At 42.6% G+C, this 72,089-nt stretch overlaps 2 protein-coding genes and 1 long non-coding RNA gene across 4 annotated transcripts in view; 2 read left to right on the top strand and 1 right to left on the bottom strand.

Moving 5' to 3' along the window:
* Positions 1-17,684: 17,684 nt before the first annotated feature.
* LOC133928954 (tubby-like F-box protein 8) lies at positions 17,685-21,191 on the top strand. Of its 2 annotated transcripts, XM_062375495.1 has the most exons (6): positions 17,685-17,956; positions 18,666-18,742; positions 18,790-19,225; positions 19,367-19,454; positions 19,947-20,079; positions 20,166-21,191. In XM_062375495.1, exons 3-6 carry the CDS (start codon positions 18,860-18,862, stop codon positions 20,911-20,913), a joined length of 1,335 nt encoding a protein of 444 aa, XP_062231479.1. In that variant the 5' UTR covers positions 17,685-17,956; positions 18,666-18,742; positions 18,790-18,859; the 3' UTR covers positions 20,914-21,191. The 2 variants fall into 2 exon arrangements, with proteins under 2 accessions (XP_062231479.1, XP_062231478.1); XM_062375494.1 differs by having other exon boundaries at positions 17,686-17,956; positions 18,666-19,225.
* Positions 21,192-44,701: 23,510 nt separating this feature from the next.
* On the top strand, positions 44,702-51,230 carry LOC133928953 (uncharacterized). The gene is made up of 2 exons (XR_009911549.1): positions 44,702-44,919; positions 49,471-51,230. It is a non-coding gene; the product is annotated as an uncharacterized LOC133928953 (long non-coding RNA).
* Positions 51,231-71,284: 20,054 nt separating this feature from the next.
* LOC133928952 (bZIP transcription factor 12-like) overlaps positions 71,285-72,089 on the bottom strand; it is a 3,161-nt gene continuing 2,356 nt past the window's right edge. The window contains exon 4 of the mRNA XM_062375493.1: positions 71,285-71,660. Coding sequence (XP_062231477.1) covers positions 71,583-71,660 — 78 coding nt within the window. The 3' untranslated portion in view covers positions 71,285-71,582. The remainder of the gene's footprint in view (positions 71,661-72,089) is intronic.

Below are 72,089 nucleotides of genomic sequence, written 5' to 3'. Positions count from 1 at the left end.
GCTGACAGCGGGTCCAGAGAGAGAAAAAGAGGAGTAAAAGGTAGAAAATAGTGTAGCGGCTGGAGATGAAAAAATAAGGGATGCTGTAATAGTGATAGATGATGCTGTAATAGTGTTTTAGAGGATGAAAATTTAAGGTAACTGCTGGAGATGGCCTAAAACGAGTATAGAAAGATCTCTTCGATGATAGTATCACTGCTATAAGAACTATTTTTTAAGATATTTAAGTGTTTTTTTACAGGTGGGTTATATGGTAAACTAGCTAAATAATTTTTAGAGGCGGACGATAGAAGAAACCATCTATATAAAAATTATTTTTATAGACGGTTCACATAAGAAACCGTCTATAAAAATAGTTATTTTCGCATGTAGTTTCTTATATGAATCGTCTGTAAAAATGTTACAATTTTTACATACGGTTTATAAAAAAAGTGTCTGTGATATTTTTACAGACAGTTTATTATATAAGAAAGCGCTTGTGGAGAGTTATTTTCACAGTCAGTTCAAATAAGGAAAACGTCTGTAAAAATAGATATAAGTTTATCTTAAAAAATTCATAATTTTTTTCATACGAATTCGGATGGAGACAAATTTTATATGAAAATTATAGCTCTCAACTAGATCTACAGCTTTGTAGTTGATTTTTTTATTTAAAATAATTTATGTATCAAAATTATCAATTGAAATTTACATATAAGTTTCGATCACACCTATGCTATTATTGCCATAAGTCCTATTAATTCAAGTAAACTCAGAGAAGAAAAAGTACTACCAATTTTAATATCTTCAGCAAGATTAACTAGAAGAAAATTAAAGACCCCCACTATCAATAACAATACTCTGCTTACAGAAGTATTAGTGATAACAATAGTATCAAGTGTCATCAAGCGTCAGCACGATCATAAATATTTTTTATTTTTCTCTTATTTTTTCACCTCAGCAGCACTAGAATATGAACTATAGTACATTTCTACTCAAGTTTGATGTAAGGGGTGACGACTATGTATATAAACGCGCGTTCCAAAAATAGTGCAGAAATTTTCGTGCCTAGAACTCAATCTTTCAAGCCATTTTTTGCCTAAAAAATCGCCAAACCCGACAAATTGGAGAAGAAATGGATGTAACTTTTTCTGTAGATATTTGTAGAGTAAAAAAAAATCCAAATCAGACTCCGTATGCAAAAGTTATAACCGTTTTATTGAAGACAATTTACATCAATTATCACATGTGATTCACTTAAGGAACCGTATATGAAAATCGATTTTCATAGGTAGTTCATAAAGAGAACCGCCTGTGATAACTTTGGACATAAAAGATTAAAAGGATAACATATCCTGTTTCAATCACATCTACTTGATATGTGAGGTGGTAAGACAGTTCGCGCGCGAGGGTAGATGGGAGGGAGGTCACGGGTTTGATTCCTATGAAACGCAAAAACTGAAAACAGTGTAAAAATATAGCGTGGCTGTTGACTTGCAACGGCGTGGCGGTGGGGGTTACTCAGGTAAAAAAAAGTATTTTTTTTCTTTTTTTCATAAAAAAATATCGATTCAGAGACCGATTATCATAGACAGTTTACTTAAGGAACTACCGGTGAACCATCTGTAAAAACTATTTCTACAGATGTTCATATAAGAAATTACTTGTGAAAACCGATTTTCACATGCGGTTAGTTAAGTGAACCACCTGTAAAAATAGATTTCTGCAAACGATCTATTTTGTACCTTTAAAAATCATCCATTTATACATACCTTTGATCATAAGCGAGTGCACTAAACGCTTGTAAAAATGAATTACAAATCGTTTCTAAAAAATAGTTTTTTATAGTGTGGCTAGCGCCTGGTGTATTCTCTAATGAGATAATTCCAGCTACTCTAGTCTAGTGTTCTTGATCGCATTCGCAGCCGTATGTCACACACATTCAAAAATCTTCGCTGATATCAAAGCTTTCGCCAGCTGCGCCGAACCGGCCATCCATGGGGCCGAGCAACGCCGCTGCTTATTATACAGCGTCGTCTTCCTCTGTCATGTACCTTTCCAAGTCTAAGCTCCTCCGCCTCATCATTTCGACTTCCTCGCCTAGTCGTCTTGCTTGTTGTCAGTACATCGCAAAGACAAGGGCCGGGAGTCGGGGCCGGTTCTGACATTTTGGGACACGACAAGTGAAAATAAAGGGTTCGTAAAAACGATGGTTAATTCTGAGTTCGTAGTCAAAATTGTTAAATAGGAATTCTAAATTGGAATTGAACTTTAAAAAACGAATTATGAATTTCTGATTTTGTATTTGAAACTTATTATATCTAAAACAATATTCCTTTTCTTAAAATGAAACAAAAAAAGCCCTGCGAGCCGTATAAGCAAAAATGGACAAAGACACAATAAGATAAAATCATCATCTATAAACAATGGTGAACTTTCAAAGTAATTACTATGAAAATAAATTTGTAAAGCCCTTTGGACCAAAGGAATAGACCTACATAACCTCTAGAAATTTTCTATATATGAAATATCTTGTTTGTTTGAGCTAGAGCAAAGATACTTAACTAGAAAGACAAAACTAACTAATACACCGAGCAGTGAGTAGTCAGCCTAATTAGCTAATTGTAACAGACATAAGGAAAGTAATCACAACCAACAAAATTTCAAGGGTAAGCAAATATTAGCTTTCAACCTTAGTACAAATTTTAGTGTGAATGGGTCGACAAAAAAATTTATGGAACATGTATGCTATCATGGTGGCGTCTTCAAATTCCACTGATAAAAAGTCGATGAACAGAAAACAAATACTCCAAATGGACAGCATGAGCCATGACTCACCTACTCATAAGCTGTGCAAATTTTCTTGGCGGGAGTGAGGAATTAATCAAGTTTCTTGCCGCAAGTTAAGTGCTTTAGTCTTGTACTGACACTGATCAGCAGGGCCCCTGCTGCCAGGGGCGCAGGGCGGTCACCCTATTCGCCCTTCTCTAGGGCCAGGACTGGCAGGAACGATAGGGAACTGTGCGATGAAGCCCAAGGCGAAAGGCGACGACGACGCTACTCTGTCAGCCGAGGCACAGACGCTGAGAGGGCAACCGAGGGAGAGCAGGAGGAGGAGGTCACGGCGCCGGAAGGGGCACAAGGGCGTGTGGAGGCTAGCCAGGCTGTCGTGGCGCCATAGAGTGAGGGCATCTCCAATGGTCAGAGATAGCTGATATCTTCTAATTAAAAGAGTATATTTTTTAATATTATAATTAGTATAATTTCTCGTAAATAAGAGAAGGAGCAAGTACTAGCTCTTGAAGAGAAGAGATGAAGAGCTATTACTTATAAGTCACATCAACATATCTCTTTTATGTGATGTATGAAGAATTATGAATGATAGGATCTATATAAATTTTAAAAAATATACTCTTGGCTACACGATAGTAACTGTTTATAACCAGGAGATGCCCTGAGGTGCATCAACTGATCTCTTTAGGCTTTCTCTGCTCCTGAACCAGTGGTACCTGCAGATTTGTGGGGTTCGCGTGAAGTAGGCCTGGTTAGTCCATGGTGATGGCCCGAGTTCTGATGTACATGGGCCATGGCTCTGTGGTAATTGATTCATTCATTTGCTCGTTTTCCTTTTATGTGGATAATTTGTTTGTATTTCACTATTACTACATCTCGGAGGAGTACAGAAGATTTCACGAAATTATGTCAAGAAAAGCTTGGCTAACCATGATCTTACTGCCTCTGTGCAACAGGAAGCTACGGCCGGCCGCAGCAGCTGAAACGAAAGAGCAAGACGAACCGGAGGAAAAGGAAGCCCCCAAGGACGACGCTGATCACGGCAAGGAGAAGGAAACGGCGGCAGCGGACGCCGTCGAGCGCCCGGCGTCCACTCCGGCGAACGTCGCTTGATACGTATCCAATCATGGTGCTAGTTCTGCTTTATCTTCCAGGTTGTTTGAGGCATCATGCACACTTCTCCACTGAGTGCATGGGCCGAATTTTGCTATTAATTTTGAGGTGTGTTGAGCGAACGCCATAAGAACAATCATGAACTCGATCCGGCCGGATGAAAAGAATGACATATATATCAAATAAAAAAAGAATATGAACCTTGTGTGTCCGTATAGACTAGGCCACTAGGGGTCAGCCTTGTTGTTCCACAATTTTTTCTTTCAAAACGAGTTTAAGGTTATCTCCAGTAGTTACCTTAAATTTTCATCCTCAAAAATACTATTACAGTATCCCTTATTTTTTCATCTTCAGTAGCTACTCTATTTCCTATTTTTTACTCTTTTTTTCAAACAGTACTGCTACAGTGTTGCTGCAGTACCCGACAGTGTTTTCCTCCATCCGAACCTCTACAAACAGTACTGCTGCACTAGTACTACCGTTCCGAACGCTACAGTAACTCCGCAAATATACTTCTCTAATCTCTCCCCGCATACACTGTAGCACTCTAAGCAATGCTCAGACTTCTCACAAGTCTATGCTGGTTTGGTGAGCATGTTAGCATTGCTCAAACTGACTCGACCAAGTACCAGGTGCGCGCAATACTGTGTGGTACGATGGAACAATGAGCTTCTTTGGGTGATCGATACTTTGATTGCATGCCACGTTTCGCTGAAACTTAATTTTTCAAACTTTTCCAAGGGACACGTACGAGGACACAACGGCCGATATCAAGGGTCATCTGTCGTGTCGCTCGTGCATGTCGAAGTGAATCGTTTATATTCTTCTATCAATTTAGATTTTTAGGTGTAATTAATTAATACATACAATTTAATATGATATTAGAATTAGAGACCTCAAATTCGAATACTAATGGACGCAATAAATAAAAAATTAGTGCGGACGGTGAACGCGCAACCGAGCGCATGTGTGTCGCGTCTTAATTAATTACTAGCTGTGTCACAAAATCAAATTAAATAAACGAAACTCGAACATCAGCGTCTTCCGGGAAGCCTCCTACTCGAAACCTAGTACTAATTGATAGCGGCATATATCCAAGCCAATCGATTTCGAGGAGAGGGTGTGATGTGTAATAACGTATTTTAGATGCTACCATCGCGTCAACGTGACACGAGGCTAGTTCGTCAGGGTTTATGTAATGAAAGATGTTGAAGCATGCATTCACGCCAAAAACTCTTTAGCTTTAGACTAATCATTACTTATAAAACTAGTCTTATATATTGACGTATTACTATTAATTTTAATAAATCTATAGTGATAATTATTTTCACTGCCGGTTGATAGATTGAATCGACAATAATATCTTACTCCTTTATTACTGTCAGCTGAATCCACCAATCGGATAGTAATAGCATAATATCACCGTCGACTGGTTAAATGAGCTGACAATGATGCTCTCTTTCACTACCTGCTCCAAGCTTGAGCTAACAAACAGTTTGATCAGAACCTTTTCTCCTCTCACAAACTCTTACATGGCAGCATCCACTTCATTCCTTCTCGCTCTTTGATTTTTTCACCACTCAAACTTATTTTTAGTCTAAGAAGAAGTTCTAGATGAACTCTCTCTAGCTATCCAAACAAAATCTCTTATTTCCTCTCCATTTGCTCATTTATCTTTTCTTCATTTTTTGGCAAATGAACCTTGGAATTTTTTTCAAAAAGCAAGTAAGCTTCTAGGATCCTTTTAAGCTCAAGTAAGTTGAAATCTCTAAGTTAAATCCTATATTTAGTATTTTAACTCAAAATGTTACTTAAAAATCAAAGCTGATCTTATCCCTTATTTTGATTTTAATGAATTCGAAAATTTTGTCATGATATTTAGGTATGTAGCAAGATCTAATTGCATTTTTGATATTTTATTTAATTAGTAAGCTCCAATATAGAAACTTTATGTATGAGCGTATTTATTTTTCATATTTTCTTAATGAGTCATAAATAAGGGGTTGAATAATAAAGAAAATTTTTAGGGATGGCACCAACAAATACTCATCGAAAGCGAACACGAAAGTATGCAAAAGGTGGCTCCTCCAACCTGGGTCAATTGCCGTTAGGAGATGATGAGATAATATATTTGTTGGTGATCGCAAAATCTTCTACATGTTATGAATTTGGATTTACAATAATGATATAATTATAGATGGATAGAAGATGGATGTAAGATGCGAGCCGTGTGAGCGCAGAGTACAAAAATGGTGTGGATTGTTTCCTGATACAAGCCGCGACGCACAAGTCAAATACATGGTTTCAATACATGTGTTGTCCATGAGTCAATTGTGAGAACAAGAAGCAATTTTCTACCCCTCAGCAGATGCATTCCTACTTGATGCCAATAGGCTTTATGCCTGGCTATACTCATCGGACCGAGCACGGTGAAGCTAAGATTATACAGGAAGGGCAATACATTAGCAGAGAAGACGAAGACTTGTGCACCGATATGTCGGCCGATGAATACACCGATATGCCGCCTATCGGAGATACATTGGTCAATGATGATCTAGAGGAGATGTTGGCTGACGCTGATTCTAACACTGACACCGATGATCTAGAGCAGATGTTGCGTGACGAGGAGGAAAATTTCACCAATGAAAGAGAGCTTCAAAAGTTCTAGCGTATTGTAGAGGACTTTAAAACACCGTTGTTCCCAGGTTACGAGCACACAAAGTTACGTATATGCTTTCACTACTACAAATGAAGGCAAGCAACGAGTGGTCTGATACAAGTTTCACAGAGTTATTATTATTCTTGCAGAAATTACTTTCAAAGGAAAATATGCTGTTAGAAAACACGTACTGAGAAACCAAGTTGAAATATGCCTTGGTTTACTTGTGATGAGTGATTGATATTGTCATTTATTTGGTTTGATGATCTTCAGTTTTGCATGAGCTTTGATGTGATTTGAATTGATTTGAGATTTCCTTTAAGCATATTGATTATGGACTAAGTGGAATTGGAGTTGAAGATATATGTTTGCTTGTCTTATGGTGTGCAAATGATGGATGCAACTTGGCGGTCGACGGCGGGATGATCGGGGTCAAGCGGAGTGCTTGGTGCCAGACGATCAAGGAGGCCGGGCGGAGTTAAGGGTGATCCTAGCTGAACACGTGGAGGTCAAGCAAAGCACTGAAGGCGGATAGAGACGATGTGTTGACAAAGTCAAGAGAAGGGGATGCCAGTGCAAGTGACAAGGCGGCCCGAGAAACTTGCCAGCAGTTAGGATCGCATGACGGAGTACACGTGTCGACATCGAAGCATTTGCTTAAGGAGTAAGCAAGGTGGTGAGTCATGCTTTGAGAAGCGTGCGGGCGGTTTCACGGTTTGGCATCAAAATCGTGGGAGGACTGGAGGAGTACGTGGCACCATCGTGAAGCTTACGTCAAGGTGAAGCTAAGTCGTGAAGGTGCCGGGGCCGTCCGATGAATGGAGAAGAAAATAGATCAAAATACCCTCGGTGGTAGGTAGGAGTGTACTACAAGAGAGGGGTATTTTGGGGAAAAGCTAGGAAACTTAGAGTTCAAGTTTCCTAGGCATATAAATAGATAGGTAGGGCTATGGTAGAGTTTCAACCAACCACTTGAGCCCCCTTGTGCCACCCATTTGAGAGCCTTAGAGCTAGGGTTTTAGAGGAGAGAAGGATGCGTGCTTAGCCTGTGAAATAGGTGAGAGTTTTGAGAGATAAATCTTTCTAATCCGTCTAAAATAGGGCTGACCTCTTTGAGTAATGAAATTTATGTTTTTTGCATACACTTGGATTCCCCTATTTCTAGTTTCCCTCTATTGGTTCCCTTGCAAGTTTGCAAGTTTTTCGGTTTTCGATTTTGATTTTCGTTTTGGTTTTTGGGCTGACATTTCAGCACCTTGTGAGGTCATTCTTCTTGTTGCTAGAGGCATAAAAACTCACATATGAGTGTATGCTTATGGATCTTGAGTACTCTTACCTCTAGATCATCAACTTGGAGAGATTCTTTACCCGGTGATCTTTTCTTTGAGCTGTTGTTTTTCACCTTTTTAGGGTGTGTTTTTCTTGATGCTAGTGGTTTAAACACTCACGTACTCATGTATTTGAGCAGGTCTTGAATCCACTTGCTACTAGACTGTCATCTTGGAGGATAACCTTGTTCGGTGTCCATCTTCTCTAGTTTCTTTGAAAGTTGCAAGTTTTTGAGCACAAAGACATGGAATGGTCTTGAATGGAACCTATAGTTCATATTCCATCCGTGGAGTCATGTTACCATAGAACTAGTTTTCTTGATTTGTCTCTCTGATTCTTTTGCTTCCGCTTGAGCGTTTTGAGGTGCATTGGGTGAGAAATAGAAAAAGACTATCTATTTTGAAAGAAATTTGTTGAGGCGCCTATTCATCCCCCTCTAGTCGTCATTCTCGTTCCTACAATTGATATCAGAGCTAGTTTGATCACTTGTTGACCTTAACCGTCTTTGTGATCCATTGACGACATGAAGAAAAGTGGGAAGATTCCCTTATTTGATGGCCGAGATTTTTCGTATTGGAAGGTGCGCATGGAGGCTTACCTTCTAAGACAGGGAAGTGCAATATGGGAAATAGTTGATTCCAACTATAAGGTTCCTGCTGCTCGCACGACTCAAGTTCAAATCGAACAGTATGAGGCCAACAATAAGGCCAGAAATATTTTGTTCACAATCCTGAGTCAGAATGAGTTTGATAGGGTTCAGCACCTCTGTACAGCCCGGAAGATCTGATCTACTTTGAGTGTCTTTCATAAAGGTACTAATCAGATTAAGGCAAGACGCAAAAGCACATACAATCAACAATACCAAATGTTTGTGCAAGGCACCGAAGAGTCTTTGGATGCAATGTTTGCTCGCTTTGATGTGATTGTTAGCAATCTTCGATCAACTGGTGTTTTACCCTATTCTGACCACGAGAGAGCGATAAAGCTTCTCTATACTCTTGACCATAGCATATGGGAAGTGAAGATCTCGAGCATTGAGGAGTCTCCAAGTTACGACATGTTGACTTGTGAGGAGCTCTTCAGCAAGCTCAAGTCCACTGAGATAGCCAATGTGGCTCAAATCGGTCTCGGAAATCCCATGTCTTAGAACATGGCGTTGGTTTCCGGATCTGGTGGTGGCAATCAGTCTGCAATTGGCTTTTCTTGTGCTAACACTTCATCGAGTGTATTTGCTTTGTCTTCCTTGGTTTCTGTCATAGAGGAGCAAATGGACGCACTGGATGATGAGGACCTTGCGCTGATTGTGAAGAAGTTCACCTGCTTCTATAACAACTGCTGACCGGAGGAGGGGTGGTTCTCGTGCCTGCTTTTAGTATGGTGACACTACCCACTTCAAGACGGATTGCCCTAAGCTCAAGAAGAGGGAGGACGATGACCACGACTATAACAAGCACAAGAAGAAGAACAAGATGGCTAAGAAGGCGACCAAGGTAGCTTCTAGGGCGTTCGTGGCGGCTCTTCGCAACATCGACACCTCTTCTAACGAGGAGGAGAGCTCGGAGGAGGATGAACCGCAATCAAAGAACAAGAAGAAGGCCAAGGACTTCACCGACCTCTGCTTTGTGGTGGACGACCATAATGACGATAGAGACCCCGAGCTAGATCCCTCTGAGGTGGCAGGCGGAGGCCTCGAGAACAAGTGGCTCATCGACTCTAGTTGTTCGCGCCACATGACCGGAGATTCATCATGGTTCTTCAGCCTCACCCCCGTGAAACGACATGAGTACATCACATTCGGGGATGATTGGAAAGGAAGGGTGAAAACCAAAGGTATGATAAGGGTGAATGAGAGTTTCACTCTCAAAGATGTGGTTTTGGTGGAGCATCTGGGATACAATCTTCTCTTTGTATCTTAGTTGCTAGATGAGGACTTGGAAATGTATTTCAAACGCAATATTTCTCGAGTTCTTGATTCTTCTGGCGCTTTGATTTGCAAGATTTCTCGAGGTTGGAGAGTTTTTGGAGCTGATTTTTCTGAGTCTTCTAATTCTTCTCGGTGTTTACTTGCTCAACCTTCTTCTGAGCTTTGGATGGGGCATAGTAGACTAAGGCATATGAGCTTTGATTTGCTTACTCGTTTGAGTGCCTATGCCACCAAGGTTCTCTCGAAAAAGTTTTTCAATCTTCCGGGTACCCTAGTGGTGAGGGGTGCCGAGGATGTGGCACAAGTGGTGAGGGATGCGATGTGGTACGTCCTCTGGTGCTATCGCAACCGCGATCCCAACTTCAACCTCGACCTCATTCGGGAGGGGGTTGCGGTACCCAGGCTCGTAGCCGAGGGGAAACTACAGGAGGAGTGCCAAAGGGCGGTGGACTATGTGGGATCCATCTTCCGGGTGGAGGTCGCCGAGGAGTAAATATCAAATTGTAATTTAGGTTTTGCATTATGTTTGGATAAAACTTTTTAATTTCTTTGATGAGTTTGTTGTTACCGCCATGGTCGTAGAAGTCCAAGAAATGATCGAACCTCCCCCTCCCCCACTTCGATATCCCGACCGAACCTATCGACAATACTGACGACCAGTGCAGGATAGAAGTGGCATGATTAGAACTGGCTGGCCCCCCTGCTTGCACTGAACCCTTGATAACGCTCATTGAAGATTACATTGACCTTGTGTATTCGTGAAGAGGTGGTCAAGTGTGAGCTGGGATTTGCGGTCGAGCGAGAGAACCTACAGGGCAACCTCCGAGGTGCATCGATCCTACCATCACTTAGTCACGTGTAGTCCTAGGCTAGCCAGCGAGACTCAACCAGCTGACCCCTGCGAGGTTCACGACCTGTTTTCTTGGTTAGCTTGTCAGGAGGAGTTACTTGCAGCACAGAGTGACCTAGAACGGATGGCTAGAGAGAGTGACCAGTGACGCAAATAATTCTACGACTGGTTTTATGTTGTCTCTGAGGAGGTCAGCGATCTTGAGTGGAGGCTTTGCGAGACCTTCGGTGACCACCTTTTCAAGGTCGAAGTCACCGGTGCCCTTCTTGCCCTTGTCTGCGTCCATGACCGTATCCCCGACCTGGACCTTGCCTTAGCAATCGCTGCCGGCTATGGCAGGGTTCAAAGGACCACAGAGGAGCTTGATGCTCTCACAAACTCGTTTTTGTACACGGCTCACTCCATCCTTTGGATTATTCGGTTCGACCCATTGAGGGGCATCTTTAGCACCTAGGGATACTGAATAAATTTGTTAGAAACAGCTCCTGGGCAATACCCGAGTTGTTACTTGTAACGCGAGGACTTTCTTTTATGTAAACTTTCCTTGTGTTCAATTGGCGAGTGGGTTCTGAGTTCTTGTTGGCAAGGTTCCTATCGTTTAGGATGACCATTAGTACGATAAGCCTTTTGGGGACGAACAACGCTCGACCCGATCCAGAGCTTGCGGCCTCGTGGTTGTCATCTCTCGGATGCCCATATCTTTGACATTGAGCGAGCATCAATTTTAACTCCCACCCCAACAATATGATTGATCGGGTAGAACAAAAACCTATACGTTACACAAAAACAAACTATATATCCTAAAAGCCCTAGCCCTTGACCGTTTGGTTGGCCGGGAAACTAGAGACCAGGCGGTCAAGCTTATAAATCGGAAAAACTTACATATTAGTGAGACTGTTCGTACCTGCAAAATAGAGTTTGGTTTTTGAATTTGAAAAAACTTACAAGCCAAGTTCCACACTCGTCTAAAAGATCCTATATAATAGAAAAACAGGCTTGTCTTCGAGCAGCGTACACATGAAACTTGTGCTCTGCGAGCTTGAGTAATTGGTGGCCGGCCTCTGTAACTAAGTTGACCGTGTCAGGTCAGGAAATGCAGACCACTTTGTAGGACCCCTCCCCTACGGGGAAGAGCTTGTTACGACCCGCCCTATTCCTGGACTCGTCTGAGGTCGAGGTTGCCTATGACTAGTGTCCACTCCTGCACCCGGTGGTCGCGGTAGCGCCTAAGGCTCTATTGGTACCAGGCTACCTAAATTCTGAGCATGTTTGTGGGATTCTTCACCCAAGTTCGTATTGTCCTTTCGCCGCGCCTCCTGGTTGTCACACAAGTAGTTGGTCTTTCGAGGTGACCGACGTGCGCTCTTCGACTGGTGAATTGAGTCCCTTTTGTTTGTAATTATGCAGTTTGGACAGTCAAATCGCAACACCACTGCTCGTATGAACTTAAATGCTGCTGTGGTGGAGAATTCCTGACAAGCTTGGCCTCGATCCCCTTAGTGAATTTTCCTACTGGCACAAACAAGAATTCAAAATTGTCTGAGACTTTTAGGGAACACTCCTATGATAGCGAGCCCCCAGATAGTGAAAGAGTAAGAGAGTGGTACTGTTTGCTATGCTTGGGCTGGTAGTTTGGCATATCGGCCATGGTGCTGACATGACCCACACCGTTTCACCGGCTCGCAAGCATCCTGGAGGGACGTGGCCAATAGAATCCTTACCGAACACTTTCTCGACCTGAGTGCGGTATGAAGCATGGTCACCACATATACCTCCGAGGTTGTCAGGGAACGTTGTGCTCCCCCCTTCCTAAGTGATGTATTTCAGTAAAAGGTCGTTGCTCCTTTAGCGGTAGAGACATCCCTCTACCCAGGAGCACTTGTGGTCCTGCCACGTGACCTTTTCTGTTGACACATCATTGTCAAGGGCTGCTCGATTCTGAATGTAGTCCAATATCTAATTCATCCAGGTCGTACTCGAATCGAGTAAGACGACCACATGATGGTCACCCGAGGTTGACAACACTGAAGGACGCGTTGCCTCCAAAGGGGTTTTCTCTGGTGCTCCGTTTCTAAGCGGAGCATCCCTTCCATGTTGCCGAGACCGTGGTGGATGATCGTGTGAATCTTTTTTCAAAGACTCCGATCGGGACAGGTGTGCGAGAAGAGGCTAGACAAGCTAGCCCATCGGTTAGGAAGTCGTCCTTGCGAGGGACGTGCTTGACTTCAAAACCGACAAAGCATCACTCTAGCTTTCTCACTTCGAAGATGTATGTCACCATCATCTGGACCGAGCACAAGAAAACTTTCGCACTCGGCTCACAGCCAGTAGCGAGTCCCTCAACGCTAGTGGGCGTTTTACCTCTCTTGTGGAGGCTGCTCATATTTTGTAACATTGTTTGGTGGCCTAAAAATTTAATTGAAATATATACTTGAAGGTGTCGCTGGTCGGTGGGGTAGAGATCGCTCCAGCCCCTAGTCTAATCAATGTGAATGGCCTACCAACAAGTGTGGTACTGTGCCTGTTCGTCTCTGGTCGCAGAAAGCACCCGTCGTTCGACGACCAATAACGCTTCCGCGACCTATGGGGTAGCTGCAAAATAGGGCAACGACTCCTCGTCTGGTCGAGGAGTGGTCAGTACAAGAGGAGAAAAAAGGGTTACCTGTTGAGATCCTGGGAGGTTGCCCCCGTTCATGGTATCCATCGAAAGTGGTTGTTCTTTCTATCAGAACTTGAAGAGTGGAAGGCCCTATTTCCTGTCCATAAGATGACTCTAAACAAGGAAAAAAAAAGCATCCAGTCTGTTTCTGAACATCCTTTAACCTGGTCAGGGATCTCGTGTGGCCGATGGCTTTGGTTCACGTTGCGGAGGACACTTTGGTGAAGAGGATCACACATGTTGGTGGGTAGTTCGTCCCGACGTGGTGGGCACCTCCAGATAGTGCCATAGTTACCGGGGCCAGCTCCCTCAGGGCATACAGCCTGGAGCTCGCTGTAAGTACCTAGGACATCGGGGCCTATGCCGCTCTTTGTTGCATGGTCCTTGTTGAATTTCAAAACCTTCTGATTCTGATCCGATGTCTAAACTCTGGAGCGCGCCGGACTCATCTGGGTCGTATCCCATGATGAATTCCCCGTGGCGACTGGGTTCTCGGAATGGGACTTACTGGTTACCGTGGATCCGACTATGAGTAGCCCAATCTAATCTCCAACACTCACCGAACACAGAAACGCACCAACTATTGAGGGTTAATCCTTGATAATGATTCCGGGGTGTATTAGTCGAGAAGAACATGACCAACACTTGCGATGTGCGTATACTATAAAATCAAGAACACATGGGTTATCCAGGCTCAGACCTCCAGAAGGATAATAGCCCTACATCCTGTGTATTTAACTATCAGTGTTTCGGAACTGGTTACAGATGAGTTTTCTCGACTTGTCCCTTTCTTTATATACCATAGAGAGAGAACTTACAAGTGAACCCATTTTGCTCTAATGATACCAATGAGCTCGTCCCATCCATAAGATATCTCCATGCTCACCTCACCCCGGTCAGCTGTCCCCACACCAGTCTCGCACGCGCGCCTGCGAAGCAACCTGCCACGCCTCCGAGCCCGTCCTGTAGATTTAACGCTACGAGACAGGTTATAGCACCTCTGTACTGACTACGATCTGTCCGCCAAGGGAAGTAAATACACTTGAGTGAAAAGCATTTAATGAGAATAGACTGGTTTGGTGAGTATTTGCCCCGCAACTAGCGAATCTGATCACAGGATTTTCTTATGTGGTAAGAATCCTGGTCGCGAAGACACAGACTGGTCGTGCGATGGGACCTCAGTCTGGGAAAATCTTCTGCTAACTGGAATTAGCCGGTGTAGACCCATGAAACAGGGACCACCTATTCTATACACAGACAAGGACCATCCTTGCTTTTGTGATATTTGTTTTAGGGTTAACATGGGATAGGATGGCCTTCAATAGAGAATATATCCTTAGATCCGGGATGAGTCTATCCTAAAAAATTTAACGGACGAAGCTAACCCCATTCGCACGTGAGTCTTCCGCTCACCTCCAACCTAAGTCTGGTCTGGTCTGTTAATTGGCCAAATTGCTTCAAAAATTCATTCATTCTTCCCTTTTTTATAAATTCAAAAGGTAACCTTTTGAAGCTCCTAAAATCACATAGATTTTTTGCTCGTAGAATAGATAACAAAGAACCCATTTTAACTTGTTTCAACTACAAATCTCTTACAAATTTCAAATGAAAAGTCCCCAAATTTAACTACTTTTGTACTCAATTTGAATTGTCAGGGCATAAATTTAATTAAAAAATCAAGAAAAATTCATAAATTTTCATATAAATTAATGTACTATTTTTTAAAATTATTGACAACCCTAAATTACATAAGAAATTTAGTGTTTAGTATGTTCTGAACATATATAGAGAGAGGTGATCTTATTCTAAACTTAGTAACTCTATCCCTTCAACCAAATAAAAAAAATCATCCTATCTCACTTCATCCCTTAAAAAAAAGCCCATCACATCTCTCAAAAAAAAAATCATCACCTCCTAAAAACGAAAAGAAAACTATCACGTTCTACTTTGAATCCCAACCAAATTCTAAAAAGGTTGCTAACAACGATCACCTTTTCGTTGCGGCTAATGAGCGCCGTGCACGCCGTGGCTTTGCACACCCGCGTGCCGCGCCGGGCGCTTGCCGACCTCGCCTGAACCCTGTACAAGTTAACCTCTGTCGCTTTGTGGCCTCTCTGGGAGGTAAAAAGCTGCGAGACTGCGAGTAGGGTTAACTGGCAAGAAAACATGTCTCGACCATCGTCAACACAATCATGTTCCACTTGCAAGTGAACTGAAAATGACATATTGATTTGGCCTCTAGCTCCGGGACGCTTCCATGAGTGAAGATCCTCGAGTTTCGTTCAAGTTTTATAATATGGTTTGAATCTAAAAATCAGTCCCAACTATAATCAGAAATTCACGGTTATCACGAAAACCGTTCAAAATTTGATGAGAATTCAATCAAAATTCACTCGATCAAATTTGAAAATCAGAGAAAAATCGACCGAATCGACATTCAGTAACCGGTTGAATTCACCGATTATCGATCGGTGTTTCTGTATTGACCGTATTTCTCGGTAATCGTTCGGTTTTCCTGATTTATCAAGTAGTTTTCTCGAATTTCAGTGAAGTTCAATAAAAAATCAAAAAATAGATCAATCTTGTAAAATCAAGAATTAATTCCTCCGAGCTTCAAATCAAGTGAAACAAATTTTGTTGGTTTTTTTATAATATTACCTACATGATAAAAGTATTTATACTCATAAAAAGTTAAATATTTTCTATGGAAAAATATATTTGCTAAACTTAGTTAAATACATAGTTTACTCTTTGCTAATCCAAAAATCATGAAACCAATTTTGTTAGTCTTCTTACATGATCCCATATTTTTTAAAAATACGTGAACTCATGAAATAGTTATTGTAACATACAGGATTATGTAAATATGTTGTAACTAGATTAATTCATAACTAACCCATCACACCTTTAAAATTAGTAAAACCACTTTTATTAGTTTACTTATACTATGCTTTATGTAGAAAAACAATGTTAGACATGATAAAGTTAATTACAATAATGTTTTTTTTACCATATTCACTTTATGCTCGTGAACTTTGTAAAAATTATGGATAAGTTAGTAAAATTATAAATGAAGTAAAACCAATTTTTACTACCTACATAAAATATGTGTTTGCATATTAAGTTTTTCCTTAACATGAATTAATAAATGAGCGGCATATTTTAAACTTTTTTTTCAAACTTTCTCCATACAGAATATGATGCAATCGATCTTATTTTTGAATTTTTTTTACAAAACGTCTTAGAATTGTCTCTAGTTTTTTAGGATTTTTTTATTTTTTAAAGTCAAATTCGAAAACCATTCGTATTATGAAATCGGTGCGGACCGATAAGCTCGGTAACCGCGATAATCACTTGACAACCGTCATATTTCCGAACCTGGTCCAGTTTGGATGTGGAAAATTTTCATGTTCATGAATGAATTGAGCTGTTTATCTAAAAATTCCTGCAGAAATCCAAACTTGTCCTATGGTCCACCAAGGGCATAAAGAAAATTTCCTTTTATAAAAGCACGTCTTTGCAACATGAATGCATAACTGAAATTTTCCTTGCATTATCTTCTGTGCAACATGAATGCTAGTTATCTGATTGCTAAAGGCTTTTTAGACAAACTTAACTGATTGCTAGGAGTATTAGTTACTCTATCTCACGCCAATAGATTTACACACGTTTATATCCCTGGCTAGGCCTTGACGTACGGCTGCCACTAAGCTCTCCAAACCCTTCCTCCATTTTTTGCAAAAGAAGAAGCAGAGGGAGATGAGATGGAGCAGTGAGAGAAAGAAGATCAACTCCCTACGTGACTTTGCTGCGTCAGCCACTGCGTCCAGCCTCTTGTAACCGTGCCCTGCCACGGCGAGAAGGGGATGGGAAGGAGCCAAGAGTACACCAAAGACGGATCCGGATCCCCTGATTTTAGGGGATAAAGTCACGAGAGAACAGTAATTTGTGGATAGATGAACAGTTCTTTGACGGCAATTTATTATAGTAAAAAATACTGTAGCAACAGTTCCGTTAGTTTACTGTGCATATATTGCTGTTCAATTATACTATAGCAATGCATATGATATAGATGATCCAACGGTCTACAGGCGTTTGAAGTCACAGTAAAGTCAGGGGATCCGATTCCCACCAAAGACGACCCACCCGCTTTCCATGGCGCGGGCACCGGGGCGAGGAGAAAGCCGCTCAGCGTCAGCTTCAACCCCGGCCCGGCGCAGAGCCGACGCAGGAGCATCTGGCACGTGACGCCGTTACGCGCGTCGGCCTCGGTCTCGGTCTCGGAATCGGTCTCGGTCCCTCCCTCCCAAACGGAACGGAACGGGATGGTCAACCCCCGCCCGCCCCCCCTCCGCCGTGGACCAGCACGGAGCCACGGATAATAAACAACGCACGCGTCGTCCCCCCTCTTCTCTCGCTTCCCTCGTCTCCTCCTCGTTCGCTCTGGGTCTCCCTCTCCACACCCACTTCCACGGTTTCACCTCCCGTTCCTCTACCTGGTCTCCTCTTCGCGTGGTCAGAAGGGAAACCGAGCGGTGAAAAGGTCGAGCTCGCTGAAGGAATCTGAACCACCTGCGCTTCGATCTGTCTTGTGACGGAGGCGGAGAGGGCTCTGGATCGAGGATTCGCGTTCTTCCGGCCCGCTCTGATGTGAGTTTTCTCCCCGAGGGGTGGTCTGATTTTGGGATTCTTTGCTCTTGATTTTTCTGATTCGGCGGTTGTGAGAAAAGGCGTCGTTTTTCCGAGTGTTTCTTGCCCGGATGTCGTAGGAAATGTGTGCCCTTTTCCAAAAAAAAAAAAATTGGTACAAATCATCGAGTTTTCAGGCGCTGTCTCCTCGTCGGTTTAATCGGTGCCGGTGAAGCGACCTTTGTGTACTCTGTTGCCCTGGAGCTTGGCTTGCCTGGTGGTTTGCTGCGGTCGTTGCTTCCCTTCCAGACCTGTTAGATCTTGCGTCCGTCTCTTCAGAGTTTTTGTAGCCCGTCGATTTGTTACTAGATGTGTTTTATTAAAAGATCTCTCCTTTTAACCCTGTCCTTGATTGATGAATCAGGAAAAAAGTATCTTTTCACCATGAACGCTTAATTTAAGCATTGGAATGATTTGGCCGTACGAGGGCCGACGTTTCTTTCTCGAAATGTTGCAACATGCCACCAGAATGGTTGATGTGTGATGCCTTCTCGCGCAGCTGCACTCCTAAAATACGTGGTTGAGTCTCAGAGACCCACTGTTTCCCGTGGGCTATACTCGGAGGCAGATTTAGTCGTGGCGAGCTGTACTTGCAATTGTTCCTTGTCGCTGGCTCTATTCCATGCTAAGATTCACACGCTTGCTCATCAAGATTCTTTTCTTCTCGCAGGTACAAATTAGTGGTTGCTTCTGTGTAGACACACCCCAAAGCAGCAATTCCCTCTGGGGTGGCGTGATCCCCAAACCACTGTTCCATAAGTGGAGCAACCAGGAAGACTGTCGGTGGCCTTCCCTGATTTACATATTGGCAGGATAAGTCTCGAGGCTCTTGTAGGACTTACTGCCCGGCTCTAGTTAGCGTAGATGTCGTTCCGCAGCATCGTTCGTGATGTTCGGGATGGTTTCGGTAGCCTGTCCAGGCGGAGCTTTGAGGTGACTATCGCCGGATTTTCTGGGCTCAACGGGCATCACAGGGGGAAGTCTCAGAGCACGGTGCATGAGCTCCGTGATGCAGACCTTATAATCCAGGAGAGCCGTTGGGCTAGTCTCCCTCCTGAGCTCCTCCGTGATGTGATCCGGAGGCTGGAGGCTAGTGAGAGCACTTGGCCTGCGCGCAAGCATGTCGTGTCCTGCGCTGCTGTTTGTAGGGCGTGGAGGGAGATGTGCAGGGAGATTGTTCTGAGCCCAGAGTTTTGTGGGAAGCTTACCTTCCCAGTCTCTCTAAAGCAGGTAAGCTCCAGTTCTCCGATGGAAACAAGCCTTGAACTGAATGCTTTCAAGAATGTTATTTTGCACCTAATGATGGCAATCCTTTGCTTATTCTTACATCTTTCCCGTCAATGACATTTGCCACAATGCTTATCTTCACAGCCTGGCCCTCGAGATGGAATGATTCAATGTTATATAAAGCGAGATAAGTCAAAGTCTACGTATCGTCTCTACTTGTGCCTGGGCACTGGTATGATACACTTTTCTTTTGCCTGCACAGTAGATCTTCCCTTCATCGTTTTACTAACCTCCGAATCAGAATAATTGACAACTTTTTACTTTACTATTCAAACTTTGACCGTTAGTCTTTTCTATGAATATTTATGCAAATAGCTTGACCTACATAACATGCTTAAAATATATTGATAACATATCTACTGATACTTTTTTCGCTTTACTTAACTAAGTATTTAAACAAATATTGTTAGTCAAAGTTTCAATAGTAAAAGTCAAAGTTGTCAATTATTCTGAAACGGAGGTTAATAATATTGTTACAATTATAATCTTTTTGTGAATATCTGCTAGCATCAAGGCTCCATTTTCGTCCTTGATTTCGCCTGTGTTTCCAACATTTCTGTCCCAGTATTTCCTTTTTTATGGAATAGATAAACATCTGGCACATTTGATTTCACGTGATAGAATAAGTTGGCACATGTTGAATCCTTTTCTGTTTGGGAATTAGCCGTACTTGTGGAGAATGGCAAGTTCCTCTTATCAGCTAAAAGGAACCGCAAAACAACCTGCACAGAGTATGTTATCTCAATGGATGCTGACAACATCTCGAGATCGAGCAGCACCTATATTGGAAAACTGAGGTAATTGAAATGTGGATGGCAGACCTTTCCTTTCAGTCTCGTTTATTTGATTGTGTAAGCGAATTTTGGTTTGTTGTCATTTCCAGGTCGAACTTCCTTGGAACAAAATTTATGATATATGACACACAGCCCCCTTATAATGGCGCTGTAGTCCCTTATGCTGGACGGACCAGCCGGAGATTCAACTCCAAGAAAGTCTCTCCTAAGGTGCCAACTGGTAGTTACAACATAGCTCAGGTGACATATGAGCTAAATGTTCTTGGCACAAGGGGCCCTAGGCGGATGCACTGTGTCATGCACTCCATACCTGCCTCCGCGGTTGAGCCTGGTGGCATAGTCCCTGGACAGCCTGAGCAGATTGTGCCCCGAGCTTTAGAGGAGTCATTTCGTAGCACCACCTCCTTCTCCAAGTCCTCCATCATGGACCGATCCATGGATTTTGGTAGTTCCCGCAATTTTAGCAGTGCCCGCTTTTCTGACGTTGTCGGTGGCACCATAGCTGGTGATGAGGAGGGACAAAATAAGGATAGGCCTCTAGTGCTTCGCAACAAGGCCCCCAGGTGGCACGAACAGCTGCAGTGCTGGTGCCTTAACTTCCGTGGCCGTGTAACCATTGCCTCAGTGAAGAATTTCCAGTTGATTGCCGCATCAAGCCAGCCCCCTGCTGGGGCTCCAACCCCGTCGCAGCCTGCTCCAGACCAGGACAAGATTATTCTACAGTTTGGTAAGGTAGGGAAGGATATGTTCACGATGGACTACCGCTATCCACTCTCAGCTTTCCAGGCATTCTCTATCTGTTTGAGTAGCTTCGACACCAAATTGGCTTGTGAATAAATGATAGCGCAGAATCAACGGAGGCAGAACTGGAAATGCACAAAAGGGTGATGCATTTGCCCCTAGGATTCTATTTGATGTATGCATTTTGTTGTGTTCTCGTGGTTGTATTCTGCTTGTTGTTGTAGCCTGGAACCAGACTTCTTAGCATGTATTGTTTCACCTGCTGGCACCATGGTAGGTGGTTTGCCTTTGAAACTAAAGTTCAAGCATTGGTGCCATTTGTGTAATGTGCACGAGATTCCACACTTAACGTGAAAGGTTCCGTTGATGAGCTATTTTAGTGCTTTGCGTGGATTCTGCGACATGGTGAAGAACCAAAAAAGCTGAGGTATGTTGTGCATGGGTGCTTGCATTATTATACAAGATGAGTAATGCTTTGCATCCGATTTATGCCGGACTTTTTTTTTGTCTCGCATGGAGCCTACCTAGCTTTTTGCCCTTTTAATATGGCTGCTCGCCAGCCATCATGTATCATCATTCCATGATCTACAAATGCCCCCCTTGTATGGCGCGTTAAGTACAGTGGTTATGCCTGATAGGAGAATCAGTGCACATGTATGGGCATGTTTGGTAGACTTCCCCTGAATTCAAATTTTGTGTGGAAAGTGATTATGTGACCAAAAGTAATTTTATAGTGATTCTTTAGGATAAGCTTTATGAAAAAAAGATTAAGTAAGCGAAATGATTAGAGTAAATTGGTTTTTTATTCATAATATCTAGTTTATTTTAGAGAATCACTCATATAAAATCAAAAGCTGATTTCACTCAGATAGCTTAGTCTGTAAGTTCCGCCAAATACACCCTATACGTGCCCCTTTATCTCAGCAAAAGTTGTGCCTTTCGGCTGATTTCACTCAGATAGCTTAGTCTAAAAAACCATGTTTGATTATTTATATTCAATACTGTAGCTTATTTTTGATGGATGCAAATATACGGTTTTGTTCTGGTTATAGAGTGAAGCTCGATTCAAGCTTTATATAGACGGGTTCATTTGTTAGTATTATAGACTATTTTTATATAAATAATTAATCGTAATATCAACTCTTATATATACTCATTTGATATCAAATTCAATCAATCAAATAAAAATCTAGTTCAATCTAATCTAACAGATGCAATTAACCAAATAATTTTATTTTCAACATATAACTCTGACCGACTTGCTTATCATCAGCATACTTACACAATACAATTTTAGGAGACTCGTCCAAACACACCCCACGTTTCTTCAGGAAACCAAACGGCTCGTGGCTTGCTTGGACGGCATGAGTGAAGGAGATTATTGAAAAAAAAAATACATGGTGCCTGGTAATCATTCCCGGCGCAATATGAAGTGCTCAAGGCTCCCAGAATGGTGGCAGTGCGCAGCGCACGCGTTATCTTGGGCAGTGCGAGTGGTCTCGCCACTAGATGATCAGTGTCTGCCAGACCGGGTGCTTGACCATCGACATGATTCAGAAGGATTAAGCCCTTGGACCAGGCCATTGCTTATCGATGAAGTTTTTGGTGTGTGGTGTCGACTGCTCGTTTCCTAAGTTGAGGGTATTTGCGTGGTTGCGTTCGCATATTCAGATGGGGGAGATCGCATAAGATCCCTCGGTTTTTGTTGGGCGAATGGCGGATGCGTTCATGCGGTGCAAGTGCAACTCGGCGAGCATCACGCACTTCCCTGTCATTCAGGTGGGAGAATTTCTGATCATGTCTGCTTGCTTTTTCAGCCGATTCGTGGGCGGCATGGTGGGACGGGACGACGCGGTGAATCCCACTACGGGGAGTGCGATGGATGGATGGATGGATTCTCCGTGGTTGGAACAATGATAGGCGTAATCCGATTCTGCCTGTTACTGTTTGATTGGTTTCCCATTTCTGCACAGGTAGACGTGTAAATTAGTGAACTTAAGAGTATCTAATGATCTTTTTTAGTTCAATTAATTACATTAGTTTTTTAAAAAATATTTTTTTAAAAAATAGTGTTATTAGTTAAATAAAAAATAAAGAGTACTCTTAAGTTTACAAATTTACACCCATAAGTAAAGGTAATGTCCCTGTATGAACTGTTTTGAGGTGCCGGGGGAGGGAGGGGCTCAATGTAGGGTTGGATAACGAGCTAGTTCGGTTTGTTTAGGTTTGGCTCGTTTGCTCTTTTAATATAAGAGTAGAAAAACCAACTTGGTTCGACTTATTTGACTCGCGAGCAGCTCATTTTTTTTTTTAAAGGAGCAGCTCGTTATCAGGATGAAAGTAATATAAACATCCATTGAAAAATGCATCAATAAATCATACAACAATAATAATGATATCTACAAGTATAGTACTTCTTAGCATAGTTTAATCAGAGGTATAATTATTGTAAGCTGAATCTCTTCTGAAAATTTTTCAAACCCACATGCAGCACAGCAGCAGACAGATCCACCTATATATGTTCTGCTACTAGAATAAAACATTCCTCTAAAAAATATATAAAACAATATTCCTCACACATCAGTCTACACATACAAAGTCTAAAAGAATTATCGATTGGAGAAGAAAAAAGATAAAAGAAACATCGTAATAAGGAGCTGACTAATAGAAAACCAAGTAAGCTATCGAGGAGCCTCTTTATTAAAGATGAAGATGATTAATGAGTAAATTGATGACTATAATGAAAGAGAGTGATACGATGAAGACGACGAATCTAGGTCGTGAGCTGCTCGCGAACTTGCTCGTTATCTAAATGAGCTAAAATTCTGATTTGACTCGTTAGATTTTGAAACGAGCCGAAACAGACATGAGCTGAACTAGCTCGTGAGCTTGGAGCTTTTTATCCGGCACTAGCTCCGCGGCTTAGACTTACTGGTGAATTTTGTGAGGATTCCTTGTTACTCTTTGAAGTTTGGTAACCGGGACAGACACAAATATTGTTCAAATACTTTCGCAAAAAGGATATCGTCCAGATACAAATCCTCGATTTGAATTCTCTCCCTTCAACGACATAAGTTTGTTTTTTTGCGAGTACAGAAACAACGGAACTTATAGTTGCACATCGCGTTTCTTTTCTTTTGCTTTTGTTAAGTCTCAAAAACAAGGATGCCATGTTGCAGTTTTGAAAGAAATCAAGCATGCCATGTTGCAGCCTAAAAGATCAGTACTTGCTTCCGCTCATCCCTCCGTCTAAAGTAGGGTTGTGTTTGATTACTCAAATAAGGTTTTGTAGAGTTGTATTATACAAGTAGATTGAAAGAAAATATACTGAATGAGATTAAGATCTTGTTTGGAACAGTTTATTGTTGGTTTATGCTTCTCAGAAGTTATAAGCTGAAATAAACAGGCTGGTTTATTATTGTCATTTAAAAAACCGAAAAGGTAGCTTCTGATGAAATAAACTAAAAACTGATAAGCTGGTTAAGAGTGACTTTTCTGAAAAATTAGCGTGCTGATAACTTAAAAATTTCTCGTAAAAGCTAACAGCTTTTGGTATAAGCCATAAGCAGCTTTCAGCAAAAGCTCATAAATTTTAGCTGTGCCAAACATGACCAATTATTTATTGAAAAGAAGATTGTTTTGTTGATTGTAGCTGTCTAGATAGGCTGAGGCGAGTTTATATTTAATTGATTGAATATAAGACCATATGAACATATTCAAGAGTTAAGATTGTGATTAATTACTCGTATAAAGATGATTTTGCGACACTAGAAAGTGGGCCATCCGCATGAGCGAATGCAGAGCATGCATCCGTCAGGCCAAGCTACGCAGTGAAACTCGAATCAAGCTTCACCTGTGGACTAGAATGAGGTTGTATATTTGCATCTGTCGAGCCAGACTGTAATAGTAGACGCGATTAACCAAACACGTTTCTCTTTAAAATTATACACATCCATCAAGCCAGGTGTTAGGAACCCGAGCATAGATGGATCGATCACAGTGAGAGGGAGAGAGAAATGCGAAGAACAACGTATTTCTCATGCCACGGTCATGCCTAGAGCACATCGTCGATCATCATCCAGTTCATGTTATGTCGTAGTCACACTGAGGAAGCCTGCCCACTAGTGTGACATCCTCGCTCCCCCTCCCCCCGCATTAGAAACCGACTTGTCCCTAAGCCAGGCATTGGGAAATCAATGGTGTAGCCTAGCTCGATCCTCCCAGGTCACCATGTTCAGAGGTAACCCTTGCCATTGCACCAACACTCGAGGCACCATCACCGCCCCGCGCTTGACCAATTTGTGATCGAGGAACCGATCAGATACCATGTGTTGCTGAAGAACTATGGGAGCTGAAGGTAGATCAATGCTCACTTGGATGTGCGGTCTGATGGCCTTCTTCAGCTGTGAGACGTGCACAAGTTGGTTCAAACTTTGAGTGTAGGTATGCCACACTATTAATAGGGATGCAATGTAGAGCTATTTGTCGTATCTCAGTGCTCAAGAGCTTTGAATCAACCCGACGTGAGAGTTCGCTTTAGGAATCCGGTGCAGAAAGTGCGGAAGTGTTCGAATTGGGTTTTAGAGTGTTTCTAGTTTGATAAAATGTGTTTGGGATCATGAATTCAGTTATGATGTGTAGCCCTCTGAATAAGATTTCCGTAGAGTCCAAAATCGGACTTCGAGATCAAAAGTTATCGTCATTTTCAGAGGGTCAGCTGTGCTGAACTCGGATGCTCCAAGCTGACCCGGATACTCCGGGTTGGTCAGAGTCTCCGAGTTTAGCTCCAAGTCGGGTGGTCTGTAAGGGCTTAAGTGTTTTATCCGGATGTTCTGGGTTGACCCGTATACTCCATGTTGACAGAGTCTCTGGACTTTATTCCGAGCAAGGATGCTCAGTTAAGGTCTAAATATTTTACCTGGAGTATCCGGGCTAGGCCAGAAAATCTTGTAACGGCTAATTTTGGGGGGAAGAGTATAAATACCCCCTCACTATCACCCTTATTTGCTACTGCCCCCTCACTCTCACCCTTATTTGCTACTGCTTGGGCACAAAAGGAAAACATTCTGTAGTAAAAAGAACTTAAATCACTTCATTTTAATGTGAGATTTGATAAGAAAAGTGAGTTATGTTGAGAGATTGAAAGATTGAGTGCAAGTGAGCTAAATCTCAACTTGAGCACTCAAGTTCATCGGCAAGAAGTTCGTATGATGAACCATCCAAATAGTATTCGAACTAATCATTAGGACGATCATTTTCCATAATCACGCATACAATGATTAATCGGAATACCATTCCGGTAGTCCCGGTATGTGTTTACTTTCAGGATCAGAACACGCATGTTTACAACAAGCACATCATCATAAGACATAATAAAGAGCGAGTAATTAAATTAAGTTACAAGTCCTTAAGTAGATTAAACTTGACAACAAAATACATAACTCAAATATTTGCTAGAATAGTTACGCAGCGAAATAAGCTACATGATGACAAAAGATGGGTAGCACCATTTGCCTTAAGGCGCCACTACAAAATAACAACACACAAGTAGAATGTCACTACTTCTGCCCATCGCCAACATCGACAGGCGTAAAGTAGCAAAAAACTAAATCTTCCTCACCTAAAAAGCAAACAAAGCACATGAGTAAGAAGGTACTCGTAAGACTTAATCTATAATAGGCACTTACAAATAGCCCGACTCCAAGGAGAATGCATATGGGTAATTAGCAAGAACTCGGCTACAAAGGTTAAGTAACTTCATATGCAAAAGCGATTTGAACTCAAATGTAAGCATCTACACTTAATCAAAACATCATTATATCCTGAGACCATCAACATAACAAATCTATAACTTGTACAATATCAACTCTTCATCAACATCACTAGCTATGTCCTACCATTCCATCACAACATCCTAATAACAAAAACTCTACGATTAATGCGGATAGACAGTAGCGTGCTCATGACCGAGACACAATAATTCGAATTGTCCTTACACCCTGCAGAGGGTACATCTTTACCCACACAACACGATGACCATTCGGCTTGTGCCACCTGCTAAATTGCACACAAGGGGGTACCCATATCAATCTTTTCTAATTAAGCCCCGACCGTTTGAACATCCACCTATAGGTGCGGAGGTCCACTAGGGCTTCTCTTAGAGCACCCTAGTTACGCTTAAAGGTGTGGAGGTAGCTAGAACTACTCCTGGAGCAAACAGATACCTCTACAATCCTATTATGCCCACAACATATTTCCGACGTTACCTCTACAAGCCTATTATGCCCACAAAACCATAGGCCCACAGGCCAAAATGTCATAGCTACAAAAGGTATTCGGCTTATCTTACCATTATATCGACATGTGGTAAGTACAGAAAGTGCTAGAGCCAATGGTAATAACGGACAATGCTTAATCGATTCAAGCGAGCCTATAGCATCTGAGACTCCCTTCTCGAGTCATCCCTATTGCCCGCCCGAATCTTGTCTCATCCTCACTGACTTACACATCCCATCGTCATCATCATCTTTGAGAATAAAAATGTAAGCCCTAAGCTCACGAACGATGGTCGAACCACCGCTCGACTTCTACCGATGACCTAAGCCTTGCTAAGTATAATGTATTCATTTTAAGTTAGACCATTGAGTGCTATACCCAGGGTTACAATGATCAAATGATAACAATACCAAGAAAGGGTAATGCAACAATTAGGATCTACTCCCAAAAATCCGACCTCGACTAACTATCATGCATGACATACATATAGCATACTTTATCAAATTAAAGACAACATATGATCCAAAGTAATGGGTGCAATATGCTTAGATTCTTACCTTGCTCAAGTTCTTCACACACAATATCACAATCAGGTTCCACCTCAAGAATACCCCTTCGCTCTCTTGTTCGTTGATCGCTAAAAGAAATAATGGTGTATCACAATTAATGTGATGAAATGCTATGATGCAAGCTCCGAATGCAATGAAAATATAACGGGAGATGACGTACTGAGTAAAGAACATGATAGAACAATAATCATACGAATTAAAGTGCAAAATCTCATGGTATAAAAGATTTATATAAGGTCTGTTCGAAAAGGACCGTAATTAAGCTAGCTATCAAGATTAAAATAGCTTCACAATTTAAATAGCATTTTCATAACAAAGTATATTTTTACTAGATAGCACTGATCATAACATGAATTGTCCAAGTGGTTTCATAATTTTAGGACATCGCATTAATTAATTATGATTTAATTAAGCCACAAAATATTTAAATAATTAATTAATTATCAAAATTATTTCTGGAGTTTAAACATTTTTAACATGTAGTTCCTACTCATATGAATTTAACGTAACTGGTCTCATAATTTTTGGAGTTCGTATGAATTAACTATGAAATTTACAAGCTATCAGCAAAGAAAACGAAAAAAGAAAAACGCTTGATGAACAATAGAATCTGGAGGGTCCGGGTTGAACTCGTAACCTCCGGGTATTGGAACCTCTGGGTGGGGTCTTCTGTTAAAAATTGCTTGGATTAACCTAGAACCTCCGGGTTGTAGCAGAACACGAGTTTTTCAATGATTCTTCGACCGATTCGACTTTCATGTTAAAGTCTAACCCACATTAGCATGTGTAGGCACTAAAACATGGATTATAAACCTAATTTATCCACTCCACCAACTCTAATCACTAGCTCATCCCATCCAAACATGTCACAAATGCTCTATTTCATCAAAAACAACATGTATCACCATTCTTCAATTTGCAGCTCCAAAACTCGAATTCATCCATCCTAAAATGTGCATTGTTGCTACAAGATCTAGGGAACATACCTAGATCTTTGCCAAGGCTTGTGTCCGTCGATTTGGGGAATAAACAAGGGGAAAATCTTGGAGGAGAGGAGACCACGCTGCTGAAAATTCAGAAAAAGAGGGGTGGCGAAAATTGATTGAACTCCTCCAAATCTTCATGCATGTGAGAATTTCTTGGGTGGATAGGAAGCTTAAGAGATGGGGAAAATATTGAGATAACATGCACACCTTGATTCCTTTATCTTGAGGGAGATTTTTGGTGGAGAGTGGAGAGTGTTTGAGAGAGGGAGAGGAGAGCTCTTGTTGCCTTGGCTGTTAGAACGTGAGTGAGGGAGAGAGGGTGCAGGTGGGGGAGGGAAGGGGTGCTGCTACAGCTGAGGAGGAGAAGTGAGGTGGTGGGCTGGCCCAGGTGGGTCTCACTTGCAAGAGAGACAAGACCAAATAGCCGCAAAACCATCTCTCTCTCTCTATTTATTTTCCCCAAACGATGTACTCTAATGCCCAAAAATTCTAATCCAACTTAAATGGATTCACCCGCCACACCTACGCAAGACTTAAATTAGCAAAAACTCTAACATTGGTTATTTTTCAAAATACATAGCAAAGATCAAACCACTATTAGAAATAACAAGTACTCAACCATGCTTAACAATTAAACCTGATGCTTATGATGCTCAGGATGCATGATTATGCTTAATGACATAATTATGGAAATTAGGATGTGATAGTTCACTAAGCGTTTGTTAATCTTGGGGATTCAACCCCCTAGACGGCTAGGTGGTGCCGACGAGCACCTAAGGTTGTGGTGTGTCGTGAGAAGTTTGTGAATGCTTCGATTTCGCCTCTGGAAGGGAAGAAATCAAGAGTGGAAACACAAGCTTAAGTGTGACTAAGCTTAAAGAGTAAAAAGGTTGAGAGAGATCCGACTCAAGTGTGACCGAGCTCCTCAATGGAGATATAGGAACCTCTAGTGGAGGTGTCCGAACTTCAGGAAACAAATCACGTGTCTTCTCTTTTGTTTCCTTGTTCTTGAGTTCTTGCTCAACATTTATGCACATTGCTCGATCTACTTGCTCGTGTGAAATTAATTGTATGTTCTCCGTAGATCTACTTAGAATCATCATTTGGAACACACGATTTTATTCGGTTTGAGCTAGAATTTCTTAGGCGCCATTTAATTTCAGTTTCGAGTTAATTCTCTGCTGAACCCGGAATTTTCATATTTAACCTAGAAGTTTTGGATTCTGTATAATCAGATCTGAACCCATAGGTTCTGTATTGAACCCGGAACCTTTGGTAAATAGTGTTTTCAGGATTTTCAACTAGAATCTTCTTGCATATCTTTTGTTAGTTCTGAATAATCTTTGTCACCCTAGGATTGTAACTTTTTTACTTATTTAGGGTGATTGTGCACTAGTTGAGCCTAGCATATTTAGGATTTTCACTTGTGAAAAATCTGTTAGTTTATTTTCCGCTGCTAGTTTAGGTTAACGGTAAAAAGGGGATGGATTTTTGTAAAAACGCCTATTCACCCCACTTTAGGGGACATCATTGTCCTTTTAGTATGATAGGAAGTATTATACTAATACTCCGCATGAGCTAACCAATGATACCAATTATGAGGACACGCGTGCACTGCACTGTGCAAATATGCTTCCAAGCAGTGGTTGATGTGCTCCGTAAGCCCATCTGTATGGGGGTGGTAAGACGAATTGAGCCGGAGTTGCGTTTGCGATAGCTTGAACAGCTCTTGCCATAGAGCACTGGTAAAGAACCGGTCGCAATCTGAGATAATCGCTTGAGGGAGTCAGTGGAGCTTGAAAATGTTATTGATGTAAGATTTTGCAACTTGCAAGGCAGTGAAAGGATGTGTAAGTACGACAAAATGGGCATATTTGGAGGACCGGTCAACAACTACCATGATAGTGTCGTGATTAGCTGACCTAGGTAAACCTTCCAGAAGTCCAGTTGCAAAACCGCCCATGCTTGATCAAGAATACTTAATGATTGTAGAAGACCAGGGGGAGAAATCTTCTCAGTCTTGGCCTGCTGACACACAATGCAGTTATGAACAAACGTCTGAATATGGGCTTTCATATCCAGCCAAGAAAACAATCATTTGATCTGATGATATGTGGCATAAAAACCAGAATGACCTCCCAGAGCGTTGTTGTGTAAATCACCGATAATATGATGTTGAATTGTTGAATCTACGCCCACCCAGATATGTCCCTTGTGACTCAAAACACCATTCTTCAAAATGAAAGCAGGATATGAGCCATTGGGTGGTGCAAGAGCAGCAAGAATGTGCTGAGTGTGGTCATCATGCTGATAACTTTGATGAACGGCTTCCAGCCACGTAGGATGACAGACTGTAATAGCATGAAGACTATCAGAGTCACCTGGAGGACGATGAGAGATGACATCCGTGACTCTATTGAAACAGCCTTACTTGTACTGAATATTGAAATTCAAGTCGAGGAGCCTGGTGAAAGCTTTGTGCTGAATGGTTGTATGTAGTTGTTGTTCCGACAAGTGGGTGAGGCTTTTAATAGTGAACTCGATGTGTTGAAGATAGGGACGCCAATGATCGACCGCCGTAAGAAGCGCCAAACATTCCTTGTCGTAAGCAGCCAACCCCTGATTACGAACAGAAAGAGACTTACTAAGGTAGGCGATGGGGTGTACCTCCTGCATGAGCATGGCTTCAATCCCGTGATCACTTGCATCGATTTCAATCACGAATGGCTTGTTGAAATCGGGAAGCGTGAGGACTGATGCCTGAGTCAATCGCGATTTGAGCTCCTAGAACGCCATTGATTCCACTGTAGACCATACAAAAATAGTCTGTTTCTTTAGAAGGTCTGTCAAAGGTTTGCTGAGGATACCTTAGTCCTTGATGAATTTTCGGTAATAATTGGCCAAACCCAAAAAGCTTCGCAGCTCCTTCACATTAGATGGTTTAGGGCAGTTCCGAATCTCCGCAATTTTATCGACGGGAGATACTCCAGTCACTGAAATAACATGGCCCAGGTAGGATATCTGCTGAAGGCCAAAAGAGCACTGGACAATTTTCCTTTGACACCAAGAATGGGTAATAGATGCAAGACCTCCTCCACATGGATAACATGCTTCTCAAGTGTCAGACTATAGATGAAAATATTGTCCATAAAGACAAGAACGCATTTTCGGAGCACTATGTTTATTGCTGTTTGAAAAGTGGCTAGGATGTTGCAAAGCCTGAATGGCATAACTTTGAATTCAAAGTGCTCGTGATGCGTCTGAAAAGCTATCTTATGCTCATCGTTTTCATCCAGACGAAATTGGTGATAGCCCGCACGGAGATCAAGTTTAGAAAACCATTGAGTGCCAGTCAATTCATCAAGTAACTCGTTAATTATGGGAAGGGGGTATTTGTTCTTTATCATGATTGCATTCAAATGTCTAAAATCAACACAAAAGTGCCTTGAGTCATCTTTTTCTTATCCAAGAGAACTGGAGAAGAGTAAGGACTCGAGCTCGGTCGAATCAACCCAGATTGTAGTATATCAGACACTTGCTGTTCTATTTAAGTTTTTTGAGCTGGTGTGTAATGATACAGTCTGACCTTAACAGGTTTGGCCCTAGTCATCAGAGGGATGTGGTGATCCCAAGCTCGATGTGGTGGTAACTGCATATAGCAACTAGGATTTGATGGTCTGCTAAACTATTAGTCTTGTCCTCATGCAGCTGAACGAGATGATGGATAGCATTGTGCTGTAGAAGTTTTTGCAATTGATCCCCTGATAGAATTGAATAATGATGCAAATCAGGCTGAATGCCTTGCAATGAAATCATGGAGCCCTTGTACATGAAAGATAACCATTTGCTCTTCCATCCAATAACCATTGGATCATACTTCTCCAGTCATGTCATCCCCAAAATGATGTCATAACAAGTCAATGAAAGAATCACGAAGTCTATGGTGAATGAAATGCCCTGAGTCCACCAATGACAAGCTTTTAGCTCATAAGTACAAGTCAAAATACCCCTATCTAAGATCTTCACTGTGCTGGGTGTGATGGAAGAAGGAATGTGATGCAATTTAGCTGCCAATTGATCTGTGATGAAATTATGAGAACTCCCTGAGTCCACTAAAATGAGAATCTCTTTGTCCTCTACCATAACTCAAAATCTGACAGTATGCGGTCCTTTAGTGCCTTGAAAAGCAATCTTGGATATGGTCATTAGAGTGTCTTCTTCAACGATCTCTTCTATTGTGGTATCCAACGAGTCTCCAAGGCTGTGCAGCAACTCTAATAATTCCTTGACCACACATAATTGAACTTTGTGTAGCACACTAATGTTGAGGATTCCAGCATTCACCGCATTTGAAACATAGACCTTTGGCCCGGTGGTACGCGTGTAATGCAGACAGTCGATCCTCAGACGACTGACATGGGCTAGGCTGAGCGTTCTCAATACCACATCGATCCACAATAGTAGTATCGCCCACTAGACACACCGTCAGAATTGAAGGTGCGGACAGACACACTGGTGCGCGTGTAGGCACTAACGGCAATCCAGCATGCTCTGCTTTGAAACGAGGGGAAACAACAACACACTCTTGGAGGGAAGCCAATGAACAAGCTGTATCCAAGTCTTTGGGCCGATGAAGCATGATTGCTGAATGAATTTCCTCCCTCAAACCATCGATGAACCGTGTAGTGAAGAACACGGAATTGAAAGCCGGATTATGTGCTAGAATCATATGCATGAGAGGTTCAAACTGCTCTCTATACTCGACCACCGACTGTGTTTGATGGATCTTGAACAATTAGCGAATATGGTCCTCGTACTGCTCCCAACCGAAACGACCAAGCAAGCAGCCACATAATTCCTCCCAAGTCAAAGCGCAGTGTTGAGATTGCAACCAAGCTGAAGCAGTTCCCGAGAAATGATAGGACGCTATACGAACCCATTGCTCTTTCGGCACCTTGTAAATTTTGAAGTAATCCTCGCATCACGTGCTTCAAAATTGTGGATGATTGCCATCGAAACAAGGAAATTCCAGTTTAAAATGTTGCCCAAGTGAAACGCCATAAGAATCAGAATAGCTAGAGCAAGTGGTGGGATTATGTGAATGTCCAGACATGTGGGATGAAGAATGATGCAGATCAAAGGATGGTGGCGCACCTGTGACTGGAGGTGGTGCATAGGTGCTTGCGCACCCATGGACCGACCCCCGATGATCATGAAGTTCGTGAAGGCACTCGGGCCTGAAATGGGTTTCTAGAGTAGACGCTCCCATCGTTGGTGTCGTCACCCCAATCATCGCAGTAGGCGGCGCTGGAGTGAAGATGACCACGCTACTGAGCATCTGGTGGTCTTCGATCTGCTTGACGTGCACGCGTAACTCATCCACCGCATGATGAAGCTCTTGAACCTGAGTCTCCATGTTGGGATTCCATGCATCGAAGGAGTACTGCATCGCTTCGATCTTCTCCTACATCAGATAGGAACATGCTTTCTGCCCACCGGATCCGCCTCCTGCTTCTGGCTATTCACCTCCTACTTTTGCTGATCCTCATCAAGCTGATGCAGAATCTAAGTGATCTGAGTATCCATGGCGTCGAGGTGATGCTGCTATCGTGACGTATATTAAGGTCGGATACATGGATTGGCATTAGATTCACGAGCAGACGCTAGGATGATAAGAAACTTTTTTGGTGGTTTTTTTTAAGTGGGTAACGCTAGATTGGAACTAGAAGAACACAACTTTGATGCTAGATTGTTAGAAATTCAAGCACAAATGGATCAGTCGCAGCGAGAGGGAGAGAGAAATACGAGGAATAGCGTGTTCCTCATGCTGTGGTCACGCCCAGAGCGTGTCATCGATCATCATCCAGTTCATGCATGTTTGTTACTACCCCTTGGGCCCGGCTTATAACAACCCACCGGTCCTAAGCACACACATGCTTACACGTCTCTTGACCATACAGTACACATACGTATACACTCGAGACTATACGCTCGTTTGCCGTAGTCACGCTGAGGACACCCGCCGGCTGGTGTGGCACCAGGCTAGGGGAGATTGGACACCAAACACACCCTAACTTAGGACAGGGGGCCTCTGCCGACATCCACCTTGTTACCTTACCTGGAACGGAGAAATGGGCGTGCGGTGTTACCTAGCGCCAACTACTGGGCGGTTGTGGTGGGCGGCAGGGCAAGGTGACGAGGCAAACCAGTGAAGCATCGCGAGCGTGAGGGCAGGCATCCGAAGAATCTTTTTTATTTTTATTTTTCAATATTTGCAAAAGTATATGTCTATTTCAAAATATTGCACATCTAGGCTTGTTGCCTGTTGGTTTGGCGACAACAAGATGCCACCCATCCAAACGGCGACACCTTTAAAAAAAATAAAAAATACCGTGTTCTATTGCTCTCAAAATTCAAAACACTATCAAAATAGTCTTGAAAAATTCTAAAAATATTATGCAGTAGAGGATACTCTGATCTAGTTCTCACAAAAATAATCAGACAAAAATACAATTTGTATAATGTCCAATAAAATTTATATTTTTATTTCTCATTGTAAAATTATTGATTTAAGTTGAATTTTTTTGGAGAGATAGATTATAGTATCCTCTACAACATACTTTTTCTACAATTTTTCATAACTATTGCGATAGTGTTTTGAATTTTGAGAGAAATGAAACATAATATTTTTTTTAAGCTGTCGCCCATTGAAAGAGCGACAATAGTATCATCCTTTCAACCAACGACGGTGTCTGAGGATGAACTCCTGTCGCAGGGATCCCGAGAGACCCCTTTTTAAAGATTCGGCCGGGGGGATGATCCTGAACGAGCTCGTCGGGGAAATAAATGGAAACGGAAATAAATGCAACGGCTGCTGGTGGGGGATAATCGACCTAGTGCAAAAAAGAGATAGATGCACCGGGTAGACAGGTTCAGGCCGCACGGGAGCGTAACACCCTACTCCTGTGTGAGTGCAATATCTTTCCTTGAAGGGAATTCTTCAAGGATGTATCTGGTTACAAGGGTGTGCTGCCTACAGAGAGCTTGAGGCTCCCGTGTTCTAGCTCTGCTCGAGCTTGTTTGTGATGTTCTTGTTCTATTGTGTTGTATCTTGTATCATCTCTTTTGAACCTCTTTTTTAACTTTTTTCGCCTGTGTTCATGTGTTCTCCATCCTTTCCTTTTATAGGCGCGCCGACCTCGACTTATCCTGAACGGGAAAGAGGGGGCGCGAGTGCCAAGGCACCACGGAGAAAGGCGTCATCATTCCGTCTTGGCGAAGTGACAGGGGCGGTGGAAAAAAGCGGCGCGCATCCGACCACCCGCTACTGTGGACGTCCTCCGGTGCCATTAAGAGGGCCCACCGGGCAGCCATAGAGGCGCCCGGTGCGCCCACCCTGTCTTGTTCTTCTGTCAGGGCAGGGTGGCAGGAGGAGCGCTTCGATCCTGGCAACGTTATCCCGAGGCACCCGGATGATACGGGACGGGACCCGTGCATTTAATGGACCCACGCCCCCCTGCCAAATCATGGCAGAGTCTGACACTAGGGTGTGGGCAGCTGAGAATGTCAGGATGTCAGGATGTCAGGCCGCGCGTGCCTATTAAATGCGGCATTGGACCTTTGACTGGCTGACACCCCGCCGACGGGACCCTTCGGGTCATCGGGCGATCTTACGTGAACCTTCGGGGAACCAAGTGCTCGGGGGCTGCCACGTGCAGCCCCGAGCACTCTCTCCTGAGCACTCCTGTAGGACCCTTCAGGGAACCAAGTCCTCGGGGGCTACCACGTGCAGCCCCGAGCACTCTCTCCCGAGGACTCCTGTAGGACCCTTCGGGGAACCAAGTCCTCGGGGGCTGCCACGTGCAGCCCCGAGCACTCTCTCCCGAGCACTCCTGTAGGACCTTCGGGGAACCGAGTCCTCGGGGGCTGCCACGTGCAGCCCCGAGCACTCTCTCCCGAGCACTTCGGTAGGACCTTCGGGGAACCGAGTCCTCGGGGGCTGCCACGTGCAGCCCCGAGCACTCTCTCCCGAGCACTTCGGTAGGACCTTCGGGGAACCGAGTCCTCGGGGGCTGCCACGTGCAGCCCCGAGCACTCTCTCCCGAGCACTTGGCTGTTTGGATCATCGGGGGACTATGGTACTCGGGGGTAAGTGGGAACCCTTCCGAGTACTTTCTTCCCGGTACTTGGACTTTGCGGGTCATCGGGGAACTAGGGTGCTCGGGAACCAGAGGCTGTTGCCCCGAGCACCTTCTCCCGGAACTTAGGTTCTTCTCATCCGGCAGGGGGGACCTTGCGGGATGGTAACACGTGGCGGACGGCCGGCCCGGTCTCGGGATTTAGGGACCCTTGGTTCCTGATACACCGACAGACGGTAACCTAGATCTTCAATATTTTAAAAATAAATATGTACTTTTGCAAATATTGAAAAAAATAAAAATATAAAACTAAAAAAAATTCAGCATCAGAACGTGTATGCGGGATGTGCATGTGCTCATGGTCTTGTGGGCCTCTATGCTACAGGGTACAGAGCATATTCCGCGAGATGCCCAGAAAACTAGCGAGCAGCGAGGGGAATAGCCCGAAACAACCATGGCCAATCTATGGCGCACGGGTCGTTGTTTCGGCCTAGACCACGCCACCCGTCCCATGAATGCGCCACTTGGAAGCCTGCGCTGCCTTCCCGTCCTCGGGAGCGGAGTGAAGCCCACCCCTAAAAACCAGGGCCTGGAGTAATGTACATCAGTAGCACGACAAAAGCAAGGGTTTTGTGTCGTGGGGTGGGTTCGGGGAGGGAGGCAGAAACCCTCGCCCCCTCCGCAGACCACAGTGAGATCTTCTAACTTTACCCGGTGACTTCAAACACGTGTCTCGTGTCCGACAACTAGGCGTTCTTAGCAAATAAATTCATAGGTGCAATGAGGGATGAAAATAGAACCTTTCTTACAACATCATCAAGATGGTTGATGGCGGTTTCTAATCCTTTGACTGCAGAAGTGGAAGCCTGTAGGGATGGTTTCCGGCTGATATCTTCATGGGACCGGTTGAAGTCTTTGTTGTAGGAGGAATACATCCCTGATGATTAAATGAAGAGAAGTGCTCTTGATTAAAAAAAGGATGGACAAGCCTGTAGCACATCTCACATTTTGCCTTCCCCCGCCCGACTGCAGACGATCCGTGTCAAATCCCTAATTTTCCCCTTTCTCTCTCTTTCTCTCTCTTCTTCCTCTCTCTTCCATCTCTCCCGTCCCCTCCCCGTGACCCACCTGCCAGCGCTGCACCGCACCGCACAGTCCCATCGCCGTGCGCCGCGCAATCCCATCGCCGCGCGCCGTGCCGCCAGACCTCGCGCTCCGCACCGCCTCGCGCCCTGTGCCATTGCCTCGCGCCCTGAGCCGCCTCACCTCGCGCGCCCGCCCGGTCGCCGACCTGTAAAAGGAGGTGAACAGTGCAGGACTTCACATCCCCTCCTCACATCCACTCTCTCTCCCTCCGAGCACCCCGCCGCCTCCCTCCGAGAGTCACCGCCGCCGGTGAGCCCTCCCCTGACCCTCTCCTCTCTCTCTCTCTCTCTCTCTCTCTCTCTCTCTCTCTCTCTTTTCCCTCTGCCTGTGGGCGTACCTGGGTCCCCGTTGTCTTCGTTCCCCGTTCTCTTTTCCCGCCGCTCTTCGTTCACCGATGAAAGCTGCTTCTTCGCCGCTGGCCGAAGCTGCTTCCCCGCCGTCAGCGAGCTCCGCCCCCGCCAGCTGGTTCCAGCGCCGCCGTTCCGGTCCGCCGACCAGCAAGGCCCGCCGCTGGTGCGCCGCCGCCATCACCCGACGCCCCTCCCTCTCTCTCTCCCTCTCGTTCTCTCTACTGCCCGAGACGGCCTGACCCTCTCTCTGCTCTCTCTTTTATCTCTCTCTCTCCATGGCTGACAGGTGGGCCCCATTTAGCCGAGTCGAGCCGCCCGCTGAGCCCACCGACAAAATTGAGCCGAGCCGCCCCTTGAGCCGAGCCGTGAAGCCGAGCCCAGTCCCGAGCCGACTCAACAGAATATTCTGAGAATATTCTCCCCTTTTCTTTTTTTTGAATTTCTCTCCCGGCAAAACTTCAGAAGCCCGTTTCTCCTCCGTCCTAACTCCGTTTTCAACGATTCTTCCACCGATATTCATCTAAATGCGAGATCTACCCAATCATGCATAATTTTTGTAAAATGTTTAGTCATTGATTTAATTGTTTGATTGATCGTGTATGCCTCTGTCGTTGTTGCGATTATTAGAGGAAGGAGCATTCGAGGAAGACCCCGAGTACCCGGAGTTTGAAGAAGGAGCAGACGAGGACTTCAACGAAGGGAAGTCCTGCAACCATTGATCATATTGATCCAATGTTTTCAAATACAACCCGTAGAGCCGTTGTTTTAAACAATAGGAGTATGCATGATTAAATTAATAGTTGTGATTTTAAAGAAATGCTAGAATAGTTATGACCTAGCTTGTTTATCCCATGCCTTGTTATTGTTACCTTTATTCCGTTGAAACCCTAGAAGGTTCCCAACATAAACTATAATGATTGTTTGGATGCATGTTTGTTTACTAATATGCTTAGGATTGCTTTGCTCAAAAGAAAGAACTAGGTTATTTATATATGTTAATCGTGCTTTTAAAAAATGTGAAGTGATGTGTGCTTGGTGCGTGTAAAACTTGTATTCTTGGGAAAACTCTAGAGTAGTGTTGACGAGGGTGAGTAAGGTACCCCACAAAGGTGGGAACTACCTTGGAGCAAGGTTCACTTTTGTGGTGTTCTTGCTGGGAGACTCTTGCCTCGGTCGTATAAGGACCGGTTCGCTGTGACATCTCACCTAGTATCCACTCGTACAACCACATAGCCTGAATGGGTAGGATTTGACCTAACCCCTCTGACTTAGTGCGGTACCCACCCGGAGGCTGATAGTGGCAATGGGGACCAGAAGAAGACTTAGCTGGTGCGTAGCCCAAGGTCCGGCTGGTGATATTGTTGAGGCTATGTCAAAGCCTTGGGATTGCTAAGTGGTCCTTCCCGTGGATCTTCTAAGGCCCCTGGTATCTTTAGAGTGGATATTGTGACTTCGTTGTTAGGTCGTTGCGTCTCGTTATGACAGCTTCATCAGTTGCTAATGTGGGAGCCTGTGCATATCTTGTGGTTAAAGTGTACAACCTCTGCAGAGTGTTAAATCTATCCGGATAGTCGTGTCCTCGGTCAAGGACATGCTATGGATTGGTCACAATGATTAGATTTTCGGCGTGAGTATCTCCTTGGTGTGTGAGTGGGCTGTGTGCCCGTATTTTGGAAAAGAAGGGTTTAGCTTTGTGCCCTAAGCCTCCTGGACTATGTGTCCACGGGCATAAGACTTGTGGGAACTGACGGGACGGATGTATCTCCCCCAGGGCCGTCAACCCCCATAAGCTCAACTTACATGTTCTCTTCGGAAGTGTTTTTTTATTAAATTTAGTCTTTGCAAAATGAACCTTGCATCAACAGAACTAGCTTTCCGCAAAACTTAAAAGACTCTACAGCCTTATCCTTGATCTACCCATAAGCATCTAATATTCCCCCTTGAGGTAGGACTTGCTGAGTACCTTATGTACTCACGCTTGCTAATTGTGGACCCAGATGATCCAGAGGCCGACTTCGTCGAAAGAGAAGATGAAGATTAGAGAAGTTGGTTTCGTCTGCACTCAAGCTGCCGGTAGGGCATGTGTCACTTTTGCGTGTTTCCGTTGTGCTGTGAGGGTTTGTTAATTTATGCCTACGGGCCTCTGTTGTAATGAACTCTGTGTTGAACCCTATTATCGTATTTAATCGATGTATGTCTGTGATGTCTACTTCTGTTGGAATTCGTGCGTATCAGCTACTGATCCAGGGACTGGTATGAGCTACACGAGGTGACCCCAAAGGAGGGGTCCGACAGAGTGGTATCAGAGCCATGCTTGACTGTAGAGCAAAATCTTAGGATTGGCTGAGTAAAGGAGTGATAATTTTATAACAAATTATTTTGACAAAATTTTCTTATCCCTATTGCTTATCTACCTTGATGCTCTATTTTAACAAAAAGTTTTTACTCGATTCCGACTCATTTTTGTTCTTCAAAACTTTGGTAGATGGAAGGAGACGGATGGACCACCACCTACTGCTTGGACGTGCAAGGCTTTCCCCTCATCCTTTGGGAGACACTGATGAGGTTTGGGTATACTCAGCGTCCAGAGTACCGTGGACGAGAGTACCAAGAATATGGCACCAACAGATGTGAAGTTCATGTCCATGTGTTTGAGACGCCTGAGTATACCGACTGGCAGCCATGGAGTATTGTTGCCTACGGAGCTGAGTACAGCGACACCTATCAAGCTGCAGCCCGTAAAGCCCTGCTCCACTTCTGTCAAAAGCATGAGAAGGACACCGGACGTACCCTGGTGAAGTTCTTTCCAGTGAGTGACCGCTCCCGCCCAGTATGGCGTAATAGAATGAGGAGGTTGGAAGATCTGGGTCAAAGAGAGGACGACCCTACCCTAGTCGCCACAGTAAAGTACCTCCTTGCTCTGGACCAGCTATATGAGAGTCATCGCTTCGAGTGGAGAGCAATTGTCCATAGGGCGGAACATTCGGAGACCCGAGAAAGAGCTCTACGGAGGCAGCTGCAACAAGTTCAAGAGCAGGCCGCAGCTACAGAGAAGTGTGCCAAAGACGTCACCAAGGCACTAATGGAGACCTCAGAGTACTACGTCAAGGAGCTTAACAAGGCCTACTTGACTTGCCATAGGACTCACGGAGGACCCCACTGCAAGCTCACCGCAAGGAAGAGAACCTTCCACCTGCCTCCCATTGACAACATTCAGCGTTTGGAGTTACCAGGAGTTCCCCTCCCCCCTAGGAGTCACCAGCATAATTGCATCTAGCAGAGTTGTATCAGCACCAGTCGCAGTGCCGCCTCCACCTCCACCAGCTCCCGGAGCAGAGCAAGAAGACCAGATGTACGAAGACCAGATGCAATTGCGCTGGCGACTCCTGGGGGGAGGAGGGGAACTCTTGGTAACTCCAAACGCTGAATGCTGTCAATGGGAGGTAGGTGGAATGTCCTCTTCCTTGCGGTGAGATTGCGGTGGGGTCCTCCGTGAGTCCTGTGGCAAATAAGTAGGCCTTGTTAAGCTCCTTGACGTAGTACTCTGAGGTCTCCATTAGTGCCTTGGTGACATCTTTGGCACGCTTCTCTGTAGTTACGATCTGCTCTCGAACTTGTTGCAGCTGCCTCCGCAGAGCTCTTTCTCGGGTCTCCGAATGTTCCGTCCTATGGACACTTGCTCTCCACTCAAAGCGATGACTCTCATATAGCTGGTCCAGGGCAACGAGGTACTTTACTGTGGTGACTAGGGTAGGGTCGTCCTCTCTTTGACCCAGACCTTCCAACCTCCTCATTCAGTTACACCATACTGGGCGGGAGCGGTCACTCACTGGAAAAAACTTCACCGGGGTACGTCCGGTGTCCTTCTCATGCTTTTGACAGAAGTGGAGCAGGTTTTATGGGCTGCAGCTTGATAGGTGTCGCTGTACTCAGCTCCGTAGGCAACAATACTCCATGGCTGCCAGTCGGTATACTCAAGCGTCTCAAACACATGGACATGAACTTCACATCTGTTGGTGCCATGCTCTTTATACTCTCGTCCACGGTACTATGGACGCTGAGTATACCCAAACCTCATCAGTGTCTCCCAAAGGATGAGGGGAAAGCTTTGCACGTCCAAGCAGTAGGTGATGGTTCATCCGTCTCCTTCCATCTCCCAAAGTTTTGAAAAACAAAAATGAGTCGGAATCGAGTAAAAACTTTTTGTTAAAATAGAGAATCAAGGTAGATAGGCAATAGGGATGAGAAAATTTTATTAAAATAATTTGTTATAAAATTATCACTCCTTTACTCGGCCAATCCTAAGGTTTCGCCTTACAGTCAAGTATGGCTCTGATACCACTCTGTCGGACCCCTCCTTTGGGGTCACCTCGTGTAGCTCATACCAGTCACTGGATCAGTAGCTGGTACGCACAAATTCCAATAGAAATAGACATCACAGACATACATCGATTAAATACGATAATAGGGTACAACACAGAGTTCATTACAACAGAGGCCCGTAGGCATAAATTAACAAACCCTCACAGCACAACGGAAACACGCAAAAGCGACCCATACCCTACAGGCAGCTTGAGTGCAGACAAAACCAACTTCTCTAATCTTCATCTTCTCTTTCGACGAAGTCGGCCTCTAGATCATCTGGGTCCACAATTAGCAAGCGTGAGTACATAAGGTACTTAGCAAGTCCTACCTCAAGGGGGAATATTAGATACTTATGGGTAGATCAAGGATAAAGTTGTAGAGTCTTTTAGGTTTTGCGGAAAGCTAGTTTTGTTGATGCAAGATTCATTTTGCAAAGACTAACTTTAATAAAAACACTTCCGAAGAGAACATGTAAGTTGAGCTTATGAGGGTTGACAGTCCTGGGGGAGATACATCCGTCCCGCCAATTCCCACAAGTCTTATACCGGCGGACACACAGTCTAGGAGGCTTAGGGCACAAAGCTAAAGCCCTTCTTTTTGAAAACACGGGCACACAGCCCACTCACACACCAAGGAGATACTCACACCAAAAAGCTAATCATTGTGACCAAACCATAGCATGTACTTAACCGAGGACACGGCTATCCGAATAGGTTTAACACTCTGCAGAGGTTGTACACTTTACCCATAAAATATGCACAGGTTGCCACCTTAGCAACTGGTGAAGCTGTCATAACGAGACGCAACGACCTCACAACGAAGTCACAATATCCACCCATGAGGCACTAAGATACTAGGAGCCTTAGAAGATCCACGGGAATGACCACTTAGCAATCCCAAGGCTTTGACATAGCCTCAACAATATCACCAGCCGGACCTTGGGCTACGCACCAGCTAAGTCTTCTTCTGGTCCCCATTGCCACTATCAGCCTCCGGGTGGGTACCGCACTAAGTCAGAGGGGTTAGGTCAAATCCTACCCATTCAGGCCATGTGGTTGTACGAGTGGATACTAGGTGAGATGTCACAGCGAATCGGTCCTTATACGACCGAGGCAAGAGTCTCCCAGCAAAAACACCACAAAGGCGAACTTTGCTCCAAGGTAGTTCCCACCTTTGTGGGGTACCTTACTCACCCTTGTCAACACTACTCTAGAGTTTTCCCAAGAATACAAGTTTTACACGCACACGCACCAAGCACACATCACTTCACATTTTTTAAAAGCACGATTAACATATATAAATAACCTAGTTCTTTCTTTTGAGCAAAGCAATCCTAAGCATATTAGTAAACAAGCATTAATCCAAATAATTATTATAGTTGATGTTAAGAACCTTCTAGGGTTTCAACGGAATAAAGGTAACAATGACAAGGCATGAGATAAACAAGCTAGGTCATAACTATTCTAACATTTCTTTAAAATCACAACTATTAATTTAATCATGCATACTATTATTGTTTGAAACAACGGCTCTACAGGTTGTATTTGAAAACATAGGATCAAAATGATCAACGGTTGCAGGACTTGCCTTCGTTGAAGTCCTCGTCTGCTCCTTCTTCAAACTCCGGGTCCTCGGAATCTTCCTCGAATGCTCCATCCTCTAATAATCGCAACAACGACAGAGGCACACACGATCAATCAAACGATTAAAAAAATAACTAAACAATTTACAAAAATTATGAAATTGATATGATTGGGTATATCTCGAATTTAGATGAATATCGGTGGAAGAATCGTTGAAAACGAAGTTAGGACGGAGGAGAAACGGGCTTCGGAAGTTTTGGCGCGAGAGAAATTCGGAAAAAAGAAAAAGGGAGAATATTCCCGGAATATTCTGTTGAGTCGGCTCGGGACTGGACTCGGCTCGGCTCGATTATGTCGGTGGGCTCAGCGGCCGGCTCGACTCGGCTAAAAAATGGGGCCCACCTGTCAGCCACGGAGAGAGATAAAAGAGAGAGCAGAGAGAGGATCGGGCCGGCTCGGGCAGCAGAGAGAACGAGAGGGAGAGAGAGAGGGAGGGGCGTCGGGCGGCGGCGGCGCGGCGGCGGTGCACCGGCGGCGGGCCTCGCCGGTCGGCGGACCGGAATGACGGCGCTGGAACCGGCTGGTGGGGGCGGAGCTGGCCGGCGGCGGGGAAGCGGCTTCGGCCGGCGGCGGAGAAGCGGCTTCGGTCGGCGAAGGAAGAGCGGCGGCCGGCGACAGCGGGGACCCAGGTACGCCTACAAGGGAGGGAAGAGATAGGGAGGAGAGGGCCGGAGAGGGCTCACCGGCGGCGGTGACTCTCGGAGGGAGGCGGCGGGGTGCTCGGAGGGAGAGAGAGTGGATGCGAGGAGGGGATGGGAAGTCCTGCACTGTTCACTTCATTTTATAGGTCGGCGACCGGCGGGTGCGCGGGGCGAGCGGCTCGGGGCGCGAGGCGGCGCGGGGTGCGAGGCAGCGGCACGGGGCGCGAGGCGGCGCGGGGTGCGAGGCAGCGGCACGGGGCGCGAGACGGCGCGGCGCGCGGCGATGGGACTGCGCGGCGCGGCGCTGGCAGGCGGGTCACGGGGAGGGGTCCGACAATCCGGGTCCCGACCGCGGGAGGGGAGGGCTCCGACAAGCCGGGAACGATTCCCCAGCTTCGGTGGATGGTTCTCCTCTCCCGCACTCGCACCCGCTTCCGCTCCCGTCTCGTGGCGTCTGCGGTTCCCCACCTTGATTCTTTTCGCCGCCTCTGCGTTTCGATTTTGCCATGGTTTTGAAACTTCGATCGGGATCGCGGCGTAGATTTGTTCCGTTGGTTTGTTTTCTGCATTCCTGCTCCTGATTTCCACGCTCGTTGCTTGGATTTGCCCTTGGCCCTATGATGATCACGACGACCACTATCGGATTGATGGATGGATAGATAGATAGATCGGCTCGGATTTGAGTTCCACGGGGTCACCCTTTGCGTTTGCAGGGTTGGAGCTCCTGAAATGGCTAGTGCAGTGTTGGCTTCTCCGTGTTCTGGGCGCCGAAGCATGCTTGGGGATCGTGGGTCCGCCCTTGTGGCAGGTCCGTCGTCTCCTCCTCCTACTCTCTGTACTGGAAGTGCGGATCCATCCGGACTTGGATTGATTTCTTATGTTGGTAAGGAAACCCTAGCTTGCTTGGATGGATTGTTCCTTCTTGTTTCTTCTTCTTCTTCCGAGTCCTCAAGGTGTGCTCCGGTGCCAGAGTTGAAGCCCACTGCATTAGCTTCTGATGGAGATAAACAAGGTTGTGCGATCTGAGGGCTATTTTGGTGATCTATAAATTTCGGTGTTTCGATTGGAATCGATTTGATGGCCTATTATTTGTGTGAACACACGCTAAAATAATCAGGGTGTTGAGGTTTTACTGCCTTATTGTCATGCTTTGACGTAATGCTCAATAATGCGGCTTGAGTATATGTGTTTTCGGATGTGGCAGAGATGGTGCAAGGTTTATTTGTAGCACCCATCCTCTGCTTCTCTTTCATCTCCTTGGTGGCGCCGTGGCGTCACCGAGGTCTACAACTACTGTTGTAAAAAACATTATTTGGTGATAGAGTGATCCATCTTTGAATCGAAACGACTCTCATCCCTCCCTCATGTATACTGTTGCTACTACTTCCACAGTTCTGCTTCTAGTACTATAGTTGCTTCTCTAGCTGCTTGGTGCTAACATCTCTCGTCTGAATGTTCTTTGTGTTTACTTGTAACGGACGTATGGGCATGTCTTGCGCCATCAATGAACGCCATAGCTCTACTGAATATAGTGATAAACTGTTACAGTCCTAGCAGTTCATTTTAGGCCATTTTCGACTTTTACTAGCTAGTTGCTTGGATTTGCCCCTGGCCCAATGACGATTATGACGAGACTCAGGGGATGGATGGACTGAAACAGATTTGAACTTGGTGGGATCAGCTATTGTAGCTGCAAGGTTGGAGTTTCTGAAATAGCTTGTGCTGTGTTGGCTTCTCCATGATCTGGGCGCTGAAGCATGCTCAGGTATCGGGTGTGATGAAGTGATGCAATCTCTCACTGACAGATGGGTTAAACCAAGTGGTTGGTCCATTGTCTCTGCTTCTTTCTTTTTTTCTTTCTTCTTCCCTTGGGACAGTCATCGTCGTCATCTTCTTCTATTCTACTGATCCCTTGGGACATGCTCCAGTGCCAGTGTTGAAGCCGCTGCACTAGTCTTTGATGAAACATGGCGGTACATGCCTGTCACATAGTCTGAGGGCCATTTGGTAATATAGACCATTAGTGATTTGGTATTTTCATTTTCTTTTCCTTTTTATGATGTCTTCATCTGTCGGGGTAGTCTAGAGCCTCCTTTAGTTGGGATTTCTTATGAAGAGCATGATGTTTATGTTTCATTATCGAGTAGAAGTTGGTCCTCTTTTAATATGCCACTTTTGCTAGGCATTTCGTGATCAAATTTACTTTTTTTATGTTTTGTGGTTTTCCTCTCTTCTCCTATCGAATTTCCCATTTTTTGTGTTGTTTTCTGAAACTATATATTACAATATTACATCATAACACCCCTTTTTTGCTCTCCTATTTGTGGAGTGTGGCTGCACCAAATTTCTAGTTTGAATAAATTGTGAGCTTATTTTCTTTTGAACGATGAATGGCAGTATTGCTTTTATAATGTCTTCAAAATATGTTGCCCGATGATGAAGACTGAATATGCAGAGATGGCATATGGTCTCCTCCTCCCCCTCCCCCTCCTCCTCCTCCTCCTCCTCCTCTCTCTCTCTCTCTCTCTCTCTCTCTCTCTCTCTCCAGAGAGTTTGTGCGTGTGCGTGTTGGCTTGTGCCGTCAATGAATGCTATATCTGTAAGATCTGAGGGCATGATGTTTCCTTCTCTTAATAACACAACTTATTGTGAACTTTTCGTATATATTTATTTTTAGATTCTTTGTGTAATGGGAAGTTTATTTGCAGTTTCATTTACCAGGTTTGGCTTTGTTGGCTTGACGGGAGGTTCTCCATTTTTTCTGCCTCTTATGTTTTAATTTCCCATTATTGGGTTTCACTTCGGTGTTACCTATTTGCCGTTGTCTTATCTATGGTGGTATATCTTTGCCCGTTATTTTTTCTATTTTGTTTCAAGTGCCTTTTGTTTGTTGAGTCTAATGTTCAGTGGCAGCATTGGCTGCTGACAAACAAGATTTATGTAAAACTTAGTCATGTGTTCATGAAATCTGGTAAAGTGCTAGTTATGTGGATTTGGAACCCCTAAGTGCTCCCTAGTGATTTGCTTTTTATACATTATCCATGGTTTGCGCAGCCAATTGGTATCCTGATGCCAATGCTTAACCGATTGTGGCAATGTTACTTCGTGAGTTTTGGTAGTACTTTTTTTTATTTAGTGGCCTATGGTGGAACTCAGATATGCAGAGTTAGCGTATCATTTCTTTTGGAGCAGTAGTGCTCCTCTTGATCGTGCCGCTGCTGCTTTTACCCTCCTCTCGAGATTCCTATTGCTGCTGGCCTGTGTGCTGGTTCCAACCAGCACCTGACCGATAGGGTGGTTGGTTTTGACTTTTGACTGATAATGGAGATCATATCTTATGCCATCAATTATGCGGTATGTATGAGATCCGAGGGCATAGCATTTCTGGATAGATAGAATGACTCAGATTTGAGTTCTGTGTGATCACCCTCTGCACTTGCAAGATTGGAGCTTCTGAAATGGTTGGTGCCAGTGTTACATGGACTCGCGTGTCTAAATTTTTTTTGCCACATCGGACGCGGTGCGACACGCATCCGACACGTTGTGTCTGTGTCCAAGGTTGGGGAGAGGAGACCCGGGGGGGGGGGGGGGGAGGTGGTGGCGGGGGAAGGAGGCGGCGGACCTGCAACATTAGAGAATCCACTACAAGGCTCATTGACCACCCACATTGCCACTGCCGAGATCCAAGCCACTGCTCCCGCCACCCAGATCCAAGCCACTGCTCCCGCCACTCAGATCCAAGCCATCGCCATCCATTTTTGCCACTGCCTTCTCCTCCCTGCTCCAGTAGGTAGCCACCGCCGCAAACCCTAACGCCATTATAAAAAGTAAAAAATAATTTATATTAGAAGAATCCCCGAATCCTGGATTCTCGAGTTTACTGAGTCACACACTCGCACCCAAGTCGGATTGCGACTTCTGAACCCGTGTCCCGGTAACATTGGTGCTCTGTAGGCTTTTCCATGGTTTCAAAGCTGAAGCATGCTCGCCTCGTCATCTACTTCTAATGTTCCCTAGAGAATCGAGGCATGCTCTAGTGCCAGAGTTGAAACCTGCTGCATTAGCCTTTGATGAACATGATGGTATATGCTGTCACATAGTCCGAGGGGTGAGATCCATTTGCCCGTTCATGAGTACTTCCTGCATGCGGTGGTGGCGACAGAGCAGCAGCAGCAGCAATGATTCTTCTAAGTATTTATCAGTTTTACTGATGAAGTCCAGTTCATCTCCTGTGCTATCATTGAATGCTGCATCCACGAGATTTGAGGGTGTAGTATTTCATTCGCACATGGAGAACGTCCAAATCTGTTTCTTGTTCATTCATATGTTGTTTTGTATCGTTCCATTAACAATGACATCTATGAGAAACTGAATCTGTATCTTGAATTAGGGTCTTCAGGGAGTGCAGGTCATTCCAACATTTTGTCAAAGGAACAATATCCATTCTTGTTAGGCATACTGCACGTTTTGGGAAATGACTTGTTTGTTTTATTTCTTGATCCCCTTTATGCACTAAAAAATTGACAACCCCTTTTTCAGTTCTGTGTGCACAGGGCGCCTACGCTTGTGTGTTCTTTTCTTCCCATTTCTCCTGGTTGAAGTTTTCCTTAGTGGCATCTAGTTAAGACTATAGGTTTGTCCACCTGCATCGGCATCTACAATGGAATATTTCAACCTCCAAATGCTGGTAAGTGGTAACGCAAAAGAAGTGGCTGGTTTCATAGTGTTTTTGTGCCATGCTCTAATTATAATCTGTGCCTCTTAATTTAGCGAGTAGATAAAGTATCATTCGATCTGTATTTCATCTTGAATCTTGTGGCCATTATAGCAATTCTGAATTGGATTGACATATTTTTGTATTGTGTTTCTGCTGTTTAGCTGCTCGAATTTGGTTCGTTCTTGTGACAATTTGGCCAAAATTCAATACCTTCTTCAGGATTATATTGGCCCACAAAACCTTGTGGCTTAAGAACTGTAGATTGTCATGAAATATTCATAGCCACCAGCAATGGAACTGGAACGGCAAGCCCATCTGCAATTTCATTTCATTTTTTCCCATTGGCCTGGCATTTTGATGGCTTATGTTCATTTCAGTTGTAATTTTTCCTCTGGCTCAGATCTCTTATTTGATTTCCTTTAAAAGTGCAGGCAGCAGAAACTTTTCTTCGGAATTTTGAGGGCATGATTGTGCCGAATGCTTGGCTCTGTTCTTCTGTTTTGTGATTACTGTACTTTTCCTCCAAATACAATACAAACAGGGCCTTAGTCTGTTGAGCAACATTTCATGACAATCTACAGTTCTGTTGAATGGTTTCTTTGCATGTTGAGATTCGTTGGGGTGTTGCCACACCTCTTTATGCTTTGTTCTGGTTGATGTTTTAGTTTTGAAGGTTGTTTCGGAAACACGAAAATAAATGTGGAGTGCCAGAGATTTCCTGAAATCTTCAGGCTAGCATTGTTGTGTGCTTTACTTTGGCTTTGTTTCATAAGGTGTCGAGTCTTTTTTGTCATTATCGCTCTTGTGGCTATTCTATATTATTGATTGGAATATTTGCTTATAGTGTTAATAAGCACACTCCCATCATAATTTAATTTTAGTGTATTCCTACACTGCTCATCCCTGGAGGCCTCCATTTATGGCTATCGGATCGAAGCTGTCTTCTGACAAACTTGGTTCTTTCAGAATACAAATGTTTTGCTAGTGTAGCCACACTTTTGCTTCACCTCTATAGTGTTTTATTACTTGTTTGTCCTCGTCTGAGGGCATCTTTCTCCTCTCTTTCACCACTGATGCCAAGAAAAATAGGAACATCTTAGGTTTTTTACTGTATTAAAGGGATAAAAATAACTATGCCAATCTTTAGGGTTTGTTTGATTATGGAAATGATATGTACAGTGTGTTTATGGTTAGTTTGGATACTTTAGATTAGCCGCTGCTACCCTCGGCTAGGGAAATCTTCCTGATAAAAAGAAGAGAAGATTGATTCCTTAAACGTTTGGACGTCTTTTTTCTAAGAATGTAGACATGCTCCCTGCTCTCTGTTTCTATGTAGAAACATGATATATGATGACTAGCATAGCATGGCATTTACTCACGTCGTTTGGATCACTCTGACGTTGCATTACTGCTGAAGGGTGTCAGCTAAGGAACCTCATGTATAGTTCACACGGTGTTCTTTTTTACGCCCACACGTTTGTTACGAACCATGCGATCAATGGACATCCATTCAACTTGTATATATTCGCACACTATCAATGAAATAATAATAGAGATTTCACTCTCGAGTTTATTGTTTACAGAGTTCTGTTGTCATTACATTTTGTACTACAATATGTTATTTATGCACTTTGCTCTCCTCTACGCTAGTCGGCTGATCCTATCACCGGTAAGCAATTCTATGCATCAGAAACATGATAATGACATTACGGGCGATCTTCAGACCAAGGGACAGCGGCATGACGTCGAGGTGCGAGCATTGTCAGTTCATCGGCAAGACAGAACGTGTTATTCGGCAACACCCAGTTCAAGTTACTGGAGGTCACCACGTAAATGCACATCCTCTTTCAGAAGGAAGAAAAGGAAGATCACCACCAACTGATTGACCACATTACGGTAAGCACCATTCAAATTGATGAACTTACCTCGATTGTGATGTTTGTGAGGAAATTGAACCCAAGAGAGAAGAGGCTAGATCAAATGGATCCAGATACGGATTCCTCGACGATGGCGTCCTCCCCAGTGGCGACAACGACCTCCGTGTCTCCTTTTGTCGGAGGCGCCCTGATGGCGTGCGGCTCCAGCGGCTTTGGTGACGCACGGTGATGCTCGGCCACAGCGGATGTGCCTCACCTTGGCGACTGAGCCTGAATCGGCGGCTAGCCGAGCCACCCTCACCATGGTGGCGGCCAAAGACCAGTTTCAGCCACAGTCGGATGGTGGTGAGAGGCTGGCTAGCCTGAGCAACGGCGGCTACCCCCACCCCCAGTGACCAATGGTCACGTGCTTGCCCTCAGTGGCCTCCTCCAAAGGCAATAGTCGGTCCACTATCCCAGGCAATGATAGAGCTAGGGGGCAATGCATAAGCCAAAGTCGGCGGTGGCCAACCAAAGGCAACGACACCCAATTGAGCTGTGGTGACCAACCGGGCGGGCGGTGATGCGGTGCGATGGCGGCCGAATGTGGCAGCGCCCCACACCGGTGACGGTACAGTTGGTGACAGACACCTGAAATGATTGGTGACGTCCTAAGAGAGGGGTGAATTAGGATATTTAAAACTAATTGGTTCCAAAAATTTTATAAGATAAATTTATATCAATTTCTATCTAAATGTGTTTTAGTTTTATCTAGTATGTCTATTCTATGGTTCAAAAGAGGTTGCAACATATCTAGAAAGGTAAATTGTAAGTATGTAAATGCGAAAACGTAAACAAGATAGAGAGAGTAAACTCGGCAAAGAGATTTTTATCTTATGATATTGATGGCATATACGCCACCTTTAGTCTATGTTGAAGCTCTACCAAGAATATGCTCCCAGACGACATCTGCTCATGACCTTTGAGCCACCAAGGCCTCAAGTGGGTAGAGCCATCAAGCCACCAAGACAATGTCTCATCACAAGCCTCTCTTCTGGTCACTTGCTGTCTTCTTCACTTCGGAGCTTGAGCCACCAAGGCAAGGATCTCCGTGTCCCTGTAAAAAAGTCTTGCTGTCGTTCCATATCAAGTCAAAGGGTCAACAAGTATGAGCCACCATGACCCAATGTGCTGATAAATCACCAAGACTCCAGAGTATCGGTGTACCACTTGGTATACTCTAGGATCACTCCTTGATCCACTCTCTAGGCAGCAACACCCAGCAATAACTCTCTCTAGGTCTATTAGCACTAATGACTCTTTAATCTTGTGCTTAATTGCCTTGGATGATCATTAAGCACTTTGGTGGCATAGATGTCTTCTCAAGTGTATATGAGCTTCTCTATACTCCAGCCACTTCAAATAACTGAGTGTGTGGGTATTAATAGCCTCAAATCCGTCAACTAGCAATTGCCCCAACAGCTCACAGAGATTGTGAACACCGAATGATTCAGCATCAATAGAGGTACAAACATCGGACTATCTGGTGTGTACATTCTCAGAGACTAGCCGTTGGAACTTCATTCAAATGCATCTGTGAACACCGGACATTCCGATGTGTTCTTCACTTCATCACCAGACCATCCGGTGTGTTGTCTTGAGCCTGGCCGAGCCATTGAAATCTTCTTTGCAAGAATTACTCCGACGTGTTGAGCTTCTGAGGGCCAGGCCATACACGAGGTTTTGTCTAAGAGATATAAATTCAAGGTTGTTTAAATCGTCGGAATTGAGTTTGACCCACCGCCGCCACCTCTTTTCAAATCCGAATCGATTAAGAGATAACGGAGTCGCATGTGTATAAATATGCGACCCCAGAGCCTTCCCATAGCATTGCACAGCTTTTACCCAACTTTTTGAGCCTTTAGCGCAGCTATAACCCTAACTCCAACGAGAGACGAAGCTTCAAGCGACCGTTCACCATCGGTAGCCTCAATCACGCATTGCGACGACAACCAGTAGCCTAGCTCAGTTTGCCATATGCACGTGGTCCTATTCCGTTGCTCGTCGGAGTGTTTGGAGCACCACAACGAGCTTTTCGCCATTTGTCGGTGATGTGTCTCCGCGAAAGCCCTCCGAGTCGCCGTCCTCAGTGTCGAGGAAGGAGACAAAGGTGAGCCGTCCGATCTCAAGTTTGCATACAGGTTTGCTGGATAGATCTGAGCCGTTCGATCTGAGATGAACGGTTAGGATTTAATGAACATACCAGTGCCGTCATGAGACCCTAATGACATTCGTCTGCCACGTCACCCACCACGTAGGTCGGCCACGTCGGTGTATATGCACTGGTGGTAGTGCCACATCAGCGGCTGAGCTGACGTGGAGTGCACAGTCAACTTTGTTTTTCTTTTTGATTTATTTCTGGATGCTGACATCATAATTAGTATAAATTGCGCAATAAATAGATTTTCAGTGTAAAAATAATAATAATAATAATAATAATAATAAGGGAATTAATTTATAATAATGTTTAATAGGTTTATTTAATTCTATTTAATAGTTTTATATAGTTTAATAATTCAAATAAATGCTAGAAAATCCTAGAAAATTCCAAAAAATCATAAAAAAACTATGGAAAATTTTTAGAAAATTCCTAGCAACATAATTTCATCTATAAATAATCTTTTTAGATCTATTTTGATCTTTAGAAAATCATAACCTCTTAACCGTAGCTCCGTTTTGATCCATTATTCCGCTGGATTATTCGGAAAAACGTGATTGTATGTGATGATGTTTGTTGTGTGATATTTTTTTTTATCTTGGTGTTTATGTGTTGCCTTTTCTGAGTATGTTGCGAGTAGACATCAGTGTTCCGGAGGAGCTAGAAGGACTGCAGGATCAAAATTCGAAGACCTAACTGAGTTAAGTGAATGCAAGTTATGTTCTTGAACATATTTATCTCAGTTTTTAAAATATTTTATTTTATAAACATGCATGCTAATAAATTGGTCGAGAAACCCAAGAGTTAGGCTTTACCCTAATTTTTCTTTATCATCCTTGTTGCCATAGTATGGTTTTGGGTTATGGAAGGGTAGTTGATGCTTAGCCTTGCTTTGGGATGAAGATCATGATAACTGCTCTACGGAATTGATAATGGTCTTATGTAATAATGATAAAATATAATGAAATAATTTTTGTAGCAACATGGCATATGGATTTGAGCATGTGGTATGAGGAGACCAGTACGGGATGTACGATTGGGAATGTGGTAGTCTTGCTCAAATCTAAGGGCTGGTTCGTGAGGTGATATTTCTGTGTTTAAAGTGCAACAACAAGCCCAGTATAGGATGGCTCTAGCTAATTAATTTGCTTCACTCTCAGCATAGTATAGATCAGACAGAAGAACATAGAATGGATGAGATGTCCTGCGATTCGAAAGGCGCAAGAGGGGGCTTCTGTTCTTAAAGTGTATTCACACGGTGGTGAAATCTTAGCAGGTAGGCATGTGCTGAGAGGAGCATTGTAAAGGCTTTGCAATGGATTCCTAGCACGCACCTCGAAAGTGTGTAAGAGTTTTTCGTCAACCAACAAATGCTCGACCAATAGGAAGAAACGTCTTGTGGGTGAAGTGTGCAACCTCTGCAGAGTGTAAAACTGGTTAATCAGCCGTGCTCATGGTTAAGAGTGGTATAGGAAACCTATCATGATTAGAACTTAATGTTTTGGTTAGTTTGCTCAGCTGTGATGGTGGGAATCATAGTTGAGGTGTTGTCAATCATAGTGGTAGGAACTATGATTAAGGTGTTCAACTATGGTGGATAGAACTTTGGTTGAGGTGTGGGAGAGTTGGTTAAGTCAAGATGGTTGGAATCTTGACGTGGTTTGCTATTACAGTTTTTTACTTAATTAGTATTATTTTTGAAATATTTTTTCTTAAATGTTATTTTATGCAAAAGAGCTATTTTTAGCCATATTCTTGTCAAAGCCTTCATAATATTTTCTTCACAACTTGTTGAGTACGACATATGCTCACCATTGCTATCACCAAACACTTATTTGGAGAAGGTATTAAGGAGTACACTGAAGATGGATCATTCTAAGATTCTTTCTATACCGATCATTCTTGCGGAAGAGTCGTAAAGGATTAGAGTATTTATAATTTGTTTAGATATTGCTGCATTTTATTTGGTTCTTTGAACTTTGAATGTCATTTGTGTAAGACAGTTTATTCGATTAACGTATGGATATTGCAATTATTATCATAAATGAAGTCGCTATGTGTTGGGATTGATTTATGGGCTTATCACATAGATGAGATTGTTTGTCCCTTAAACCGGTCTCGACATGTCCATGTTATAGCAGCGAGTTACTCGTCTACTGCTACGAGGTCGACACCATATTGGTGATTACCTTCAATGTGTTTTTCAATATTTACACGCACAGAGACTAAGTATTTGACAGTGAGTGCATGTCACATATGGTCATTACTAAAGACAGTCTCTACAGTGAGTCCATGACACCGGATGGAATATGCTCAGGAATTTATTTTTGCTTATCATGAGGTCTACACCAATAATTATTCAATACTCATATTGAATTTTAATTTTTCATTTTTACCTAATATTTTGCATATATAGAGATTGTCTTTGGTAGTGACCATATATCACCCACTTTCTCAGAAGTGGAGTCCGAGACATTAGCAACAATTTTTTCACCTGTCATGTATTGAAGGTTAACACCTAATGTCACTCTTACATATTTTGGTTCATATTTTTGCTTAAATAAATAGCAAAAATCAGTGCAAAATATTTTTGATAAATATATTCTATAATATTGGTAAAACAAAAGGCGGTGGAAGAGTTTCTCATCCACTACTGTGAGATCTACATCATATTATATATCAACATGATGACTATCTTCAATGTGTATAACCAAAATTTTATAAAATAGAGCCTACTTTTTGACGGTGATTATGAAATCACATATTCCCTCAAGAATAGAGACAAAATATTAGCAGCAACCTAGTCGTCTGTTATTTATAGAAGACTACATCTATATTCAAGATACATCTTGAATTTAAATTTTGCACACATTACAATGACAATAAATTAATTAAGTACAAGGTCATTTCATGCAGTACATGGCTCATATTTTTAACAAAGATTTTAATAAACTCATGTTAGATGCTCATAACTATTTAATTTGGACTATGGACGTAAAACTCTATTAACGTCACGAGGACTCATTGTAGCAATAACTGCACCTCAACTTTAAGCCCCAGTGATATTTGGACAACTCAAATATGTTGCCTTATACTTTTAAGGTACCACCCCATTCAGATCCAATATCTGATGGAAGAGGATCCATAAGCTCTTTGGATATCATTCGGAGAGTGCTATGACCAGATAAACACGGATATGATTGAGAAGATTTGATCCATTTTCTTTCTGGCTAACAGGGTATTGCCACAACAATACTGCACCCTGGAAGAAATTCTAAGTAAAGTGGAAACACAATATTAAGCAGAAATTTTATGGATCTAACAAGGATAATGGCATTTTCAAGTAAGATGACCACAATGACAACTTGCAAGTTTGTTATAAGTGTGGATGTCGAATCATCGTACTAAAAAATGCTGCAACCCTAAGCATGTGGTGTATCTATACTTCGTATTAGTTGGAAAAGGAACACAAGTTCAGAGGGATAAGTTTGAAGCTCACTTCAAACAGGAAATAATATAGAAGCAAGTTGTTCTCAATATGTTACTTAAGAGCATTACAACAACATGGTCCAACAGAAAGTTGGACGACTTTGTCAACAAAGATAACATGCTTGTGGAATACAATTCTAAATACATGTTTAGAGACCTCAATTTATCCCCTAAATCCCCAAGAATTGTTATAAGCCGATTTCAGTACTACTAAATGTTATAATTTGATTGTTGTTATTATTTGTATCTCCAAAAGATAATATTGATGTGAACTATATATATTAGTTTGCTCTATATAGATTTTAAGGGGAAAATCAGATAAAGAAGGAACTATGTTTAGTGGATAGTTGTACCACTAATACAAAATCAAGGAAGACAAAATATTTTCATACTCTTAAAAAGATGCAATGAAATATTATGACATTGCTAGACGCGATGCGTTGATTGCCGGTTCTGCCAGAGCCACGTACTCAAAAAAGTAATCAAGTATACACTCATGTATCTTGATTCTATACATACCTGGTTAATTTACAAAAATATATATCAAAATGGTTTCTATTGAAAACTCGTAATGACAACAATGATGAATATCCCTCCATCACCATAACAGATATGACAAGCAAATGCTTGCAAAAATTTCTTTATTTACATCTAAATTGTATCATGCATACATGAACCCCATTTCACATGTTGCGTTTAAGATAATTTTTTAGAATCTTGATTAAATTCAAGACTTGCCATAACTGTCTTGGTCATCCTGGTTTAAGCATGAAAATAAAAGTTATCAGCAATTATATTGGTCACAACAACAATTCTGCAATATTCTTAAAATCATCAGATTTTGTGTGCACCGCATGTGCCACATGAAAATTAATTTTAAGACCCTTTTACCTTAAAAATAAATACGAGCCACTCCTTTTCCTACGGATGCTCTACATCCAAGACCCAGCACAAATGTGCGCACTACTTTAGGTGCTAGGACATCGGAACATCCTAACTCTATTATTGTAGGAAATCACAAGGAGTTGAAAGAGATAAATGAAATATCCATAAATTATATTAGTTCAAGAGAAAAGACTACAATTGTCAATATTTATTTCTCCTCAAAATAGCCAAAAACCTCGAGGTAGATCTAGAAATAAAGACCATGGTAGGGTGCCTGAAGAACTCGGATTGGATCAAATGAAAGGAGACAATTGAGGTAGAAATATGCTCGCTTAAGAAAAGAGAGGTATTTAAATCAGTAATACTACTCCCCAAAATACCTTCCCAATGGGATCAAAATGGATTTTTGTCCGTAAACAAAACGAAAACAATGAGATAGTGAGATATAAAACGAAGCTTGTAGCACAAGGGTTCACACAGAGACCCGATATCGATTTTGATGTAATGAACATCTAGTTATAAGTGAAGTAACGTTATGATATTTAATATTATTGGCAGAATCTGGTCATTTGATTCAAAAATCTATATGAAAGCCCTTGAAGGGCTTACGATTCCATATTCCAAAGTAAATCATAACATGTATTGTGTAAAGTCAACCTATGACTTAAACAGTCAGATAAAATATGGTACAAACCGACTGAATGAGTTCCACTGCAGAAAGGTTACTCAAATAATGATGATTGCTCATATATTTATAAAGAAATTCCCAAGTAGATTTTGTATCATTTCAGTGTATATATATGATCTCAATATTATTGGAAATACAAAAAAAACTTGCAATCATCTAAAAATGGAATTTGAGATGAAATATTTAGGTAAAACCAAATTTTGCTTAGGTCTACAACTTAAGTATATTCCACCCGGAATACTTGTATAGTAGTCTATATATATCCAAAAGATATTGAAGAAATTCAATATGGATGTATTATATCCATTAAAGCATCTATGGTCATTCAATCCCTTGAAATGAATAAAGATCCATTCAAATCTCGGGATGACGATGAAAAGATGTTAGGACCTGAAGTTCCATATCTCATTACCTTTGTAGCGTTGATATATCTTGCAAATCACAATATGCCTGATATTGGATTTCTAGATAACTTGATAGCTAAATATAGCGCAACTTCAACAAAATGCCATTTGAGGAGTGAACGATATCCTAGATATCTCTAAGGTACAAAATAATCTTGGTTTATTATATCAAAATCTAAGACATGACTATAGTTTTTATTCTATTTACTTCATAAATCATTACCCAATCTTGGTTTATTATATTGTATTCTTATATGGTGGAAAAGTCTTCTAATACAAGTCATCAAAATCAGACTCTCTTGATACTTTCACTAATCATTCTGAAATAATTATATGAAGCATCACATGAATGTCCCTGAATTCACAGAATGATTAACCACATACAAGAATTATGTGGTATTGATTCATCAGAATCATCTATCATTATCTATAAAGATAATATTACTTGTATTGCTGAAATACTTTGTAAACAATATCATATTATAATCTTATAGATTTACTCATAAAGCCTTTACCAACATATTTATTCTATTCAAGGAATTGGTAAGAGGTGACTTCAATATATACAAAGTTCAGGGAGAGTAAATCCCTAATACATAACATGTTATGATCCTCAAATTATAAATATTGCACTCTTTTCTTTATGAGTTTTTCCTATTATGGTTTCTCATATAAATTTTTTAATGAGACTATATCAATACAAGCAGATATGTCATATCATTTTTCTCCTAATTTTTCCCACTTAATTTTAAGGAGTTTTTTATGGCATATCAAGAATATATATCTCTTCATATTTTTCCCATAGGATTTTTGGAGAAGATTTTCTTTGCGAGATATCAAGGGAGAGTTATGAACCATGTGATCAATGTAATTGCCGTCCATTGGGAATGGATATCTTCCCAATGGACATCCATTCAACTTGTATATATTCGCACACTATCAATGAAAGAATAATAGATATTTCACTCTCGAGTTTATTGTTTTACATTGAATTCGGTTGTCATTACATTTTGCACTACAATAGTTGTGAAACAAGTCCTAGAATCAATTATATAAATTGTTTGGGAGATGCCTCCCGAACAGACATCCATTAGGGAGGGATGCCTTCCCGAAGTGACATGGACTTGTACCTTCATTGTGTATAAATCAAAGATGTGTGCAATGAAAAAAACAACATCTTATTCTCTAGTTCAATCATACTCTATTGTCTCCATTACAATTTACTTCAACACGTTATCCCACACTTGACTCACGACCACTAATCGGCCAACATTTGCAAGAACAGAGAATAATAAGCAGGCACCAGAGAAGGTAAGCACGATGGATGATGAACATTGTATTGGAGAAGATCTTACTTTACCAATGGTGCTTGAGACCACCATTCTTCTTGTGCTTCCTCTCTATTGGCCACATCACCACCACGAAGTCCCCTGTGATGCTAGCATCCTTGTCATCCTCCTTGCGCGATCAGATTTTGTGGCGCCCCTAGTTGGTGCACTGTCCCGGCTGCGACAGCTGCCACCTCGAGCGCCAGATTCATCGGACCTGAGGTGTCCTTGACCACAGGGGTGGACGACAAGGTTGCCAAGGCCAGGGGATTGCACATTCTTCGGCCAGCGATGACAACCATAGCAATAGATTCACCCCCCCCCCACGACCACATCCTTTCTAACGATGTCCACCCTCAAGTGGCCAGCCACACCGGTCAGATTTGGTGTGGCGACTCACCCTCATGGCGAAGGTGATCGGTCACACCAGATCCGACATCGGCGCCACCTCCCCAAAGCGGTTGCTGGTTAGATCTGGCACTCCATCGGGGCATGTGGCTAACGACGACCTCCAACCGCGTCACCCTCTGGCGGTGGTAGCATCGCCTTATTTCGACAGTGGAGCTCTAATCGACACCCGACCATGCCACCCTTTAGTGGCGGCAGCAGCACCTGTGCGTGCCTCATTCTTGTCGAAGGCCCTCCCCATGGCGGCGACCGATGATGCTCCCCATGGTAGGCAGTTGGTGGAATGCCTCACCCGGTGGCACCACTGGTGGAGAGGTGGGACGGGGAGAGGGATATGCAACCCACCCTCATGCAGCGCTTGGCCGCACGGCTTTTGGCTGACGACGACCCCCAACGGCGGCCAACCTGTGCGGTGTCCGACCGATCTGGATGGAGGCCAGCCCGAGCGAGGGTCCATCGAGAAGCTGACGCCCCATGGGTGTAAACACTAACCCTAGCCGAATTGACTTGTTATATATAGCTTGTGCATTTTACAAACAAAACCCTCAAGATTCAATAAAATTGCACACAATTCGGCAATTGATGTCATTTTTCTAGAAAACCCCTTGGCTTTTGCATAATCTATTGAAGGCCTACAACTAATGCCATTGCTGACATATTTTGCTTAAGTAAATAGCAAAAATCAGCGCAATTTTTTAATTAATATCTTCTATAATATTGGTAAAACACAAGACAATAGAGACTATAGCATTCACTATGACTGTAGTGCACCTGTCCTTATAGGATGAAATTCATGCTCATAGCAGTGAGTTTCTCGCTCACTACTGTGAGGTCTGTATCATGTTTCATATCAACATGATAACTACATTCAACGTGTATAACTAAAATTTATAACATAGAAATCAGTGGTGGGCCCAGAACTTTGAACTTGGGTGTACATAGTGGATTATATATAGCTATATTTTTCTTCGATAACCAAAAATATTAAACAACGACAAGATCCAAAATAAAATTGTTCATAATAATGACAACATCTAAGGATATAAAGGAACTATAAAATCATAATTCTAGCATTAGTATCTAATAGAAGACATAATGTGATGACAAGCCTATAAACTGAAATCAAATTTTGGAGAACAAAAAAAAAACTTTATGCACATTATTAAATAAACCAGCACAAATAAACTTGAACTGCACTAGTATGATCATAATACAAGTATACAACAGTGCTGTCAGTGCATCAAAAACAAAATCTGATCGGTATTTGTATTCTGTAAGGACCAGGACAACAAGATCAATTGATATGACACATTGACACTGCCTCAGCGGCATCAAAGATCGATACTTTCATGACACTAGCACTTGACCTTACGCTGTGGTTTGCACGAAATAGAAGCCCAATCCATCTTGTTGTGTGTCCTATATATACAGTATTCTAGTAACAACAAACTACTATAAACTCTTCTTCTAAAATAGAGTGTGCAATAAGCACTGAATTCTTAAATTTGACCACAGAGCAGCAGTGGTAGCTTGAAAAGGAATTGTTTCAGCACCAACCCAAGCAGACATCAGCAGAAAGTAGCCCAAGGAAAATTTCAACAAACACATGGTGGGAGGGTCATGGGAGGCGACTTGAGATGACTCACAGCCTTGGTAATCTTATAGGTATCTGTAATGAAATGGTCATGTTCGCACTTTGCAAAGTTGGAGCTGGCTCAGCTGCTGAAGAATGCATCAATGGACAATGGAGACTCACCGGAGCCATCCCGGTCGAGGTCCTCAAGGACAAGCCCAAGCTGCTGCGCCCTGCCGGCACCTCGCTCACGTCTCCCCTCCCCGCCTCGGCCTCGCACGTGATGGTTTGCCGCGCCCGACACGCCGCCGCCACGCTCCACCTCGGCCTCGCACGCGCCGATAGCCATGCCCGGCGCGCCGCCGCTGTCGCGCTCCATCTTAAGTCTCGAGTCTTGGCTCCTTCCTGCAGTGTAGGTCAAGCCGTCGATGTGGGCTCACCTGGGCGTGTTGCTTGGCCATTTGACGTGGGCACCGGTCATCACTGTTGGAGCCACGAGCTGACTACATATACCAAAAAATTGCATAAAATTTTGGGTGTACATGTGTACACCCATGACCTTTAATGGTCTCGTCCCTGACAGAGACTATGTGTTTGAGAGCGATTATCAAATTACCTATTTCCTCATGAATGGAGTTCAAAATAGTAGCAACAACTTTGTCGTCTTACCTATATAAAAGACTACATCTAGATTCAAGAATCATCTTGAATTTAAATTTTTCACAACTTACAACATTTTTGTGCTATTTAGTTTACTATCATGGTCAATAAATTGAATACAATGTCATTTCATGTAGTATATGGCTCATATTTCCAACAAAAAATTTAATGAACTCGTGTTAGATGGTAACAACTATCTAACTCAGGCTATGCACGTAAAAATATGTTTAACATCCTGAGGTCTCATTGTAGAAATAAATGAACCACATCAAGCCCCAGAGGTTTCTAAATAACTCAAATATGTTGTCTTATATTTTAAGAAATCACCTCCATTCAGATCTTGAGAATAAATATCTGATGGAAGAGGATCTGCGTGCTCTTTGGATATCACTCAAAAAGCGCTATGATCAGCACAATGTTGTAATTCTTCTCGAAGTAAAATGCGAATGGTCACTCATTCATTTTTAGGATTTTAAGTCTATGATAGATTATAACTCGGTTGTTCATAAAATCTGCTCACAGTTGTGTTTCTATGATCAACGCGTCTCAGGTGTGGATATGATCAAGAAGACATTATCCACTTTCCTTCCGGCTAACAGGGTGTTGCAACAAAAATACCGCATCTAGAAAAAAAATCAAATGGAAATGGAAATGCAATAATAAGCAGATTTTCATGAATCTAATATGGATAATAGCATTGCCAAGAAATGACCATAATGAAACTCACAAGTTTGTCATAAGTATGGATATATGAATCATCATACCATGAAATATCATACCCCTAAGTATTTAGTTGATCTATACCTCAAATTTGTTAAAAAAAAGGAAAATAAGTTCAAGAAGATAAGTTTGAAACTCACTTCAACATACAAACTAGAAATAATATAGAAGTAATTTATTCTCAATATATTCGTGAAGAGCATAACAACAACATGATCCATCAATAAACTAGATGACTTACTAAAAAAAATAACATGCTTATGGAATATAATTTCCAGAACATATTTGGAGACTTCAATTAGTCTCCTAAATCTCCATAATTAATATTTGCCTAGATACATACTATATATATTGTAATTTAATTGTTTTCATTATGTAAAATATTATATCTCTAAAAGATATTATTGATATGTATTCTTATATCGTGATTCTATATATACCCTATTAAATTATAAAGATATCCGTTAAAATAATTTTCATGTGGAAACTCATAATGACAATAAGGATGAATATCTCTTTATCACAAAAAATTACAGATATAACAAGCAAGTGCTTAAGAGGATTTCTTCATTTTCATCTGAATTGAATTATGCATGCATCAATCCCGTACCACATGTTGTTCAAGATAATTTTTCAGAATCTGGATAAATTCAAGACTTGGCATGATCTCATTGGTTATCCTGGTTTATAGATGATAAGAAAACTATCTGCAATTTTATTGGTCACAACATCTTTGTTGTAAAATTCACAAAATCTTGCATGTGCCATATGAAAATTAATTTTGATAACACATTACCTTAAAATTAAAAATGAGTCACTCAATTTTCTTGAACATGTTCAAATAGATACATGTGGTCCTATTCAATAATTATGTTGATCGTTAAGTTACTTTATGGTGCACATAGATGCATATACAAATTTATTGCTCAAATTATCAAATTAAGAGCAAATTATCCTAAACACGGAATAAAATCCATTAGAATAGATAATGCGAATAAATTCAATTCACAGGCTTTCAATGATTTTTGTGCGGCCTGATGCATTAATTTGAAGCATTAAGTACCTTAGTTGTACATGAAAAAATGATCTAGATGAATCTCTTATCAAAAGAATAAATTAATTACATGATCATTACTTCAAAATTATAATTTACCAATCTCATGTTGACGATCATACGGTCTTATATGCCGCATACTTAATTCAGTAAAGATGAAATGCAGACCATACGGCTTTGCTGTTGTAGTTAAGTATGTAAAAATTAACTAAGTAATTTTCATTTATAAAGCATCGGTTGCACTATATATGTACCAATATTACCGCCATAAGGTACATCACTGAGCCCTCACATGAAATTGAGAATATATATGAGGTATATTTTCCAGCGATCATAAAATACATTGAGTCCCTAACAGGGGATTTATTCACAATTAGATAGACGGATCAGGACTATTTCCATGCATTAGAAGGATCAAAAGTACCATAAAAAATAATAGAAAATATATTGTAATATCACATACATTCGGTCTTTAGATTCACGTAATAACAAACATGAACAAAAGCTCAAAAATTCATAAGATTACAACAAATTATAAATAATCTACTAACTCCATTAGAATTTACTTCAACACATACTTTTTTATTTGTGCTATGTTCATTGCTCGAGTTGCTGTGTTCATCCTTATTTCGCCACTTCGCAGAGGCAGCGGCCGCAGAGCGTGCAGGTGAGTGCACTGCACGGCTCAGGAGCATCACGGTATAGCTGTCGGAACCGGTTCCTCTGACGTAGAGGAATCTACGTTAGAGGGCAGTCCGAGCTCGCAGCGACGTCGACCGGCCATCCAACGATATGCTTCGATCCTGCTTCCCGCTGCTGCGCATTATGCAGCCCAGAAACGACGTGCGGTGTGCGGCCCAGTAATTTCTGCGACCCAGTGCAAACCCATTCGAGCGGGAGAGAGGGAAAAAGGAGCGCCAGATGCTGAAACGGAGGGAAAACGGTGTTGTTGGTGCGAGCGGCGGTCGCTGGACAGGAGACGGCAACGAGGTGCTCTGCGCTCTGCTCTCTTCTCGTGTGTTGTGTGTTTCATTCATAAATGATCAAGGTTTTCCTGTCTCCATTATCAGGTTTTAATTGAACTGATTGAGCTTCCCTCTTCTCCTATAGAAGAAGCAACCAATTGGATATCTAGGTCTGCACTTGTACTTGCCACAAATTGTATGCTTGCTCTGCTCTCTGCTCGTATGCTTTGTGTGTTTGATTCATAAATGATCAAGGTTTGTTGTCTCCCTCCTCATGTTTCATTAGAATTGATCAAGGTTTTCCCTTCTCCTATGGAAGAAACAACTGATTGAATATCTACGTTTGCTGTCAAAGTGAATTATATAGTCGTAAGATGGAAGGAGATAGGTCAACAATACAACTCCATGAAATTTTCTAGCATGTATGCTATTATTGGTCAGGATAGTTAGCATCATTTGTATATGTTAATTTTTTTATCAGCATGTGCACAAGTCTCATACTCGTGGTATTTTTGTTCATTGCAGAGATAGCCTGGTGCCTAGTTTGGTACCTCATGTTGGCATGGAATTCAGAAATTCAGATGAGGCTTGGATGTTTTGGTTTAGCTATGGAGGTCAGAAGGGCTTTGAGGTCAGAAAAAGGTACATAAACAAAAGAAAGTCCGATGGCAAGGTTACATCATGTAGATATGTTTGTGGAAATGAGGGTCATCAAGGAAAAGACCAAAGGGATCATAAAACAAAGTGTCCTCGAGCTGAAACAAGAACCGACTGTCAAGTTTGCATGAGTCTTGCAATGGAACGAAAGAAAGGAAATTATAAAGTGACTGAACTGTTTCTGGAACACAATCACGCCCTGCATTTGCCACAAACCTTGCACTTGATGGTGTCACAAAGAAAAATTTCAGATTTACAAGCTTTTGAGATTGAAATAGCCGATGATGCCGGAATTGGGCCAAAGGCAGCACATGAGTTGGCAAGTCGCCAAGTTGGTGGATCACTTAATCTTACCTACACCCTTCGTGATCACAAGAACTATTTACGGAGCAAGCGCCAACGAGAGATGGCATATGGTCAAGAGGTAGCATGCTTATATTTTTTCAAGATAAAATTGCCGAGAACCCGTCTTTCCAATATGTATTGCAAATGGACTGTGAAGAGCAAATAGCAAACATATTCTGGGCTGATGCTAAAATGATCATTGACTATGCACATTTTGGTGATGTTGTTAGTTTTGACACTACATTTGGAACAAACAAAGAGAGTAGGCCTTTTGGTGTGTTTGTTGGATTCAATCATTTTAGAGAAACAGTAGTTTTTGGTGCGGCTCTTATGTATGATGAAACATTTGAGTCCTTCAAGTGGCTCTTTGAGACCTTTCTAAAAGCACATAATGGGCGGCAACCTAAAACAATATATACAGATCAAGATTTTGCAATGGGAAAAGTTGTTGGAGAAGTATTTTCAGAAGCATGGCATGGACTGTGCACCTTTCACATTATGCAAAATGCTGCCAAACATCTAACTCAAGAAAATAATGAAGAATCAAGTATTCTCTCATATTTTAGCGCATGCATGTATGAGTACGAGGATGAGGCAAAATTTGAAGAGGCATTTGACATGATGAGGAAAAAGGTGAGCAAACAAACTTGGTTGGATAGTATATACAAGTTGAAAGAAAAATAGGCTGAATGTTATATGATGGATGTTTTCACACTAGGAATGAGAAGTACACAATTGAGTGAGAGTTTGAACAATGACCTAAAGATTCATTTCAAATCTGATTTTGATATCATTCGGTTTCTTAAGCATTTTGAAAGGGTGGTGCAAGGAAAAAGAAATAATGAACTGAATTCGGAATTTGATTTAAGGAAAAAATTATCTAGAATCAAAATGAGGACACCTATGCTGTTGCAAGCTAGCAAGCTTTACACACATGTTATATTTGAAGCTTTTCAAGGTGAATATGAAAGATCCATGGCAGCATGCACCAAGGCATTGGATAAAAATAATGAATATCTTGTAGCAATTGGGAGTCTTGAGGGAGATTTGATCTTTGAGGAGGAGTACAAAGTTATTGGTGATCCTTTGGAGCAAACAGTTGTATGCAGCTGCAAACAATTCAACAGAATTGGGATATTGTGTGCCCATGCTCTGAAAGTTCTTGATTTGATCAACATCAAGTCACTGCCAACACAATATATACTAAAGAGATGGACAAGGGAAGCGCGGAGTGGAACAATACAAGACGGAAGAAACATAATTGAGAATCCAAGGTTGGATGCTATGCTTCGCTATAAATTTCTATCCCACAAATTTCTCAATTTGGCACATCGAGCCACCAGCTATCCAGAATGCAGCTTGTTAGTAAACAATGCACTTGACATGCTTAGCAAGCAAGTTGAAGAACAAATCAATGCATGTACCAGTACTATTGATCCATGTACAGTCTGCACAGATGTTATGCCCCCAAATGAATTGTTGAGTAATGCACGCCTAAAGAAAAAGGAGGTCCGCGTAAGAGTTTCAAAGCGAAAAAGAACTTGACTTGATAAGAAGCGCAAGACTAGGAAAAAAGATCAGAGTAAAAAAGGAAAAAGTCCAATGGTATGTTCTTCAAAAAAAATTCTGCATTTTAATGTTATTATTCAGTCATATATTTTTTTCTTGATCCTTTGATATTATTTTCTTGGAAGAAACAAGAGGATGGGGAAGAAGCACTCCATGTTGGTGCAACAACACAAGTGGCAAATGATAGTGCTTTTAAGGATAAAGAGGAATCTAGAGAATACACGGTCCTTAATAGCTTCACTCAACTCTTGACAAGACCAATCAATGATGATCTTCTTGCTGAAGAATTATTTTAGCAATGGAGTCCTATGTTTTAATTTCATTTTGGTTTGATAGTTTTCTGCAAACTTGATTCTTTGGCTATGGACTGGTTTGATACATGCAGCATTGCATTTCCTTTTGGTTTGATACTAGCATGTATATATGTTTAGTTTTACAAGTCTAGTTATGTATATATGTTTAGTTTTCTTTTGCCATTTTGCAAGCGAGCATTCTGGGAGCACTCTGGCAATAGGATACTTCTTTTGTGCAAATCTCATTCTCAAATGAACACACTGGTTGAGCATGGCTTCACATTTTGCAATTTGAGAGCATGGCATTACATTTTGCAATTTGGGAGCATGGCTATTTTTTAAGCTTAGCATTCTGAGAGCATGCCCATTTTGCAGTTAGTAACATGGCTTTTTGGTCATCGCATTATGTTCAGTGTTCAGTGACAAAACATCCTGCTCTTCAACTTTGACAAAACAATCAGGATTCTCAATCTGAATCCACAAAATGTTCAGTGATCAACATCTCAAATTGATATAGCATTTTACAATCTCAATTCACATCAATTTACAATCTCAATTCACATCAATTTACAAACAGATCACACACGGCGGTCCAAACAACAGCATCGCAATCGCGGCCATCATCTATGTGACAGCACAGGTGATAGGGCTATCCATCTATGAGTATGACTGCACCAGCAAACATCGACTTGGTAGATCAACAATCCAACATCCTTCCAGACCATGCCACAGATCGAAACAGGCAGATTGAGATTTTGCAGTAGGAACAAGCACCCGCTAGCAGCATGGGCACTGCGAGATGACTGTAATTCTTGCCGGATAACAACCGCTGGGCTGTTGGCTGAGCTAAATAAAAGCAGATGACTAATGAATCAAAACAAGACTGGCAAATGAAACGAGCAGTCGTCATCTTCGGCCGGGGAGTCCGGCGTCGGCAGTGGCGGGGCAGCGCGTAGTTTCCCCAGCAACGGTGACCAGCTCCCTGGAGGCGGACATGCATGAGAGGTGCACGGCGACGAGCACGGGGTGCGAAGCCGAGAGGTCGCCGCGGTCCTCCGCCTCGATGCGGCGCATGATGGCGGCCTGGCTGGAGCCATTTAGGAGGAGGGCGGCTTGCCTCGGGTTCCCAGGGTAGGAGGGGAGCATGAGGTCGGAGGCGGCGTGGGGTGAGTCGTCGCCACTGGATGAAGTGGCCATGCTTCTTCCTTCCTGGCTCGAACGGTTTGCACTGGGCTACAGAAATTATTGGGCCGCACACTGCACGTCGTTTCTGGGCTGCATAATGCGCAGCAGCGGGAAGCAGGATCGAAGCATACCGTTGGATGGCCGATCGACGTCGCTGCGAGCTCGGACTGCCCTCTGAAGAGGAACCGGTTCCATAGCTGTCCGTTGTGGTTGCGTAGCCCTCTGTATGCAAGCCAGAGACTGGAGATTTCTAGTCGTTGCGCAGGGTCACTCAAGGCGGGGCGACAGTGCAAGACGACGCGTCGTAGTGGTCGTAGAATGGTTTTCCGACCCTTTATTTGTTGCCATGTATACCCACTGTTCTCAAACATATATAATTGACGCTAAGTATTAGATAATTATCATATTCGGGTGTTTTCCATAATTTTTGAAACATATCTTTATCTCTGAATAAAAAAAACTACCCGAAGTATCTAGAGTATCCATAAACATGAAGATTTATTTTCAAGAGCGGAAAGAAAAACTTTAGAGAAAATAGATACGCCACCCATATATATATATGGAGCCTTAGTACCTCTACGGAGAATAAGAGAGAAGAGCCATTAGAAGTTGAATAAGTCGCTTAAATTTTTTGATAAGCTAGAAGACACTGAAGCCGAGTAAGAAAATTATCGATTAGGTTTAGATTCATCTAAACTAGTCACATACTCTTTGTAACAGGCTTAAATCAATACAAGATAAATATAATATAGCGTTATTATCTTTAAGGGATCCGAATCTATATAAAAACTCATATATGTTCTCTATTCTCTGTGATTCGTCTACTCGAAAATATGTCTCTTTAACATATTTGTTATATCGACAGTTCACACGTAGTCGATAATAATGTATTAATTGTAAAACACGATTCCAATGTGTTTGTTGCCTGCTTATTATAACTTGTACGCCCATGCCACTCATGTCAGTTGATGTCACCAGTTACATGTAAGGGCCAATCTGGAAAAGATGGTTATTGACTTGAATAAATCTGAAGTTGTCAGTCTTACAAGAACTTTGTGCCTTTCAGTTCGTGTTACCTTCTGTTCATGTCAGTCTTGAAATTTGGATGGTTTGTGTTACTTTGTCTTACAAGAAATTTGGATAAATCTAAATCTACTGGATGGAAAGACAAGCCCCAATCCCAACAAAGCAACGACATGATTTGTTCCCCTTTCTTCAGCTGAAATAATTTATCGCAGACCACTTGTCGCAGGATTGCGTCAACGAGACTGCATGAGAGGCTTTGCAATGCAAGATAAACTAACAATTTGGATCATATGTTCAGATATGTACACGTAGATGCCTTTGTAATGAGGAATTTTTTTCCACCCTTAAATAAACCTGCTTATTCTTGTTTATACAGCACACAGGTCACATTGACAATAAAACAAACAGACAAGCTAACAACAGATCCACATATCAATGGCGTGACTTCTTGATCACGCGCAATCGCTCCCCTAGAACAGTTTCATGTCAACTAAAATGTCTTCTTCTATTCCTACATAGCTGCCAACGAAAACTAGGGAAAACAGAAATCCAAAAGAAACAACAAATTCTGTAACTTCTAAGATAGTAACAACTGAGCTCCGGGGTCATTTCTAAAATTCCATGGAGTTGGTTCTTCTAAGATCTTGTAAAAGTTTTTTCCTTATCACTGGAACTTTCTTTTCCATCAGCTGCATAAACAGAAGTTAATCCAAAGAAATTAACTACTTCATTTCGCTCAAAAAAAAGATTAACTTCTTCAGATAAATGAAACAAAAACAACCACTGTTGCATGTTTGAATATGCAGAGTTACTACTCAAGTAACCATGGCAATAGATTTGACAAAATCAAGTCACGCGATGGTATGAAAATGGAATAAATGCTATGCTGGAATAAGTGGAAACAACTATTCCTTAAGCAGAAGATGTGATGTTGATTATACATTTATACTTCTTTTACTTATGTACATGAACCATGTAGAAAAACACCGTCCACCCACAGTGATAATGACAAGGTAAGACGATAACATTACGATGCTTCAAATTGAAAAGCAGTTTTATGGTGTGAAATAATTATCAGGGTCACAGACCAGGCCAGTGGCAAAATTGTGTGTTTGCAT

The sequence above is a fragment of the Phragmites australis genome, chromosome 9 (assembly GCF_958298935.1).
Source record: "Phragmites australis chromosome 9, lpPhrAust1.1, whole genome shotgun sequence".
In the NCBI taxonomy this organism is placed as follows: Eukaryota; Viridiplantae; Streptophyta; class Magnoliopsida; order Poales; family Poaceae; genus Phragmites; species Phragmites australis.
Note: the sequence above shows the minus strand (reverse complement) of the source record. Positions and strands in the feature narration are given on the sequence as shown.

Coding starts and splice junctions, on each gene's coding strand:
- LOC133928954 (XM_062375495.1), top strand. CDS start 18,860: ATGTCGTTCCGCAGCATCGTTCGTGATGTTCGGGATGGTTTCGGTAGC. Junction 19,226..19,366: donor TCCCAGTCTCTCTAAAGCAG/GTAAGCTCCAGT, acceptor TTATCTTCACAG/CCTGGCCCTCGAGATGGAAT. Junction 19,455..19,946: donor CTACTTGTGCCTGGGCACTG/GTATGATACACT, acceptor TTTGGGAATTAG/CCGTACTTGTGGAGAATGGC.